The sequence below is a fragment of the Protopterus annectens genome, chromosome 12.part0, assembly GCF_019279795.1.
Source record: "Protopterus annectens isolate FY-2018-M chromosome 12.part0, PAN1.0, whole genome shotgun sequence".
Lineage (NCBI taxonomy): Eukaryota > Metazoa > Chordata > Ceratodontiformes > Protopteridae > Protopterus > Protopterus annectens.
This window is the reverse complement of record NC_056746.1, coordinates 514,314,197-514,386,285: the sequence shown is the minus strand read 5'-3', so window position 1 is coordinate 514,386,285 and position 72,089 is coordinate 514,314,197. Positions and strand designations below refer to the sequence as shown.

Genomic DNA, 72,089 nt, shown 5'->3' with positions numbered 1-72,089 from the left:
GTAATGGATAAGTTAAAGAAATAAAAACTGAGGTTATGGACTACCTGTGGATTTAGGGTATAAAATCTACCTGTGATAACATCACAGCAGAATAGAGCAATGGATTCCCAAATTAAGGAGAAACCAGTGGAGTGGGAAACATTTGATCAGTTGCTATATGAAGATATTTCAGAGCCTTCCATAAGAAACCAGTACAAATGTTTAGTTGGAGTTTCACAGCAAGGGAAGGAACAGGAAACTGCAGCAACTCTGATGCAGTCAAGGTTGTGGAGTGATAGGCCAATGAGTTCCCATATGAAAGAGCAATAGATGACACAGGATGAAACTGAAGAGAAGGTGGCACAGAAAGATACCCTGGAACATTTTATAGAATGCCTGTAGGAAATGGAGAACAAACAATATATCCTCAGCTTAGAAGAAAATGATCTAAAAGAAGAGTTGCTTGATTTAATAGAGATCGACAGACATATTAAGAACAATGAAAGAAACAGACTACAGAAAGTCAATAAAAAACAAAAAGTGAGAAGTTTGATAAAACAAATGAACACAGTAGTTAGGATTGTTCATAGAGATTCATGCAATATACAGAAGTAAACAGGATAATTACTGTGCAGCTAAACTGATAACAGACAAACACAGGACAGTAAGGGAAAGGAAGTGGGAAGTCAAATGCCATCATGGAAGTATCAAATGGAGAAAACTATAAAGCAATTAAAACAAGAAGTGTCACTGTCAGACGAGGATAGAAAAGGGAACAGATCAACAGAAATACTCAGAAAGATAGACGTGATAAAAGCAGTGCATAGTATCAGAATAAATCAGGATCTAACATACACTATCGCAAAAAATAAACTAAAATTTCAGCACAGGCAGAAAACTTAGAGGATATGCAGATAAATATAAAGAAAAAGTACAAAATAAGCAATTTATTGGTAACCCAAAAAAGTTTTATAGAGAATTGGGAAACAAGGCAAACGGAATTGAAACACCACCAAAAAGAGAAGAAATAGATACATTTTGGAGAAATACCTATGAAGATCCTCTGGATCATAACAAAGATGCTAAATGAATAGAAGAAGTAAAAGAAAGAATAAGAAGTTCAAATGGACAGGTTATGAAATTAGATGAAGCAACAGCAAGAGAGACTGAAACAAAGTTAGGAAAAGCTCCTAAATGGAAAACCCCAGGCCCAGATGCAGTTCCTAACTTTTGGCTAATAGCATTAACATCTTTACATGAAGATTTAGCCATGAGTAAGAACTATTTATATGCACACCCCAAACAGACACAAGCCTGGTTAACAACAGTAAAAAACAATACTCCTACTTAAGAGTGAACCTACAAGCTATCCTAAAAACGTATGCTAATAACTTGCCTTCTTGCAACATATAAACTATACACTGGAATTGATGCCGACAGAGTTTATAGTCATTTAGAAGAAAACTCAGTCATGGCAATAGATCAAAAGGGTAACAAAAGAAAGTCATATGGAGTCATTTGTTGCTAAATAAAGTCATAATGGAGAACTGTAATAAGGGGAAGAATCTAAGTATGGCATGGATAGCCTACAAAAAAGCATTTGGCAGTATCCCACAATCATGGATAAAAGAGTGCTTAAAAATTTATAAGATACACCGTATACTCATCGATTACAATTCAGCGACCATGAAACAGTGGCAAATAACTTTGCAGTTAAGCCATCATAAAGGACAAATTATTATTCCAGGGATAAAAATTCAAAGGGGGATGTTCCAGGGTGATTCTCTTTCACCGCTGCTCTTTTGTCTTGCCTTTAATCCACTAAGCTGTCTACTTAACAGATTAGGTCATGGCTACAATTTGGCTCCCAGAAAAAGTACAGTTTTGTACCTACCATAAATGTAGATGTTCGAAGATCCACATTGCTGCAGTCCTTACACTTGGGGTAGTCCGCTGTCCTTGGTCGGCCCGAATATCAAAGTATTAGGCTGACGTCGGTCAAGGCGCTTAAGACTGACATCAGGACGTCAGGGTACAAATGCGCATGACCGACGTCATATCCTCAGTCTTTTCTTGCCCCAGATGTCAGAAGACCCTAAACAGAAAGGTCAAAAACCAAAAGACAGCAAAAAACAACCAACCACCCTTGTACTAACCATATGTACAATATATACAATATTCACAATATGTACAACCCAAACCACACAACCGCCTCTAACTACAGAGGGAAGGAGGGAGGTAATTGGACTGCAGCAATGTGGATCTTGAACATCTACATTTATGGTAGGTAAAAACTGTACTATGTTCTTCATCTCACATTGCTGCAGTCCTTACACTTGGGTAGAATCCCAAAGCAGAGATAAGGGAGGATGGCAAAACTATAAAGCAGTAGGAGCTGCCAAAATGCCCTGTAAAATTGCAGTGGCAAAACCAGCCCTCGATTTAGAGTAAAGTGGAAGGTGATAATGCTTAGAGAAAGTATGCACTGAACTCCAAGTAGCTGCCTCCAAAATATCTTTAGTTGCCACCCCCTTAAAAAGCTGTAGAAGTGGCAGTAGCCCTAGTGGAATGAGGCCTAATCCCAGCTGGAATCTCCTTACCATGATGGGAATAACAGAAAGCAATACAAAACCCAATCCACTTAGAAATAGTTTGTTTTGACACAGGCTTGCCCTGAGAACCCAAAGCAAAAGAAACAAATAACTGCTGAGACTGCCTGAACCCTTTAGTTCTGCTCAAATAATATCGCAACTGCCTGTGTATATCCAAAGTGTGCAAAATCTTTTCCCCTTTATTTTGGGGGTTTGCATAAAAAGTAGGCAAATGAATAGTTTGGTTTAAAGCCACACTAGAAACCACTTTAGGCATAAAGGAAGGATTAGTACGCAAAGATACCCTATCCTTATGGAAAATTAAGAAAGGCTCAACTGCCATAAGGACCTGTAATTCAGAAACCCTTCTCGCAGAGGTAATGGCCAACAAAAAAGCAGTCTTCCATGATAAATATTTCAACTCAGCAGTAGCTGCAGGCTCAAAAGGTTGTAGAGTGAGTTTCTCCAACACAAAATTGAGATCCCAAGCAGGAGTAGGAGCTCTCCGTGGGGGTCTTATATTTTTTGCCCCTCTAAGGAATTGCTTAAACAAAGGATGAGAAAACAATGGTGGGTCACAGTCATAGTGAGCAGAAATTGCTGCAGCATGAACCTTAATAGAAGAGAAGGACAAACCTTTGTCCAGTAACTCAGTAAGATATTGAAGAGCCACACTTAAATTAGGCTTAGAAACATCAAATTCCTTTGCTGTACTCCAAAATAAAAATCTCTTCCATTTATCTGCGTACACTTTCCTTGTACTAGGCCTTCTGGCCTCCAAAATAACATTCAAAACTTGCTGTGGAAGCTGAGACCCTCCAGGGTTTAAAACAGAATATGCCAGGCTGTCAGGTGAAGAGAGTGAAGTTTGACATTGAGTAAATGACTGTTCTCCTGAGACAGCAGGTGTGGAATCAAGGCAAAGGCCATGGAGGCTCCTGCACCAGACTTCTCAGTAATGGGTACCAGTGCTGTCGAGGCCAATCTGGAGCTATTAAAATCATCTTTGGCTTGTCCTGTCTGACCTTCAGGAGTACCTTTGGGAGGAGAGGCAGAGGTGGAAAGGCATACACATGAAGATTGTTCCAATTGAATGAAAGAGCATCCACTTTCCAAGCTGTGGGATGAAACCTTTTGTGCAAAACTTTGGCAGCTGGTAGTTTAGTGGAGAAGCGAACAGATCTATGTCTGGAGTTCCCCATAACACTGTCAATTTCTGAAATACATGAGGATCCAATTTCCACTCGTGGGGATCCATAATTTGCCTGCTCAACACATCTGCTAAGGAGTTCTGTGCTCCCGGCAGACACCTTGCCTGAAGATTTAGCTGTAAACTGAGAGCAGTCTCCCACAAAATCATTGCTTGTCTGCATAGAGGATAAGAATGTGTTCCCCCTTGCTTGTTGATGTACCACATGACAGTTGTGTTGTCTGTTAGAACCAACACCTGCCCTGGAAGAAGTAAATCCTTGAAAGCTATTAATGCAAATTGGACTGCTAACATCTCCTTCAAGTTGATATGTAGATGTTGAAGTCTGGCAGGCCACGTGTCTTGTACCCACTTTCCATTTAGATGAGCTCCCAAGCTTTGTCTGAGGCATCTGTCGTTAGAATCTGACTCGCCTCTGGCCGGGTCACAGAGAGTCCCTTGTTTAGGTGACATTCCTGAGCCCACCACAAAAATTCCTTTTGAATGCAAGGTATTATCTGAATGACAGTGTCCATATCTTGGCAGTGCTGTGTCCATACATTTTGAGATACCATTGTAGCTTCCTCATATGCAGTTTGGCATTGGGAAGCACCAGAATACAAGATGCCATGAACCCCAAGGCTTGAAGGACTGTCCTTGCAGTCAGCCTGGACTGATGAGACAATTGATGGAAGTAAAGAGAAAGATTCTTTTGTTTGTCCGGGGTCAAAAAGGCCATCTGGGATGCTGTATTCAGTCTCACACCCAGAAAGCACATGTCCTGAGAGGGTACTAGACTGGACTTTATTTCATTCACAGAATACCCCAGGCATCTTAGCACTGCTATCACATATTGCAAATGATGAAGAAGTTCGTCCTTTCCTTGGGCCAGAATCAGGCAATCGTCCAAATAAGGATAGATCTGTATTCCTCTTAGCCTGAAGAAAGCTATCACTGGAGCCAGAACCTTCATGAACACTCTGGGTGCAGTAGATAAGCCAAAGGGCAATGCAGAGAACTGATAATGAGAAGTCCCAGCCCGAAAACGCAGATACTTCCTGCAACTTAGCCTGATAGGAACATGAAGGTAAGCCTCCTTGAGATCCAGAGTCACCATCCAGTGATCTTTGCCCAGCAGAGGTAAAAGCTGTTGTAACGTCAACATTTTGAACTTGGGAATATCCAGATAAGTGTTGAGGATAGATAAATCCAAAATTGGTCTCCACGTGTTCCCCTTCTTTGGTACTAGGAACAGGCGAGAATAAAATCCTAGGCCCACTTCTGGCAGAGGGACCGGTTGTATGGCCCCTATTTGGAGCAGCAGAGAAATTTGCTTGTGAGCCTCTAGTCTTTGCTGAGGAGGAACGTCCGGCATGCCTTTGAAAGGAGGCAAGGTATGGAAATAAAACCTGTAACCTTGGTGTATGATATCCAATACCCATCTGTCTTGGGTAATCAAACTCCAATTTTCCCTGAAGAGTGCCAACCTTCCTCCCAAAGGTGCTGCCAGACAAGAAGGATCTGGCAGCTGAAAAGGTAGGTCATTGGGCCTGTTTACGAAAGGACTGGCCCCTGCCCTCACCTGAAGATTGTGCAGGAGAACTCCCTGTTCTAGGTCTGAAGGAGCTCTGAGCTCTGCCCCTACCACGTCTAGATCTACCCCTAGACTGTGAATCATAAGAAGGGTATGTCCACCCCTTAGCAGGCCAATTCCTACTAAACTTCGGAGGCTGGACTTGCAAAAAATCTTTAACAGTCTGCATAGACTTAGCCTTGTCTTCCATTTTCTTCAAGACTGACTCAACAGGTGAACCAAACAACACATCAGACTGTAAAGGAGCATCCAAAATCCTTGTCTTAACATGTTCAGATAAATTCTGATCCCTCAGCCAGGCGTGCCTGCGAAGAACTGACCCAGTGGCAGCCACCCTAGACGAGGCCTGTACAGCATCAAAACCACATTGTAAAGAATGCTTACCCACCTGTTCAGAGACATGTACCAAATCTTGTAATTCCTTACACTCAATGCCTTCCGCCAGAGCATCTACCTTAGACTTCAGTTGAGAAAGAAGATAGTTCTGATATTTCAACATGTGAAACTGGCAATTCAAAGCCCTCATAGCTAAGGTGGAAGAAGTATAGACTTTCTTTCCCCATCTATCCAAAGCTCTGGCCTCTTTATCTGGAGGAACCGGATTTTTTACAACAGAGGCCTTGACACCCTTAGGTCCCTGACTAACAGTTTCTGGGTCCGCCCTAGGACTCTTATAAAGATATTTATGAGCCTCAGGCACCCTATAATACCTATCCGGTTTAACAGGAGCAGGAGGCAAAGAATCAGGATTAAGTGAAGCCTCCAAACACATCTTCCACAACATCCAGAACAGGAGGTATAGCCAAAGGCCTATGCTGGGGTAAAAGCAAAACTCCCTAAGCCTTTTCCTGGAATCAGAGAAGTCCTGACCTTCCCACTTAAAATGTTCCCTCATGGAATGAAGAGTCTCTGAATAAGAAAAGTCCTCTGGAGGAGAAGCAGAAGGGGTCGAATCATCTGCATCAGAATCAGAATAAGGAGAGTACTCCTGCAAGTCTTCAGCCGAAGACTCTGAAACATCTGAAGGCTGCTCAAAACTCCCCAACTCTGGTTCCACCCTAGGCCTCTTATCTGGAGGGGGCAAAGAACCCCTAATCAAAGTAATTAAATCTTCTGCCATTTTAAGCATGTGCTTCTTGGGCACAGATCCTGAAGAACTAGGAGTGACACCAACAGAAGCTAAACCTGGCCTACCTCTGGGAGAAGCCTTAGAAACAGAAGGAGAGGGCCTAACCACCCTAGGAAGGGAGGGGAGTACAGTAACCTGAGAAGCCCCTTCAGCCTGACCTGCCTCCTGAGAGGCCACATCCTGCAATAACAAAGTCTCCCCCTGGGACTCCAGAGAAGCCTCCGGCGGAACCACCGGTTCCACTGACGCCTCCAAAGAACCGGCGTCCGGTACAGATGACTCTTCTTGCCCGGGTTTAGCTGCCTTGTCTTTGCGCTTCTTCGAAGAAGCGGGCGTCGGAGCATCCGACGGCATCTTATAATTGCACCGCTTCCCAAAGACCAACCTGGCACAATCTAACCTTCGCTTAATAGTGCGCTTATTGAACCTAGCACAAAAGCGACACCCAACAACGTCGTGCTCAGGTCCCAAACAAGGAATACACAAAGTATGATAATCTCTATGCGGTATCTGTTTCCCACAAGAAATACAGTTATTCACTTTTTCTGACATCCGGTAAACCACTGAGGCAAGAAAAAACTAAAATATTCCCCAACGGGGTACTTAGCCAACTTTGACTCGGTCTGAAACTCCGAATTCGAAAAATTTCAGAACGCCGAACGGCACTTGCAACGCTGCTTCTGCATCGGACCATGCGGCAAAAAAGACTGAGGATATGACGTCGGTCATGCGCATTTGTACCCTGACGTCCTGATGTCAGTCTTAAGCGCCTTGACCGACGTCAGCCTAATACTTTGATATTCGGGCCGACCGAGGACAGCGGACTACCCCAAGTGTAAGGACTGCAGCAATGTGAGATGAAGAACATCAGCAAAGTGTAAAGACTTTTCATCTTCTTTTTGTAGATGATTTAAAATATTATAGTTCATCAGATGAGCAACTGAAACCACAACTGTAAGTGGTCAAAACTTTTTCAGATGATATAAGAATGTCATTTGGTCTTGATAAATGTGCAAAAGCAGCCTTTAAAGTAGAAAAGCTACAGCCCCAAAAAAACATCAGTTTGGGACAGGAATGTGATATAAATGAAACCGAGCAAGAGGGAGTGCATAAATATTTGGGAAATGATGAAGGATCAACAATAAAACATGAACAAATGTGAATAAACCATAGAAAGAATATTTTAGAAGACTAAAATTAATACTGATACAGCATTGACATCTAGGAACAAAGTCAAAGCTATAAACCAATTTGCTCTTCCTGTCTTAACTTACAGTTTTGGAGTGATTGACTGGCCCCAAAAGGTGTTGGATTTGGTTGGACAGCAAAACAAAAAGGATGCTTCATGCTCATCAAATGATTTATAAAAATCAGCGTATACAAAAGACTATATATTCCCTATTCTGAAAGAAGTATGTGGGACTGCAAACATATCTGCTGACCTCACAAGACCCAAACATAGTGAAAGTTTTAAAACATGAGGAGAATAAGTCTAAGATGACGTTCCTGCTTAGTTTAGCAGAAGCATATTTGTGTCAAGCGGGAATGAACATCAAACAAGAAGTAGATAAAAATCATGCAGCAACTGAATGTGCCAAAAAAACAAAAGAAAGAATACATGGTGAAGGATCAGATGAGAAGGCAAGAAATATGGAAAATACATAAACACAGTTGTAAGTATAGAAAACTCTTGGAAAAACTTTGTGTTGACCAGGATTGAACACAAGAATGGTTAATGAGAGATGAATGTAAACTAAAGTTAATATTGGTGGCCCAAGATACATACATGTTGGTTTACAAAGTCCATTGAACATGTAGGAGAAACAGACAAATGTAGGTTTTGTAAAAAAAAGAATTGGTAAGTCACACATCCTGATGCTGGTTGTGATATACTAATAGCAGAAGTATGTATACTGAAAGGCTTAATAATGTGGCAAGACTGTTGCACTAGGGATTGTGCAAAAGTACAGTTTTGTACCTACCATAAATGTAGATGTTCGAAGATCCACATTGCTGCAGTCATAACCTGTGGGTAGTCCGCTGTCCTCGGTCGGCCCGAATACCAAAGTGTTAGGCTGACGTCGGTCATGGTCGCTCAGATCTGACGTCAGTACGCCGTGGTACTAAAGCGCATAACCGACGCCATATCCTCAGTCTTTCTTGCCCCAGATATCAGAAGGCCTTAAAAAGAAAGGCCATAGCAAAGAATAGAAAAATACCCAATCACCAAAATAGTAACAATAGATACACCAGAAACCACACAGCCACCCCAAACTACAGAGGGGAAGGAGGGAGGGCAAATTGGACTGCAGCAATGTGGATCTTCGAACATCTACATTTATGGTAGGTACAAAACTGTACTATGTTCTTCATCTCACATTGCTGCAGTCATAACCTGTGGGTAGAATCCCAAAGCAAAGGTAAAGGGAGGTTGGCAAAATCAGATAGCATTAGGAGCTGCTAACATGCCCTGTAAAATTGCAGTGGCAAACCCAGCCCTAGATTTGGAATAAAGAAGGAGATGGTAATGTTTAGAAAAAGTGTGCACTGAACTCCAGGTAGCTGCCTCCAAAATATCCTTAGTAGCTACTCCCTTAAAAGCAGTAGAAGTGGCAGTAGCCCTAGTGGAATGAGGTCTGATTCCAGCCGGAACCTCCTTACCATGATGAGAATAACAAAAAGCAATACAATGGCCAATCCACTTAGAAATAGTTTGTTTTGAAATAGGTCTTCCTTGAGAACCCAAGGCAAAAGAAATAAATAACTGTTGGGACTGTCTGAACCCTTTAGTTCTGCTCAAATAATAACGTAACTGCCTGTGAATATCCAAAGAATGCAAATTTTTTCCCCTTTATTTTGGGGATCAGCATAAAATGTAGGCAAATCAATAGATTGGTTTAAGGCCACATTAGAAACAACTTTAGGCATAAAAGTAGGATTAGTACGTAGGGAGACCCTATCCTTATGAAATATCAGGAAGGGTTCAACTGCCATTAGTGCCTGTAATTCAGATACCCTTCTATCAGACGTAATGGCCAACAAAAAAGCAGTCTTCCAAGACAAAAACTTCAACTCTGAAGTAGCTGCAGGTTCAAAAGGAGGTAAAGTGAGCTTTTCCAACACAAAATTGAGATCCCAGGAAGGAGTAGGAGCTCTACGTGGGGGTCTTATGTTCTTTGCCCCTCTAAGAAATTGCTTGAACAAAGGATGAGAGAATAATGGTGGGTCACAGTCATAGTGAGCAGAAATGGCTGCAGCATGAACCTTTACAGAGGAGAAAGACAAACCCTTGTCTAATAATTCTGTAAGATACTGAAGTGAAACACTCAAATTAGGCACTGAAACATCAAAGCTCTTTGCTTTGCTCCAAAGAAAAAATCTCCTCCATTTATCAGCATAAACTTTCCTTGTACTAGGCCGTCTGGCCTCCAAAATGACATTCAAAACTTGTTGAGGAAGCTGCGACCCCCCAGGGTCTAAAACAGAATACGCCAAGCCGTCAGATGCAGGGACTGAATCCTGACATTGCGGAAATGATTGCTTGCCTGGGACAAAAGGTGTGGAATTAATGGCAAAGGCCAAGGAGGCTCCCGTACTAAAGTCCTCAGCAGAGGGTACCAGTGCTGCCGTGGCCAATCTGGAGCTATCAGAATCATGCAAGGTTTGTCCTGCCTGACCTTCAGGAGCACCTTGGGAAGGAGAGGCAGAGGAGGAAAGGCATAAACGTGAAGGTTGTTCCAACTGAATGATAGAGCATCCACTTTACAAGCTTTTGGGTGAAACAGCTTTGTGCAAAACTTTGGCAGTTGGTAATTCAGTGGAGAAGCGAACAGATCTATGTCTGGAGTCCCCCAAGCCACCGTCAACTGTTGAAAAACATGAGGATCCAATTTCCACTTGTGGGGATCCACCATCTGCCTGCTCAAAACATCTGCTAAGGAGTTCTGTGCTCCTGGCAGAAACCTTGCCTGAAGAGTGAGGTGCAAACTGAGAGCAGTCTCCCACAAAATCATAGCTTGTCTGCAAAGAGGGTACGAATGGGTTCCCCCCTGCTTGTTGATGTACCACATGACTGTTGTGCTGTCTGTCTGAATCAACACTTGTCCTGGGTGAAGTAGATCCTTGAAAGCCATCAATGCAAATTGGACTGCTAACATCTCCTTCATGTTGATATGCAAATGTTGTAGTCTGGCAGGCCACGTGTCTTGAACCCATTTTCCATTGAAGTGTGCTCCCCAAGCCATGTCCGAGGCATCTGTCGTTAAGATCTGACTCGCCACTGGTCGGGTCACAGAGAGTCCCTTGTTTAGGTGACATTCCCGAGCCCACCACAAAAATTCCCTTTGGATGCAAGGTATTATCTGAATGACAGTGTCCAAATCGTAGCAGTGTTGAGTCCATACGCTTTTGAGATACCATTGTAGCTTCCTCATATGCAGTTTGGCATTGGGAAGCACCAGAATACAAGATGCCATGAACCCCAAGGCTTGAAGGACTGTCCTTGCAGTCAGCCTGGACCGTAGAGACAATTGTTGGAAGTAAAGGGTAAGATTTCTTTGTTTGTCCGGGGTCAAAAATGCCATCTGAGAGGCTGTATTCAGTCTCACACCCAGAAAGCACATGTCCTGAGAGGGTACTAGACTGGACTTTGTTTCGTTCACAGAATACCCTAGGCACCTTAACACTGCCATAACATACTGTAGATGGTGAAGTAACTTGACTTTGTCTTGAGCCAGAATCAGGCAATCGTCCAAATAAGGATAAATTTGTATTCCCCTTAACCGTAAGAAGGCTATCACCGTGCCAGGACCTTTGTGAACACCCTGGGCGCAGTAGATAAGCCAAAGGGCAATGCAGAGAACTGATAATGTAAAGTTCCAGCCCGAAAACGCAGGAACCTCCTGCAGCTGGGCCTGATAGGAATGTGAAGATAAGCCTCTTTGAGATCCAGAGTTACCATCCAGTGATCTTTGCCTAAGAGAGGCAGAAGTTGTTGCAAAGTTAACATCTTGAATTTTGGAATGTCCAGGTATGTGTTGAGAATAGACAAATCCAGAATTGGCCTCCAAGTGTTTCCTTTCTTTGGTACAAGAAACAGGCGAGAATAAAACCCTAGGCCCACGTCTGACGGAGGGACCTCCTGGATAGCCCCCATTTTTAGAAGTAAAGAAATCCGTTTGTGAGCCTCCACCTTTTGCTGAGAAGGAACGTCTGGCATGCTTTTGAAAGGAGGCAAGGTGTGAAAATAAAACTTGTAGCCTCGATCTATAATGTCCAACACCCATTTGTCCTGAGTGACTAAAAGACAATTTTGCCTGAAAAGTGCCAACTTTCCTCCCAGAGGTGCTGCCAGACAGGAGGGATCTGGCAGCTGGAGATACAGGTCATTGGGTCTGTTTACAAAAAGGCTGACCCCTGCCCTCACCTGAAGATTGTGCAGGGGAACTCCATGTCCTAGGCCTGAAAGAACCCTGAGCATGAGCTCTGCCCCTACCACGTCTAGATCTGCCTCTAGACTGTAAATCAGAAGAAGGATAAGCCCATCCCTTAGTAGGCCAATTTCTGCTAAACTTAGGGGGCTGCACCTGTAAAAAATCCTTAACTGTTTGCATAGACTTAGCTTTGTCTTCCATTTTCTTCAAAACTGACTCCACAGGAGAACCAAACAGAACTTCAGACTGAAGGGGAGCATCCAAAATTCGAGCTTTAACATGCTCAGACAAGTTCTGATCCTTAAGCCAGGCGTGCCTACGAATAACTGATCCAGTGGCAGCCACCCTGGAAGAGGCCTGAAGAGCATCAAAACCACACTGCAAAGAATGCTTACCCACCTGATCAGAGGCATGAACTAAATCCTGCAATTCCTTACACTCAATGCCCTCTGCCAAAGCATCTACCTTAGATTTTAACTGACTTAGGAGAAAATTCTGGTACTTATGAAACTGGCAATTCAAAGCCCTCATTGCTAGAGTGGAAGAGGTATACACTTTTTTACCCCACCTATCCAAAGCTCTAGAATCTTTATCCATAGGAACTGGATTCTTTACAACAGAAGCCCTGACACCCTTAGGTCCCTGGCTAATAGTTTCCGGGTCAGCTCTCGGGCTCTTATACAAATATTTATGCGCCTCTGGCACTCTGTAATACCTGTCTGGCTGGACCGGGGCAGGAGGCAAAGAATCAGGATTAAGGGAAGCTTCAGAGAAAACATCCTGAACAACATCCAAAACAGGGGGTATAGCCAAGGGCCTATGCTGTGGTAAAAACAAAAATTCCCTAAGTCTCTTTCTAGAATCTGAGAAATCCTGACCTTCCCACTTAAAATGCTCCCTCATGGAATGCAGGGTTTCAGAAAAAGAAAAATCCTCTGGGGGGGAAGCAGAAGGACTAGAATCCTCTGCATCTGAATCAGAATAAGGAGGAAAATCCTGAATGTCTTCAGCCGAAGACTCCGAGTAATCTGAGGAATGCTCCAAACCTTCCACCTCTGGCTCCACCCTAGGCCTCTTATCCGGAGGAGGCAAAGAACCCCTGATTAAGGAAATCAAATCTTCTGCCATTTTCAGCATATGCTTTTTAGGCACAGAACCTGCAGAACTAGGGCTGACGCCAGAGGAAGACAAACCAGGCCTGACCTTGGAAGGTACCTTAGAGACAGAAGTAGAAGGCCTAACCAACTTATGCAAAGAAGGGACTACAGAGACCTGAGAGGCCCCCTCAGCCTGACCCGACTCCTGAGAGGCCACATCCTGCAAAATCAAAGGCTCCCCCTGAGACTCAGCTGAAACCTCGGCTGGATCCACAGATTCCACCGTAGTTTCTAAAGAACCGGCGTCCGTAACGGACGACTCGTCCTGCTTGGACTTTAACGATTTTTCCTTACGCTTCTTAGCGGTAGCGGGCGTCGGAGGATCCGACGGCATATTGTAATTACACCGCTTACCGAAGACAAGCCTAGCACAATCTAACCTGCGTTTAATGGTGCGCTTATTAAATCTAGCACAAAAGCGACACCCGACAACGTCGTGCTCAGGCCCCAAGCAAGGAATACAAAGAGAGTGGTAATCCCTATGAGGTATCTGTTTCCCACAAGAAATACAATTATTCACTTTTTCTGACATCCGGATTTAACTGAGGCAAGAAAAGACAAAAATATTCCCCAACGGGGTACTTAGCCCAACTTGGTCTTCGGTCTGAAACTCAGAATACGAAAATTTCAGGACGCCGAACGGCACTTGCAAACGCTGCTTCTGCTTCGGACCATGCGGCAAGAAAGACTGAGGATATGGCGTCGGTCATGCGCTTTAGTACCACGGCGTACTGACGTCAGATCTGAGCGACCATGACCAACGCCAGCCTAACACTTTGGTATTCGGGCCGACCGAGGACAGCGGACTACCCACGGGTTATGACTGCAGCAATGTGAGATGAAGAACATCTTTATACTATTGAAGCAGTTGAAAAACAATGGAAACATGAGCCAGAAAATAATTACAGAAAATGATGAAGTTTATATCACATGGGACCTCCCATTACCAAAAGTTAAAAAATAGATACGAGAAAACCAGATATAGTAGTCCATGAAAAGAAGACAAAAGTAGCATTGAACATTGAAATTGCTACACCTAGTGACTACAGTGTCTTGTGTACAAAGAGGTACAAAGTAAAAAAATACTGGGATATGCAGGGAGAAACAAAAGGAATATGGAAGAAGTATACCTAGACAGTTCAAGTAGTAGTAGTGGGAGCAACGGGTCTTATAAAAAAAAAAATTACAGTTGTACTTGGATATGTAAGTCCATATGAATCACATAGTCATTACTGGGCACATTGCAGGTGCTACAATGAGCACTTCTGGCTCACATCAGAGATTGAAACAATACTAATTTCATGAACTTTAATCATACTTTGGCTTAGGAATGGGGTCAATTCCCGTCATGGTATTAGAAACCCAAAAGACTTGGAGAAATTAGAGAGAGACATCAGCCATTTTTTAGAAGTTTTGCAGTTTAAGTAGCTTTGTTTTAATACATTTTACTCAGGGTTTTTTCTTTGCCTTATACATTTACAAACTCAAAACTACCACTTTGTTTCAGAAATCTTTTACATTTTCATATCTCAGCATAAGTTCAAAATAACAGATAGGGTTTCACATTTGTTCAAGATTTTTTCTTTGCATAATTCATTGGTTTTATTGATTCATTTTCTTTTTAGGTGGGTTGCAAGGGCAGTAAGCTGAGAGGTAATGAAGATTTCCTTATCTTTATCAATAGTCCCCAGTTTATCCAACAAGACTGGTGCAGTGTCATATCATGCAGGCAGCACAGAAACTAAGCATGGTCATTTTTTATCATCTGCATCACAGAGTATAGTGGCATCAAGCAATACCATGCATATAGAAATCCTACCACTTCAGCACCTTATCTCATTTAATCACTGTTACTGTAGCACAGTGTCTCTAGGTTTTGAAAAATACCTTGTCTGATTGTTGCATATAAATCACCAGCTTTGTAGTTCTGAAACTTCTATTTTCTCTCGCATCTTTTATTCACTTTCTCTCTCTGTCTCTCCAGTTTTTCCTCTAAGCTGTGGGCAATAATAAAATATCCCCTCAATGGGATTTAATTTATTGCTTACGACAGTAGTGGGGCAAAGGTATATATCTACTGCGATGGGTAATGAATGGAAGAACATTATCATAAAATGCAACTGTGTGCTTCTTGGGCTCAAGAAGTGCCAGTTTATCACTCCATCAGAAATGTAACTGCATATATGCTTTTACAGAAATTGTAAGACAAGCACAATAAGACACGAGTCAGACTATAATAATGCAGCAACACCTCTGATCACTGGCTATGCAAGGTTCGCATGTTCTCCTCACATTTGGGTGGGGTACCTCCCACCTCCCAAAACATGTTGAGTGATTCTTCTTCAAGGCTGGAAGGTACCAGGTTCAAACCTAGCCCTCCCAGTTGAACTTGAGTGATGTGTCAAAAGAATGCACTCAAAAATGACTTGCGGGCAACAGCACAAAATCTAGGTAATGCCTGTTGGGGGAAGACTTGTGAGGACCACCTGCTTTAGGCATCATGTGTGGTACGCAGTACACTCTAGACAGGACAGTATAGACCATGGACAACAGCCATTCGGTGTTAAAGACAATTACCTCCAGTTCATCTGATCATGTTGACCCATGCTGTCTAATGGTTAGTTGCTGATGCTAACCAGGCTGAGGACCCGACCTACACAAAGGACCCATGCTATCATCTGGATGAGTCTACAAGTCTCTATTGGCCAGTGTTCACTTACTTTAATGTCCAGAGAACCTGGGTAAGCATGCTACTGATTGTCTGGTGTCCAGTTGCCCAGACTAAGTTACATGGGATAGCTCTGTTGAGCAAAAACTGAACATAAATCCAATCAATCTGCCAAAATTAAACTAAGTATTTTTACACAGAATATAAGGTTACTGACAAGACACAGCTTGGAGGTGAATAGTAGGGAATAGACTGTACATGGGAGATAGTGGTGAAGGCAGTGCAATGAAGTTTATTGGCCTGGAATCCAGAGTCTTCTACTCCGAGGAGGGCAAGTCAGAAATGGTGTGAGAACTGTGGTAAAAGAGGGTCATCTGAAGACATTAAGTGATGTCATCAGAATCACTTACCATGGCCAACAGACTCCACTGTAAAGATACAGCAGTTTTAATGATCTCAGCATATGCTCCACAGTAAAGGTACAATGGCAAGAAAAAGAGAGGATTTGAGTAGAAGTTGTAGGATCTCCTCAATAAAGAGGATAAAATGAGTTGGCCTTGATACTGTGGGACCTGAATGCTCATATTGCGACAAACAAAGCAGGATATGAAGATTGCTTGGGTCCACATCGTTAGGCTAATGGGAATAATGAAGGAAATAATATTAATGAATTAAGTGCCATTCTAGGTTTCGGACTGGCAAATGACTTAATGGTGGCCAGCACATGATTCTCCAAAACAAACAGTCACAAGATCACATAAGAATGTTTAACATGCAAGTCAGGTAAACTTCTTCCTAGTAAGTAAAATGCATTGGGATCAAATCAGAGAGTGCAAAGTCATCCACAGTGAAACAGTAAGCCTCCAAACATAAGTCATTGATGGCCATAATCTGCTGCAAACAGTGGTCAGAGAAGAGTCTAACGTCAACAAGGACTAGACTGAAGGACTGGAATTTGACCAGAATGAAACTAGAGGCATTTAAGGAAACAGTCATGGCTGTAACTTCTCAATAAAAAGAGGAAATAGGTGGAACTAATAAACATGGCAGCATCTCAAAACAGCACGTGTGAAGATGAAGGAACAGATATGCAGATAAGCAAGGTATAAACAAAATGAAAACTCCAGAAAAGGTAGAACTTCGTAATTTCAGGCCAATAAAGCCAAACCCTATCTGTGAATATTCTTATAAGTTCTTTTAATTCTCATTTAATCACATCTCAAACTGATTGTTTACTATAATGCTCCTTTTGGCATCCATTTGTCTAAACGAATCATCCAACTTGAGACCTTGGAGATTGCTAAATAAAAAGATCAGTGACCGCAAAACTCTTAGGTTATTATGACAGACTGGCAGCCCTCCTCTGTGATCACTCTCTCTCTCCTTTACATGGATCTATATCCAGCCTTTCAAACCAAGAAAGATCTGACCTTCTTTGACCTCCCACTCCTTCTCAGAGCAGATGGTTCCATTTAAAGGAACTAAACCTTCATCAAAGGCTAAGACACAATAGCATGACAGATTTGCATCCTAACATATCCCCCACATCTGGAACAAACTTCCACTACATATCAGACATAGGAACACCTTTGCTATCCTCAAGGTATACTTACATTACTTGAATGGCAGCCTCCAATTCTCTCCCAGTCTCTCATGTTGCTTTCCTTGGGGCTTGAGGCGAATTCTGAATAAGAGTTATTGATTAGGCTTGTAGTGGTCTGCAGAATGCCTTGCCATATACCGATGGCTTCACATGAGGAAGGGCAGCACAGGATGACCAAGACAAAGGACAAACACGGAATATGTACAGCAGCCATATAATCCCCTTGTAGACCCAGTTTGTTAGTATCTTGATAAATTTCCATATCCAATTTTCAACACCCTGACTGAAGAATGGGCAGAGAAGCACCCCAAGTAAAATAAATCTCTTGGGTTGGAGAGTATATTCTCCAGTGGTCCCAAGCCCTAATATAAAGAAAACATGCCAATCTTGTATTTTAGATTATTCCATTTTTTGCAAAAGAGCAGGTAGCCACAAAAGTGTGCATCATCCACCAGGGAGTTGAAAAAGAATGCTGAAAATACATTAATAGCTCTAGTATTAGGACTCAAATGCATCACATCTAAAGTTTTAATAAATCTACTGTAATAGAAAGCAGTATGGAGAAAAAGATAGCTACTTAGAGACACTACTTTATGGTTTCCCTCCTTGCCCTTATATTAACCAACTTTTTAAATACCTTAGCTGTCTATAAGTAACCTTTGTGTGGAAAAGAAGATGCTCTCCTTTTACTATTGGTGAGGAAAAAATACAGTGATTTAGACTAGTCTCCCCCCACAGTTGCTGTCAGAAGAAAAGAATGGCATGAGTCTTACAATAACTATCATTTTGAGGAGGACAGATAAGGGAAAAAGGTCTAGGAGAAAAACCCAGCTGTACCTAATGGCTTACAAAGAGGGAGTAAAGCAAATGTTCTGAGGAAAAACAGCATGTTTCAAAGGTCGTCTGAAAAGTGCCCATCACTAAGCTTTAAACATTATGAAGAAAAGACGGGATGCTGCTCTCCAATGTATAAAAACAGAAATAACTGGCAAATGGTGGAATGACAGAGGTGCAAATCAGACTCCTCCAATATCTAATCACTAGGGCAGAAGAACATACATGGCATGGCCCTAAATAAAAAATACATTCACTTACCAATATTGTCTGTACTGAAACCTTCTACGAGTCAATGACTATGAATGACCACCAAATTTCAGCAAGAAATTCACAGATGGAGCAGCCATACTGCTATCTTAGGAATGCACAGTGGAAGGACAAATAATTCCTGAAGGGTGAACCAACAGTTTCTTGAACAGGGATGGCGATATCCATAGTCCTGCAGCTAGGGATATCATTCTTACCACCACCAAAAAGAATTATGGAAATTACTATAAATTTCACTTTTACTAAGGGGGGGGGCAAAAACATTGTGGGTACCTATCCCCTTGCAAAAGATAATGTAGAAGCGACTAAGGTATTCTAATTAGCTGGTGATATAAACAGGATACAATCACACTGTCCTATTCCTGGAAGTACAAGAAATTATGGGGAAGGACAACCTCCTGTGAGGAAGTAAATTATACCTACTCTATTTGCCAAACAATTCAGCTGTTGTAGAATGTGGAATATCACCAAGAACAGGCTTAAACTACACCCATTTTTGAAAATACCTTGCCTGTCAGGAGTAGTTATGAGTGGGTACCTCCCTCTTTGTTGATATAACATACCACCATAATATCCATAAGAAATGATACACAACTCTGTTGCTGAGGATCCACTACTCCAAGGTCTGAAGTCTAATTTTTTTTTATACGACTATGAATGACCACCAAATTTCATCAAGAAATTCACAGATGGAGCAGCAACACTGCTATCTTAGGAATGCACAGTGGAAGGACAAATGCACATGCTAACTGAATTATAGGGTGATCACAAACCATGATCTAAGTCTTTGACTATGTATGCCACCCATTTCAAGGATGACACATTAGAAGTGAGGGATTAAAAGGGCTGAAGGTTCAGAAATGCCCTGACACTCAAATCAATCCACCTTCTTCTGGTTGGGGGAAAAACATAAATAATCTGATTATTACTGCTTCTTGCCATGGCATCCTACTCAGGGTGTGTGTGTGTGTGTGTGTGTGTGTGTGTATACAGAGAGAGAGAGAAACAGACAGACCTCCTATTTTTCTCCACAGCCAGCCATTAGCTGCTCCCAAGATCCTACCTCCATCCCCAGACTATCCCCAACTCATGATCTAGGCTGGCAAGGAGATCAAAACACTTAGGGCAGTTTTGTAATGCTACCAGGAAGTGTATTTTATTTAATCCCCCCCTTATGCTATGTAATCCCCCAGGGGTGAGAAATTAAATAGATGTCAGCATTACCCAGCCATTTACTTCTGTATGGGGGCTTGATGTCCATCATGACCCCCACCGTCAGCACCAGAGCTGCAATCACTCTGGTCTCCACCAGGCTTATCAACACTTGTGCCTCATGCACACATACCTCCACAGAATGGGCATACCCGTATCCTCTCAAATTCAGGTCACAGTCAGGGCTTCATCCCTCTATTAGCACAGGGGTTAACAAATCAGAATATTGCTGCCATTGTACCCTCAGTATCCACTGGAGTCACTAATGGTGAGTCTAAGGGAGACCATCGAAATGAACTCTGACATGACTCTCAAGACCTGAAAGATTCAGACAATGGCAGCCTCTGAAAATCTTCAACAGTCACAATGCCTAGAGGTGGTCAAAAGATCCTTATATCATTAATGCACCTATGAAAGTTTAGCAGTTGGGATGAACAATGATGCAACAATTTGACCATTTACTGTAATGTTCCTGCCTGGAACAGATTCATCACGTAATTCCAAGAACTTTTTCAGACCCCATCAGCTAATGACAATTATGAGCAAGTTGCACATACAAGGAAAAACTCAAACTCCATGGTGTGCATGGTGGCAGCTACTGCTGCTTTATACTCTGTGATCACCCTAGGAGTAGAAGCTAAAAGGCAAAATCCTGATGGAAGTGACTGACTCCTACATGGAGATAGAAGGAAAAAGTACAGTTTTGTACCTACCATAAATGTAGATGTTTGAAGATCCACATTGCTGCAGTCCTAACACTTGGGTAGTCCGCTGTCCCAGTCGGCCCGAATACCAAAGTATAAGGCTGACGTCGGTCAAGGCGCATTTGTCTGACATCAGGACGTCAGGGTACAAATGCGCATGACCGACGTCATATCCTCAGTCTTTTCTTGCCCCAGATGTCAGAAGACCCTAAAAAGATAAGGCCAAAACCAAAAAACACCAAACACTCCTGTACCTAATATATGTACAATATATACAAATTTACAACAATAGAACCCCACCCACACAACCACCCCTAAACACAGAGGGAAGGAGGGAGGGTAATTGGACTGCAGCAATGTGGATCTTGAACATCTACATTTATGGTAGGTACAAAACTGTACTATGTTCTTCATCTCACATTGCTGCAGTCCTAACACTTGGGTAGAATCCCAAAGCAGAGGTAAGGGAGGATGGCTAAACTATAATGAAGCAGGAGCCGCCAAAATGCCCTGCAACACAGCAGTGGCAAAACCAGCCCTGGATTTAGAATAGAGAGGAAGGTGGTAATGCTTGGAGAAAGTATGCACTGAACTCCAAGTAGCTGCCTCCAAAATATCCTTAGTTGCCACCCCTTAGAAATGCTGTTGAAGTGGCAGTAGCCCTAGTGGAATGAGGCCTAATCCCAGCTGGAATCTCCTTGCCATGATGGGAATAACAGAATGCAATGCAAAACCCAATCCACTTAGATATAGTTTGTTTTGACACAGGCTTGCCCTGAGAACTCAAAGCAAAAGAAACAAACAACTGCTGAGACTGCCTAAAATCCCTAGTCCTGCTTAAATAATAACGCAACTGCCTGTGTACATCTAAAGTGTGCAAAATCTTTTCCCCTATTTTGGGGATCTGCATAAAAAGTAGGCAAATGAATAGTTTGGTTTAAAGCCACACTAGAAACCACCTTAGGCATAAAGGAAGGATTAGTACGTAATGATACCCTATCCTTATGGAAAATCAAAAAGGCTCAACCGCCATAAGGGCCTGCAATTCAGAAACCCTTCTTGCAGAAGTAATGGCCAACAAAAAGCAGTCTTCCATGACAAGTATTTCAATTCAGCAGTAGCCGAGGCTCAAAAGGTTGTAGAGTAAGTTTCTCCAACACAAAATTGAGGTCCCAAGCAGGAGTAGGAGCTCTACGTGGGGTCTTATATTCTTTGCCCCTCTAAGAAATTGCTTGAACAAAGGATGAGAAAACAATGGTGGGTCACAATCATAGTGAGCTGAAATTGCTGCAGCATGAATCTTAATGGAAGAGAAAGACAAACCTTTGTCCAATAACTCAGTAAGATATTGAAGAGCCACACTCAAATTAGGCTCAGAAACATCCAAATCCTTTGCTGCACTCCAAAATAAAAATCTCTTCCATTTTTCTGCATACACTTTACGTGTACTAGGTCTTCTGGCTTCCATAATCACATTCAAAACTTGTTGAGGAAGTTGAGACCTGCTGTGGTTCAAAACAGAATATGCCAGGCTGTTAGATGAAGAGAGTGAAGCTTGACATTGAGTAGATGACCGTCCCTCTGAGACAAAAGATGTGGAATTAAAGGTAAAGGCCATGGAGTCTTCCTTACCAGATTCCTCAGTAATGGGTACCAGTGTTGCCGAGGCCAATCTGGAGCTATCAAAATCATCCTTGGCTTGTCTAGTCTGACCTTTAGGAGTACCTTTGGGAGGAGAGGCAGAGGTGGAAAGGCATACACATGAAGATTTTCCCAACTGAACGAAAGAGCATCCACTTTCCAAGCTGTGTGATGAAACCTTTTAGGTGCAAAACTTTGGCAGCTGGTGGTTTAGTGGAGAAGCGAACAGATCTATGTCTGGAGTTCCCCATGACACTGTCAATTTTCGAAATACATGAAGATCCAGTTTCCACTCGTGGGGATCCATGATTTGCCTGCTTAACACATCTGCTAAGGAGTTCTGTGCTCCTGGCAGAAACCTTGCCTGAAGATTTAGCTGCAAGCTGAGCGCAGTCTCCCACAAAATCATTGCTTGCCTGCATAGAGGATAAGAATGTGTTCCCCCTTGCTTGTTGATGTACCACATGACAGTTGTGTTGTCTGTTAGAATCAACACCTGCCCTGGAAGAAGTAACTCCTTGAAAGCCAGCAATGCAAACTGGACTGCTAACATCTCCTTCATGTTGATATGTAGATGCTGTAGTCTGGCAGGCCACTTGTCTTGTATCCACTTTCCATTCAGATGAGCTCCCCAAGCTATGTCTGAGGCATCTGTCGTTAGAATCTGACTCGCCTCTGGCCGGGTCACAGAGAGTCCCTTGTTTAGGTGACATTCCTGAGCCCACCACAAAAATTCCTTTTGAATGCAAGGTATTATTGGAATGACAGTGTCCAAATCCTGGCAGTGCTGTGTCCATACATTTTGAGATACCATTGCAGCTTCCTCATATGCAGTTTGGCATTGGGAAGCACCAGAATACAAGATGCCATGAACCCTAAGGCTTGAAGGACTGTCCTTGCAGTCAGCCCGGACTGAAGAGATAGTTGATGGAAGTAAAGGGAAAGATTCTTTTGTTTGTCCGGGGTTAAAAGGCCATCTGGGCTGCTGTATTCAGTCTCACACCCAGAAAGCACATGTCTTGAGAGGGTACTAGACTGGACTTTATTTCGTTCACAGAATACCCCAGGCATCTTAGCACTGCTATCACATATTCCAGATGCTGAAGAAGCTTGTCCTTTTGAGCCAGAATCAGACAGTCGTCCAAGTAAGGATAGATTTGTATTCCTTTTAGCCCGAAGAAAGCTATGACTGGAGCCAGAACTTTTGTGAATACTCTGGGCAGTAGATAAGCCAAAGGGCAATGCAGAGAACTGATAATGGGAATTTCCAGCTCGGAAACGCAGATACTTCCTGCAACTGAGTCTGATAGGCACATGAAGGTAAGCCTCCTTGAGATCTAAAGTTACCATCCAGTGATCTTTGCCCAGCAGAGGTAAAAGCTGTTGTAACGTCAACATTTTGAACTTGGGAATGTCCAGATAAGTGTTGAGGATAGACAAATCCAAAATTGGTCTCCACGTGTTCCCCTTTTTTGGTACTAGGAACGGGCGAGAATAAAATCCTAGGCCCCTTTCTGGCACAGGAACCGGCTGAATGGCCCCTATCTGGAGTAACAGAGAAATCTGCTTGTGAGCCTCTTTTCTTTGTATAGGAGGAATGTCTGGCATGCCTTTGAAAGGAGGCAAGGTATGGAAATAAAACCTGTAACCGTAGTGAACGATATCCAATACCCATCTGTCTTGGGTAATAACACTCCAATTTTCTTTGAAAAGTGCCAGCCTTCCTCCCAAAGGTGCTGCCAGACGAGAAGGCTCTGGCAGCTGAAAAGGCAGGTCATTGGGTCTGCTTACGAAAGGACTGACCCCTGCCCTCACCAGAAGACTGAGCAGGTGAACTCCCTGTTCTAGGCCTAAAAGAACCTTGAGCTCTGCCCCTACCACGTCTAGATCTACCCCTAGACTGAGAATCATAAGAAGGATATGTCCACCCTTAGTAGGCCAATTTCTACTAAACTTTGGAGGCTGAACCTGCAAAAATCTTTAACAGTCTGCATAGACTTAGCCTTGTCCTCCATTTTCTTTAAAACTGCTTCCACAGGCGCACCAAATAACACATCAGATTGTAAAGGAGCATCTAAAATCCTTGTCTTTACATGTTCAGCTAAATTCTGATCCCTCAGCCAGGCGTGCCTGCGAAGAACAGAACCAGTGGCTGCCACCCTCGAAGAGGCCTGTACAGCATCAAAACCACATTGCAAGGAATGCTTACCCACCTGTTCAGAAACATGAACTAAATCCTGCAACTCTTTACACTCAATACCTTCCGCCAGAGCATCTACCTTAGACTTCAATTGTGAAAGGAGATAATTTTGGTATTTCAACATGTGAAACTGGCAATTCAAAGCCCTCATGGCTAAAGTGGAAGAAGTATACACCTTCTTTCCCCATCTATCCAAAGCCCTTGCCTCTTTATCAGAAGGAACAGGATTTTTAACAACAGAAGCCTTAACACCTTTAGGGCCCTGAGAAACAGTTTCTGGGTCTGCCCTAGGACTCTTAAAAAGATACTTATGAGCTTCAGGCACCCTATAATACCTATCCGGTTTTACTGGGGCAGGAGGCAAAGAATCAGGGTTCAGGGAAGCCTCTGCAAAAACATCCTCTACCACATCCAGAACAGGAGGTATAGCCAAAGGCCTATGCTGGGGTAGAAACAAAAATTCCCTAAGCCTTTTCCTGGAATCAGAGAAATCTTGACCTTCCCATTTAAAATGCTCCCTCATGGAATGAAGAGTCTCTGACAAAGAAAAATCCTCAGGAGGAGAAGCCGAAGGAGTAGAATCCTCTACATCAGAATCAGAATAAGGAGGAAACTCCTGCAAGTCTTCAGCCGAAGACTCAGAAGCCTCCGAACACTGCTCAAAACTCTCAAGCTCAGGTTCCACCCTAGGCCTCTTATCAGGGGGGGGCATAGAACCTCTAATCATAGTAATCAAATCTTCTGCCATTTTAAGCATATGTTTCTTAGGCAGAGACCCTGAAGAACTAGGGGAGACCCCCACTGAAGTTAACCCTGGCCTGCCTCTAGAAGAAGCCTTGGAAACAGAAGGGTAGGGCCTAACCACCTTAGGAAGGGAGGGGAGAACAGCTACCTGAGAAGCCCCTTCAGCCTGGCCTACCTCCTGAGAGGACACATCTTGTAACAGTAAAGTCTCTCCCTGAGAATCCAAAGGAACTTCTGGTAGAACCACCGGCTCCACCGAGCCCTCTAAAGAACCGACGTCCGGGACAGACGGTTCTTCCACCCTAGGCTTCGCTGCTTTGTCCTTGCACTTTTTAGACGAAGCGGGCGTCGGAGCATCCGACGGCATGTTGTAATTACAACGCTTCCCAAAAACTAACCTGGCACAATCTAATCTTCTTTTAATAGTGCGTTTGTTAAATCTAGCACAAGAGCGACAGCCAACAACGTCGTGCTCAGGCCCTAAGCAAGGTATACACAAGGTATGGTAATCCCTATGAGGTATCTGTTTCCCACAAGAAATACAGTTATTCACTTTTTCTGACATCCGGTTAAATACTGAGGCAAGAAAAAACCAAAATATTCCCCAACGGGGTACTTAGCCAACTTTGATTCGGTCTGAAACTCCGACTTCAGAAAATTTCAGAACGCCAACCTGCACTCGCAATACTGCTTCTGCATCGGACCATGCGGCAAAAAAGACTGAGGATATGACGTCGGTCATGCGCATTTGTACCCTGACGTCCTGATGTCAGACAAATGCGCCTTGACCGACGTCAGCCTTATACTTTGGTATTTGGGCCGACTGGGACAGCGGACTACCCAAGTGTTAGGACTGCAGCAATGTGAGATGAAGAACATCACTGGATTAACTTATTATCTTAATCTACAGATAAGCATCCTGAAAGTCCAAAGAGCATATTTAGTGTTACACTGATAAAATAGGAAGATCCTGAATGGAGAATGAGCCCATGGAAGCTCTTTTCTGCCACTAATGCAGGTCACTGATGAAATAACACACAGCTTTTTTTCTGGATGATCAGTAGCATCTCCTCACAAGATACTGCTCATTGGAAACCTGTAGCAAGAAAAGGGAAGTTTGTTTGGAGTTGAAGTGTCATGAAAGAGAATGCTTGATTAAAGGGAAAACGAAAAGAAATAAAAGCCTTTGGTTACCATCCCTGACCAATGTAATGATGGTGAAGCTGCAACATGCCAAGTGGAGGGACAGTCTCCCTCTCTCCATTGCCCAACAGAGAAGGCATGGCTGAGTGACAATGTCCCTCTGCTGTTCTAACCATTCAGAGGACCTTGAAACCTGTTACAATGACCTTGCTGCTAGCCAAGTGATCAGAATTGAACACTCAGCTGGCCCTGTGGCTTCCTGTGGGTCAAAGGTCTCATTTAATTCTTGCAATCTATAAAAAAAATGCACTGGGAAAGATGAAAATGAACACGTGTGGTAAAATGGGTTTCCCCTTTGTCATAGTCTTGATCAATTTCAGGGCTGAAGAGAAGAGGGCTGCAAAAACAGGAATCATGAACATCTGCCTTGACTTCCTCAGCGAGGATCAGGCACAGCGAGTGTCAACATACACAGCCAGCGCTGGCTACCACTACTGCCTTGTCCACAATTAATCATATGCTACTTGGACCAAGAGGTAATCACAGAGTTTTCAGAAGATTTTTTTTTTGTCACCGTCAGGTAGCCTCCAACCGACTGTACTGAAAGTACATTTGCATCATGTACTTTGGTACCCTTAGAAATGTTTGTGAGCCTATCTGGGTGCTGGAAGGCTTGCTTCTGGGTAGCTGCTTGTCTTTCTAGTACAAATGCTGACATGGGCAGCCTTTGGAATCTCAGCCCAAATAGACCAATCTCTTGGCAGGTGAAAAGTCCTGTCCACCTTTTTAGGGACTGGGGTTGCAATACCAATGTTCTTAATTAAGATTATTAAAGCCATGGAGGCACCTACAACAGAAGACACCACCCAAGAAGTCCATTCAAAGATTCTGCATACTAGCTAGAAACTTGTTTGGTGAAAAAGAAATGTAAACAGCCAACCATCTTTTTTATGCATCATCTAAAGTACTTCCCTGACTTCAGGTTCATCCAGCAGTGAAAGAGGAGACTGAAAAGTATGATGAGGAGGGAACAAACATTTTCTTATAGGGGCTCTGGCTCAATATGGTAAAGAATTCACTGCATATTTCCTGGACTGGCTACTCAGATGAGGACAAAAGCCTCTTGGAGGACATAGAATCCGGGAAGGAGCAGCAGGTAGGGATGCTGGAGGTACCAGTGACTTAATACTGCTCGGAGGTGATGCCTGGTAAATGCTCCTCTGTGAGGATAGGGATTCTGATGGCTAAATCATGGGCAGGATTGTTGTTACTTCCACTCATCCATGTTTAAAAGTCACATCTAACTCCTACAGCAACCTCACGAATAACTGCTGTCATCCTTGGAGTTTACTAAGCAAGTAAGGAATGAAGTGAATTATCAGGCATTTCTTCTGTAACATGCACAAAGCATGCACAACTAGGGACAATTTAAAATGTACCAACTCACCTACTGCTTTGCCTTTGGGAGGAAACCTGTGTACCTGCAGAAAACCCTTGCAACATAAGGATGACATGCAGATTCTGCAAAGAAGGCACCCCAGTTGATAATCATGATGACAAAATGGGTTGGCAACGTATCATCTGGGATGGAAAGGAGGTAACATTGTGTCCTGTACAGATGCTGGAGCTGGACCTGCTGAAAGGAGAGGAAGCAATCCTGACAGTGGAATGCCTGATCAGGTGGACCTACAATGGCAGGGAAAAAGCAGAACCTTGAAGACTGAAAGATACCTCAAAGTCAGTAGGGCCAATGCTCAAACATTCTGATACAGAAGGAAATGGAACTGATAGTTCACCAGTCTCAACTCTGAAATGGTTGACAATGAAGGAAGTTATATCGGCTTGTCAAGAGAAACTGTCTGAATTCTACTACTCAGTAAAGGGTACGTTTGGGTCATAAAAGGGAATAACACTTGCACCAGTAATATCGTACCTACATGAGCCACAGAATGGGCTGGGCATCAGCCAAGAGACTAGAGGACAGGTCATGTGCTTGACAGAGGTATTTAACTTCTCACAATCAATGGGAGGAATTATGAACTCAAAATTACTCCAATGGAGATTAGGACACCTGAAATTGAGCAAGTCGTTATTCAGGTCATGCAGAAAAACATACTGAAATCTAAACATTTTCCTTGGAGATGTGATGTCAAGGCATCAGACAGCACCAGAGGATCTTGAACTGACACTGGCATGTGGTGCTGAAGCACAATCAAGCTCGGGATCAACACACACAGATTGAGATTTTTTTCCTCTCTCCCTTCTCCTCCTTGTGCTTATGTTTTCTTGGATTTCTTCACTTCATCTTCCCTACTGGGTTGTAGGGGATGCAGATACCTGTAATTTTTACAACCTGTTTGCCATAACAGTGATTTTTCAAGACACTGTTTTCTACTGAGAAAGACCATACTGAACTTCCTTACACATCAAGCACTTGCTAATGTTGTGCCAAAGCCACAAAGGAGCAATGCTCTTGAGATGTGACTCTGCCATATCGATTTGCATTTCAAAGCCAGGGTATTGAAGAATGGCACAACTCATCAGTATGATAGAACAAGTGAAAAATACAATTTTGAAACACCATTTTTAATAGAATGTTCAGCAGTCTGAGAGCGTCAGAATGGTGTTTATGTAAAGTAGTATGCCAGAAATAAGGCCAACAGACTGGGGACATTTGATTTGTCAAGCAGAGCTTGGTGATATGGCCAAATTACTATCTATCCTATAGATGGACAGTTAAGAATCAGTTACGTTGCTCTTCACAACCTTACTTCAGGAGATACTACAATGTTTAGTCATGTTATTATTTTACCTGTGATAGTCTCAGCAACTTTTTGAAAGCTTTCACAATTGTCTATACTGCTTTATGTCAAACATATAGCAGCAAAACATATAGGAGGTGAAAATACTGCCTGTTAATCTGCAACTGTACTTAAGACTGCTCTATGATGTGGTAGCTCCTACCAGGAGTTGGGCAACAACTACTTGTACCAGACTAGGTAATTAAGAACAGGAAACATTCTGCAGGTCTGTACATGCAAAAATAAGTACATCACATTTAGTAGACCTACCTAGTTGTAAAATGTAAAGTGCAAAACTCGCCATGCAACAGGCTTCCTAGCTCTTTGTTAGAAATCTCCAGCATAACATACATAATTTCCCTAGATTACTTGGTTCACACTACATCGTACTTCATGGCAGCTTATGAATTCACAAATGTCAAGTTTCTGATCTGGCAATCATATGCCATGCAGTAATAGTCAGCCTTAACAGATTGTGTTTTAATGTTTCACACCACTCTGCTGTGGGATAAAAACATCCTGAAACGGTGAGAAAAGCAAGCAAGAAATACAAAACTATTACTATAACCTGTTCTAAATTTGTTAACATAAAGCATTTAAATGTTTATATTAAATGATACAATTTAATATCACTGAATAACAACTTTATATATCTGTATGGAAATCAAAGTAAAAAAAAAAAAATAAAGCCACTCCCACATAAACAATTACAGAGAAGTAAACAAAAAAAAAGTCAGTAGATGAAGTAGCTGGTCAAACTTATCACTTCTTAGTGTACACAAATATGCATAATTTACTTTAGTTGATAGCTTGCACACCCAAGTGTACTACAAGTGTAAAACACCAACGTAGTTTTGGACATATTGTCTTGCTTTCAAAACACTGCAGTACAAAAATATTCTTGCTTTACTTTGAGACCTTCGTTGGTCAGCTGTTGCAAGAAAACAAATAATGTCTACTTGTATAAAATAGGGATCTTTATATCAGGTTCATCAAATGACCTATCTACATGGAAGCCAAGACACTTGAAAACTAAAATTCCATCAGTCCATGGCCCTTGAAGTCAGTAGGTGCAGCTGCAGTACACCTACCAAGTCCACATGCTATGTTGCAGAAGTCATTTACTTCCTGCTTTTTCTTCAGTACTTCTGTTCATTTTACATCTAAGGTTTTGGGATGTCAAACATACACAGGCTTTTGTATTTCTGTAACAGTTCATTTTTGATTTGTACTTGCTCCTTCAGATTTTGCAGTTGTTGCTGCTGCTGTACTGGGTTCATGTCAATGCCAGGCATGGAGTTCACCAACTTTTTCATTTCCTGAAACTTGTTTTTTAGTTCATTCAACTTCTCGTGGACATCAGGACTGTCTTTATCCATACTGAGAAAGATAAAGAAGTAGAATTAAGGCTGTATAAATAACTACGAAAAAGAAACACAAAGTATCTGATCAAACATGGTTCTATATTCTGCTCAAACAACTTTGTTGTTATTGTACTATAAAAATTGCCACTTGTAATTACCATTGTTCGTTCAGACCGTTTCAATAGCCAAAAAACAGAACCTACTATTACCACAACTGTTGCATTAGGTATTTATGAGAAAAACAAGCACTCTCTCTCTCACCAGAAGACAAACTATGAAAATATCGCCACTCATCTTTTTGCTTCTAGCAGTAAAGTGAAGTCTAGTCAGCAAAGCCTTCTTTTCAGGAGCAACAATGAACACTATTCTCACTCCATGTCTATATCCTTAAACTGAGTAATTCCTTGCCTCATTAACTACAGACATAAAATTTTACATTACTGGGCCTTGGGGAGACAATGCCAATGTGGACTAACCTCAATGCAGCCACACCCCTACCACTCTATGAATACCCGCATACCCACACCTCCTCTGTCTCCTCCTGTAGCTCTACCAAATACTAACCCTTCCTCCATTACCAAAAGAACTACTTGCAACCTGGTTGGCATCCTGTTATGCTAATGGCATATGGAACATTTCACTGGATTCAAAGAGCTGCCAGCTAATAGGCACCATTTCTCTACAAAAAGCCCTATAATGATTGATTTCCTTTGCCTAAGACTGTAAAAACTTCAAGGCTTTGTATTCACCCTCACACACACTAGCTTCACACTTCAAAATGACTTTATTCCACTTTCAGCGGGCATGTCTCAGACATCTGTAGATACTTTCCCTATATCGGAGGGAATGTTCCAAAGCTACTGTACGTACGTACGTATACACACACACACATATATTTGAAGAAAACCTTCTGTGGATTCAGAGTCTCTGGCCTTCCTTACCTTTCTACTACTCTGCTGTCACCAGTGTTTTCTGTTAATGTCTTGTCTCTTCTCTGCTGTACCCTGCTCAACTTCTTCCAAATATTCCAACAGCTGAATAGCCTGGATGGCTCGTCTGGGATGTCAGTGGCCTCTACAGTTCAGATTAGCTGAAAGGGTTGGTGGGTGGTAGGTATGTTTCCCTGATGGGAGTTCCATAATGGCTAACCTTTCCCCTGAACTACACCCAACTCTGGGGAATATGTTCCCTAAATTGCATCACTTTATGCATTCCTGTCTCCAAAGAATAACCTTCATGTAAAGCAGCAAGCCATCCATCCACAACCCCCCCCCCCCCAGTTTTTGCACATGGAGTCAGGGTATCACTTCAACAGTAAAATCACCTACAGCCAATATTCACACCACTGGGTGGTAGCCCTGCCATGACTGTTGTTCCATACCACACACATGAAAAGTGGCTCCATCTAAGATCCTATGAACAGCTGCTTTACTGAAGTCTTTACTGCTTTAGATCCAATTTGTTTGCAAAAGATGTGTCTAGAGGACCTCATACCCGACTCTTCAATATCGGTCTCAAATATTTGGTACCAATGAGGAAATTAACCATCAAATACTACTGTGTGAACGAAGCCATGAGAAACACGCTAAAAAACATTCCAGAAAATTAAGTACTTAGGTCTGTGGCTGGATCCATTCCCATCATTTAATATCACAGAGAAAAAAATGGTAAACAAGTAATCTGAAAGCCATACCTCTCGCTCTCTTTCAAGTTACATGCAACTCCTACAGCAACACTAGTAATCAGTAGTAGTAGTAGTACAGTGAAGCTAGAGTCAGGCTCAACAGGGTCTTCTTTCCCTGATTCTGCCAAGCCCTTTCCCTTGGCTGTGGTTTCACTAGACAGTAGGTAGGGACAGTGGGAATCTTGTTCATCCATTCATGCAGGTCACTAATTTGATGATGAAGCATTTGGCTACCTTAAGAGAGTCATAGTTACTCCCACCATTTACCTGCCACTTCATTGAATTTCTTCACTTTGACATTCAGAGCACTGGGCAGAAATCACACTATGTGAACAGCTGTCTCATGCCTTCACAATGCTTATTAAACAGCCATATTCTCCCCAGTCCACTCCAGTGCTTACTCAGCTGCTAGTTACTGGACAATGTGGGATGCTGGTCGGGACCAGCTCCTGCTACAGCTGCGGAAATCCACAGGAAGACTCCGGCATGCATCCAGAGTGGCCGTGCTGTCCCCTGGCCCCCCCAGGGGGGTGCGACAAGGGGGCGACACCTCGTACAGCTGTGGCATGAGCTCAGCCCTGCTTCACACTGAACAACCCAGCACTTAGAGACGATCCTTATCCTGAAAGTATCGATCTGGCTTGCTGACTTCCTTTACCTACATTATAGATCTGGTTTGCCAACTTCCCTTGCCTACATTGTTCTAACTAACATGCCAGAGGCTGTTCACCTTGGAGATCTGCTGTGGATGCGGGTTCGGTTTGGTGCGAGACTTACACCCTCTCCTCTGGATTTTCAAGAGCCGGTGAAAGCTCACCTGACACCCCCGGAACCGCAATGCTTTCCAGGGTGCGGGCCCCTCTCTTGGGGTGAATACATTCCAGGGTGCCCTGCCCTTTACAAAGAAAAGAGAACTCTCCCAGGGGCCCCCACCAGCTTCTCTGAGATCATTTGCGTCACCGCATTAGATGCTGAGAGGTGCCTGTCTCCTTCGTTTCAGATTTGGAGATCTGAAACAGACTCCCTTTCTATCAACCGAGGGCAAAGAAGGACATCATCCGTCCCTTCGAAATGGTGCTCCCCTATCTCTCAGGACCAACTGACCCATGTTCATCTGCTGTTCACATGGAACCCTTCTCCACTTCAGCTTCAAAACTCTCATTTGAATATTTGCTATTACAACCATGATCTGCACCGCGCCAGCTCCACCTGGGCCTTCGCAACTGTGGCGGCTCTTTTACTTGTCAAGGCATAGCCCCCTGGCTCCCAGTGCTAGCGACGGCCTGGTATGGGCCCGGTGCTCTAGCTCCATCCATTTTCAGAGCTAGTTGATTCGGCAGGGGAGTTTTTACACACTCCTTAGCAGATTCCAAATTCCATGGCCACCGTCCTGCTGTGTATAATAACCAATACCTTTTCTGAGGTATGATGAGCATCAGCATGGGACACCTTAACCTGGCATTCAATTCATCCTGCAGCACCAGTTCTGCTTACCAAAAATGGCCCACTGGGAGCTCGCATTCCATGCCCAGCTCCAAGCCAGTGAGTCAGGCTTCTTACCCATTTAAAGTCTGAGAACAGGTTGAGATCCTTTTGGCCGCAAGACCTCTAATCATTAGCTTTCCCAGATAAAAATGCATCTGCGAGCGCCAGCTATCCTGTGGGAAACTTCTGAGGGAACCAGCTACCAGATGGTTCGATTAGTCTTTCATCCCTATACCCAGGTAGGATGACCAATTTGCACACCAGGACAGCTGAGGACCTCCACCAGAGTTTCCTCTGGCTTCGCCTTGCCCAGGCATAGTTTATCATCTTTCAGGTCCCAGCAGGTATGCTCATGCTCCACTTTCATGATGCGATGGGTGAGATGGGCCGGTGGTGCACCCACCGCATGGGCCAGGGGGATCCTGCCTCGGCTGGTGTGTGCTGGTCCTCACTTTCATTGTGCCATGAGGTCTCCTACCCACCCTCTGACTCCAGCAAGATGGTCCCGGCAAGATGGCGGTGCCTTGTGTGACAATGGCCTCTCTGATTCCCACTGTACATTTCTGTGGATTGTTGATCTGGTGGTACATTGGGCCTGTCGAGTGTGCGGTTGATTGCGGTAGTGATGTTCACAGTGTCTTCAATGGAATTTCTGCTCCTTTATTGGCAACGTTGGACATGGAAGTATGGGCCTGCAGTGGCGAGCTGAGCTGGATGCGGAGTGCAGGAAACTGGGTTACTTAAAGGGACAGGATTTATCTTTGTTGGATCTGTGGTAACTTTGGTAATTGGACTGGATTTTGGGATGCAGTGGATGGTGTCAGAAATGCAACTAGTGATGGTATGGATGGTGTAGCTGAGGAAAATTCATCCAACTGGTTGTGGCTGTTCGAGCCTACAGGTAGCAGCAGTTGTGAAGGTCAGTGGTGTCAGGAGAAAGAACTGGGGCTTGGATGTTGCTGGTGATGGAATGGCCATTCGGGCCTGCAGGTAGCAGTGGTTGTGAGAGTCTGTGGTGTCAGAAGAAAGACTAGGACTTGTATGTTGCTGGTGATGGAGTGGGAGATGGCGTGGATGTGTGTAGAGGAGTGATTTAGTCCATGGATTCGTACTCTGTTTTGGAAGCTTCTGTGCCTTTGGTTGGCTCGTTCACTGCTATATACGTGCATCTTTGTTGTTTTTGTTTCTGTATTAGTGTGTTCTGTTTTTGTGCATGAGCTTGGAGAAAAAAATTCATTCAGTTGTATATTTCGGTATGGTTGAATGACAATAAAGTTACTTTTTACTTTAACGCTGTGGACAATTACCACTATTCTTTACAGTGAGGATAGCCTCTTAGTTAGGTCTGCCAGCAGCCAACCCCCCCCTCTCATCTGGCTTTTTTTCACTCTAAATTAACTGTTCCTTTGGTCCATACCTTCTCTATAGTGTAGTAATCTCATCCTCCCCCTCCCTCCCTGGCCTTACGCACTTTTAGGAAATCATTGTTACTGTAATCCAGAGACTGTCCACCAGGTGGTGACCTACATTAGCCCCTGTAAACCTATCCTTTCTCACCTGTTCTTTCCTTACTACCAACTCCCTCTCCAACCTTCTCTTGACTGACTAAGTCTTCCTCTCCCCCTGAAGTTATCCATCTTTATTCACTCTTTACTCCCCATACACATATACCTCTCCCAGCACCATAACATTTCCCCATACTGTATTACTCGCAGACTTACCTGCATATCTTCTTTCCTTACTGATTGTCATCCTGACAAACTACTCTGGTGTCTCTGCCCGCTCCTTTCGCCCTGTGGGCTCACTCCGCTCCCCTACCCTGCCCCCAAATTCCACCCGCCCCATTGTAGCTAAACTTATACACCCATAACCACACCCCCAATAGAATAATCCAATCACACTTCCTACCCCTGGCCATACCCACCCCAATCACTAACCATACAGACCACATCCTTACTTCCCCTAGAACTTAACTCCTCCCAGTAATACTTGTCTACACCTTCCTATATATCTCCCTCTACTCATTATTCCTACCCCTCTAATTATCCACCATACACTCCTTAGCTATGTCTTTCCATTCCCATTTCCTACTACTATTCTCTCTCTTATCTATTACTCTAACTACTACCTACCTCTTAACCTCCCTCGAAGATCACCCCCTATCTAATCTCACCATCCCTACCAAACAAACTCTCTTTACCATACATAACTCCCCTACATGGTTTTTTAATATCACTTATACACCTAGTTACCTTCTTCCTAAATATCATCGAGCAAAGCACATCAAATACTCCATTCTAAATATTAGAAAATCACTCAACTACCATTGGAAACTTATACAATTCAAGAACTTTATATCACCCCACTCCTTAATAAATGGAGACATTCACCCTAATCCAGGTCCATACCCCTCCTTACTCACCACAAGCTACAAACAATATTACTCAACACCCTCCCCTGCTAACAAACCCTCCAAATCTCTCTCTATAGCCCATCTAAATATACGTAGTACCTGCAACAAAATACCTCAGGTTCATGCCCTTCTAGATATTCATCAGTTTGATATCCTCTGCTTATCAGAAACCTGGCTTAAACCCACAATAAAAGATAATGAAATCATCCCCCCAGGTTATAGCATCCTTTGAAACGACCGCACAAACAAAAAAGGCGGCAGGGTAGCAAGTCTCTATAAATCAGGACTACAAATTAGTATCATAGAAACCAACCTTCCCACAAATAATAACGCAGAAGTAATTATATCAAAACTACAGCTCAACTCCAGCAAATCCATAAACATCATCTGCTCCTATATTCCCCCAGGTAACAATCAAAGTGTACTAGAGGACATATTAAACAGGCTTTCTACACACCTACCGCAGGAAACCATAATCCTAGGTGACTTTAACATAGACTGGAACTCTTGTACTCACTCCAATTCACCCACCCTTATCAACCTGTATGGTTACTCACAAGCTATCAACTCCCCTACCAGAACAAATAATCATAATAATAAAAAAAGCATCCTGGATTGGATACTTACAAATAGCCCACATCAAAAATATACAACAGAAACCCTCCCAGACAACCTCAGTGACCACTCTCCAATATATATTATCAGACATAAAATAAATCTTACTATCCCAACAACCATTAGAACGACCAGATCCAAAAAACATTTTGACCCCAACCTATTTCAAAACGATCTTAAGCACTGTAACTGGTCACCTCTTAAATTTCTCCCTATAAACGAAGCAGTTAACTACTTCAATAACACTTTCCTAACAATCCTCGACAATCATGCCCCAACCCGCTCTATACGAATCAAAACTAAACCAGCTCCATGGCTCTCAAATCATACTAGGAAACTAATCCATAACAGAAACAAATCATGGGCAAAATGGCGTTACACAAAGAATAGTTCCGAACACCCAACCTTTAGACAACTAAGAAACATAACAAAAAAAGCAATTCTACAAGATAAAAAGAACTTCTTCATCCAATTACAGCAATCATCCCTTAAACCACAAAAATTTTGGGCTTCAATTAACAAACTGCTATCACCAGGCAAATCACCCACACCTAATCCATTAGGCTCCAACCCTGATAACCCCACACAAACAGCAAATTACTTTAACTCTTTCTTTACCACCTCTATACTAAATCTAGCTAATCATCTAACCCCTGATACCTCTAAACTCTCCGATTCTAACTCCACACTTCCCCCATTATTCCACCTTGAACCTATACCTACCTCCTATATCTGTTCCCTACTCCAAAAATTAAAACCCTCTACCCCCTCAGCTGACAAACTACCTACAGAATTCCTCCAGATAGGAGCCAAAGCTATTGCCTATCCCATCTCCTTATTAATCAATAGAACCATAAAAGAAGGCACAATACCATCTATCTGGAAAATCTCATACATTATTCCTTTCCATAAAGGTGGCAACTCCATTGAGTTCTCCAACTTTCGCCTCATAGCCCTACTCTCGCCTCTTGCTAAAATAATGGAGAAGTGTATCCACAAACAACTACTAAACCACCTACTCCACCACAATCTCCTAGCAAACTGTCAGCACGGCTTCGACCATTTCATAGTACCACCACAGCTTTGTTATCCTATACTAACTGTATCAACAATAATCGCAATAAAAATCACCTTTCCTCTGCTTTCTTTATCGTCCTATTAAAAGCCTTCGACATGGTTAATCACCAACTTCTCCTCCACCTACTGAAGTCCCTCTCACTTGACACTCCTGCCATGAACTGGTTTACATCCTACCTTGAAAACAGACAACAGGCAGTTATCTGGCAAAACCATCTTTCTGACCTCCTTCCTACCTCCCTAGGTGTCCCCCAAGGCTCCATATTAGGTCCTCTGCTGTTTTCCATTTTCATAAACGACCTTCATCTTTCTACCCCACTCTCTACCTGCATTCAATATGCAGATGACTCCACTATCATCTGTTCAGGTACATCCCAAAACGAACTTCATACTCTTACACAAAAAGCTTTTAGCACAATAGAAGAATGGTTTTCTAACCACTGTCTTCTCCTCAACCCCAAAAAAACAAACTTCTGCTCTTCACACCCTCCTACTTCTCCACCCCTCTACATTTCACACTCATATCCAGCAATGGTACCATCATTTCCCCAGACCCCACCACTAAACTCCTAGGTATTACTATTGATAACCAACTAAATTTTGACACACACATAAATAATACTATTAAGACTATTAACAGAAAACTCGGATCCCTATACAGAATCAAACCTTTCCTTACTCTAGAAGCCAGAACCACGATAGCCAGAACTCACTTAATCTCTACCCTATTATACGCTTCCCCCATATTTACCAATCTTTCCAAACATAACCTCAACAAACTCTCTAAATCATATAACAACATAGCCAGATTTGCGACAAACTCTCCCTATATAACTCATCACTGTCAGAACCTTAAACAACTAGGTTGGCTTGAACTCCCCCACTAACTACAATTTAACCAACTCACTATAGCTCACAAAGCCCTACATCAACCCAATAGCACCCCAATTCTTTCCACCCTCATAATGCCATATAAGAGCCTGAAGAATCTACGCTCCTCAAATTATTGATACTCACTACCCTATCAAAAAACTCAGCTGGTGACTCTTTATTTTCTAACTCTGTGGGTAAAATATGGAATCTTTTACCACATGACCTAACTGCTCAGACCTCTCAACTATTTAAAACTAACCTAAGACTTTTCTTCACTAACCACTGGTTATGTTCTTGTACCAATCCTGATTAACTCTCTGACCTCACAGTATCGAATTCTATCTTACATTTTTACTAAATACTAACCTTTATTACTAATTGACTTATCATGCTAGTCATGACTACTATTAGCCATGACTAACTTTGAAAACTGTTTTATTAAAATTTGTTACCTAAAGGATGTAACATTCTGCTAATTAGGCTACCCCTAGCTACCATATAGGTGGCAATCCACTGAGCACAGAAAAAGTCATCAGAGATCTGGGGACCCAGGTTGACAGTAGCCTTTCGTTTGACACTCATGTTGCTAAAGTAGTTAGGAAAACCTTCTATATCACCCACCTGATCATGAAGGGATTCACATCTAGATCAAGGGAGGTCATCGTCCCCCTGTACTCATCACTTATTAGACCTATGATTGAGTACAATGCCCGTTCGAATGTATCTGACCAGACACCTGCTGCAGCTTGAAAGGCCCCAAAAGTTCCTCACCAAAAGGATAAAGGGTCTCAAAAATATGTCTTATGCTGCCCGACTGAAAGAACTCCAGCTCTATTCAGTCTCATACCGCTTGCTCAGAGGTGACCTGTGCCTGACATATAAGGCCATGTCAAACCCAGATTTGATGAATATGCTTCACCTCAAAAATCTAGATCCCTCAGAACCACAAGGGCGGAGACTTAAACCTTGACACGGTTATAAATAGAACGTGCTGGAGGGACAGATTCATCACCCAGAGACTCCCTATGCTGTGGAACAAAATCCCGGTACATGTGAGGCAGAGCACCTCTCTGGTCTTGTTCAAGAGGAATCTTGACCAATGGATGGGAGATTGCAGATATACCCCAGGGATTACTTCAGCGTCACTGCTTGACAGAGGCACAGCAAAATGATAGGCATAGTTTTTATTCAAACTAAAGGGGTGGCGAAAGCCACATAACTATGGGCTAGGCTTATAAATGCCCTTGGGCAGATAGCCTAGTATGAACCTATGAACCTATGAACCTATGAATGTCAGTTTTCTTTATTTGTATCTTGGATTTGATCTGTTTTTTATTATTTTATATGCTTGTATGCATGTATGTATTTGTATCTATGTATGTATTCTCGTATGTTTCTTAATATGTTTCTTCATATATCTTATAAGTTTTGTGGAGCTTTTCTCCCCGGGCCTCTACTGAAAATAGATATGCATCCAGTTAGACTAGCCCGGTCAACAAATGTAAAATAAAAAAAATAAAATAAATAAATAAAATATTTGCAGAGTTTACAAGTCAAAAGGGGAAACAGAAATAAGTTGCCAGGTCTTTTTTCTCTGATCAACCTACTACATGTCTTTGGAATGTGAGAGGAAATAGAAGCAACCAGAGAAATTTCACACAAACACAGGGAGGACATGGAGATTCTGCAAAGAATGCACCCCAGCTGAGAAACAAATCAGGGAATCTCTTGCCAACTACATCATATCATCTAACCCCAGAATCAAGAACTGCCAGAAGAAGAAATGCCTAATGCCTAACTTGAATATAGACTTCCAATAAGCTCTCTGAATTCCAGTCGACTTAGCTAACAAACTTTCATTAATAAAATCTGTAGGCTGTCTATACTAGGCCAAAAAAATGAGTATCACTGTATTATACTGAAAAAAAAAACGAAATGGCTTGCTATCACTTATCGATGTCAACCATCAACATAATGCATAACACACAATGTCTCCCTTTGAAACATAAAACTAAAATCCAAAAATGATATTAAGAATTTTTAGCACTGAACAGGCTTCAAGTCTGTACTGGCAGCAGGAGAAAACAGAACTGACCCTGCAAAACTGGAATCACTCACCTTGGGCATAAAAACTATCATTTTAAGTCCTGAAATTTAAATGACAAATTCTTGACACTACTACAAAAATAAATAAGGAACAAATTTACAGATAATAAACGAATCTCTACTCTACTCATAGTGTATTTGAATAACGATCCAGCTTTAAATAAAAACATGCCAAACAAGTTTTCAATGAACAATATGCCATAACCATGGAACACACAGAAATTGAGTAGAATGCAAAACAGTATGTTAAACCCTTTAAAATATGATTATTCAAAACTTTCCTCTTTTTTCTACTTTTTACCTAATATACCTTCCAGTAGCAATCTCATATCAACTACCATAATTTACTCTAACTTTATTGTGCCCCTTGTGTTAGACCCATCAGAAAAATGGTATTTTAGTACAGAGTAAAAAATATAAATTACATTTACACAGCACTGGAATCAAATTTAAACTGGATAATACAAAATTGTTACTTTTAGAACTGCATCACAGTAATTGCTACAAACTGCAGTATTTGACATACATGCAAAGAACACTCTAATCACATTATCAAAAAGTGGTTTAACCTCACTGTAAAAAGTACACAAAGCTGTTATGTAAAATGCGGGATTTTCTATTCTCAAATAATATTGAAAGCAATGTACTATATATCTTGTAAACTATCTTAATGTAAATAGTACTACTGGAAATTTGTACTGCATTTATGCACTAGGTTGTGCCTGAAGAGAGATCCGCAGGACCAAATCACTACATTTCCTTAACAGTTCCCATGAAACAATGCTGAAGCCATAGCATTTTCACTGGAATAAGCCCCAGGAGGACCCTGCAACTGTCTCTCCATATTACAACGGATGGCAATCATTCCAGAAAGATGGATATTTAGCAATAGTCCCCTCCATCCCACCAGGATTCTTAGCCTTCTGGAGTGAAAACGAGAACTTTTCTGACCGTTTGCAATGTAATTTTCTAGGTGTCTGCCTAGTAGGCAATCCACTGGAATTCCTTTTTTTTTTTTTAAACACCTTTATTAAATTATCACTTGTGACAAATACAAATTTACATTACAAAAGTAATTGAATTATATTAAATTAACTAACAAACATATATTGTTACATATAATATATATTAAAAGAGATACAAAGACATATTAAGATCAATGAAAGAAATAGACTACAGAAGGTCAATAAAACTCCAGAAGTTTGACAAAACAAATGAACACAGTAATTAGGACTGTCCGTAGTGATCCATGGGATACAACAGAAGTAAACAGGATATATTACTTTGCAGCTAAATTAATAACTGATAAAGTCCTACTGCAAGAACATAGGGTAGTGAGGGAAAGGAAAGGGAAAAATCGAATACCATCATGGAAGTATCGAACAGAGAAAACTATAAAGCAATTAAGAAAAGACTGTCACTATTAAAAGAATACAGAAGAGGGAACAGATCAACAAAAATGCTAAGAAAGATAGATGTAATAAAAGCAATGCACAGTATTAGAACAGACATAGATCTAACATACACTATCAGAAATAAGCTAAAAGTCTCTGCACAGGTGGAAAAACTTAGAAGATACAGTTTTATAGAGAGTTGGGAAATAAGGTAAAAGGAAATGAAAGACCACCAAAAAAAGAAGAAACAGATACATTTTGGAGAAGTATCTATGAAGATCCTATGGAACATAAAGATGGTAAATGGATAGAAAAAGAAAGAATAAGAAGTTTAAAGGTACAGGATATGAAATGGGATGAAGTAACAGCAGGACAGATTGAAACAAAATTAAGAAAAGTCTCAAACTGGAAAACCCCAGGCCCAGATGCAGTACCTAACTTCTGGTTAAAAGTATTAATATCTTTGCAGGAAGATTTAACTATGAGTAAGAACTATTTATATGCACACCATGAACAGACACCAACCTGGCTAAAAACAGGAAAAACAATGCTACTACTAAAGAATGAACCTGCAAGCTACCCTACAAACTATAGACTAATAGCTTGCCTTCCGGCAATGTATAAACTATACACTGGAATTGATGCAGACAGAGTTTATAGTTATTTAAAAGAAAACTCAATTATGGCAGAAGAATAAAAGGGCAATAACAAAGTCATATCATTTGTTGTTAAAGTCATAGTGGAGAACTGTAAAAAGGGGAAGAATCTAAGTATGGCATGGATTGACTATAAAAAAGCCGTATCCCACATTCATGGTTAAAAAGAGTACTTAAAAATGTACATGATACACCCTACACTAATCGACTACATTACAGTGACCATGAAACAGTGGCTGACCACTTTGCAATTAAGCCATGACAAAGGACAAGTTATTATTCCAGGGATAAAAATTCCATGGGGGATATTGCTCTCTGTCCACGTTGTTATTCTGTCTAGCCCTTAACCCATCATGCTGTCTACTTAACAGCTTAGGCCATGGCTATAATTTGGCTCCTAGAACACAACAAAGTGTAAAGACTTATCTTCTCTTTGTCGATGATTTAAAACTATATAGCTCATCAGATGAGGAGCTGAAAGCACAACTGCAAGTTATTAGAACTTTTTCAGATGATATAGGAATGTCATTTGGTCTTGATAAATGTGCAAAAGCAACCTTTAAAGCAGGAAAACTGCACACCAAAAAACATCAGTTTGGGACAAGAACGTGATATAAAAGAACTTGAACAAGAGGGAGTGTATAAATATTTGGGAATCGATGAAGATGCAAATAAAACTTAGTACTGAATACTTTAGAAGACTTAAATTAATCCTGAAAACAGCGTTGACATCTAGGAACAAAATCAAAGGTACGAACCAATTTGCTCTTCCTATCCTAACTTACAGTTTTGAAGTGACTGACTGGCCCCAAAACGTGTTGGACAGATTAGATAGGAAAATGAGAAGGATGCTTCATGCTCACCAAATGATTTATAAAAATCAGTTCATACCAAGATTAGGGTTCATATTACGTTATCGAAAAATAATGTAATCGAACCATCAAAACTTTGAAACGGCAGCATTTCGAAGCTTGTATTGTGGGGGGCTGCACCCCCCCACAACCCCCACTAAATATATATTCCAACTCCGAGACTGCACTACAGTGAGGAAAGGGCAAATATTTCAATCCTCACTGTACTGCGATCCCACAATGCGATCTTTGAAATGCAGCCATTTCAAAGTTTTGATGGTTTGATTACGTTATCTTTCGATAATGTAATAGGAACCCCAAGATTATATATCCCCCTGTTCCAAAGGAGTGATGGGCCTCCTAAAAACTGGTTACATGTAGAGAGCTGCAATCGTGAGACTCCACACATATCTGCTGACCTCACAAGTCCCAAATGTAGTGAAAGCTTTGAATCATGAGAATAAATCTAAGAAGACTTCTCTGCTTAATCTAGCAGAAGCATATCGGCGTCAAGCAGGAATGGAAATCAAACCAGAAGTAGATAAAAATCAGGCAGCAACTCAATGTGTCAAAAAACACAAGAAAGAATATATGGTGAAGGACCAGATGAGAAGGCAAGAAATTTGGAAAATGCATAAATATAGTTGCAAGTATGGAAAACTTCTGGAAGAACCTCATGTTGATCAGGAACAAACGTAGAAATGGTTAAGGAGAGGCAAATTCAAATCAAGAGATGAAAGGTTAATAATGGCAGCCCAAGATAGTGGGCTATGTACACATTGGTTTACAAAGTCCACTGAATATGTGGCAGAAACAGACAGATGTAAGTTTTGTAAAACCGAATTGGAAACAGTTGCACATCTTGTTGCTGGATGTGACATACTAATGGCAGAAGGACTGTATACTGAAAGGCATAATAACGTGGCAAGACTGTTGCACTGGGGATTGTGCAAATATTATAGTACTGAAGTTGCTGAAAAACACTAGAAACAGGATCCACAAAGCCTCGTAGAAAATGAAGTCTACATCATACGGGATCACCTATTATTCATCATCAGCCCCCTTTTTCCCATTTTTCTACACTGGGTTGGGGTATCGTGTTAACTGTCACCAACTCTCTCAATTCAGTGCCACACTCCTGCCTGACTGTCACAGATCTTCTTTCACACAACCCATCCACCTCTTTGCTGGATGCCCTCGCTTCCTCTTACCTTCTTCCTGTCTGTCCCAAATCTTCCTCACCAGATTGTCTTCTGCCTTTTTACACATGTGCCCAAACCACCGTAATCTGTTCTCTTTGATCTTTTCTGCAATTGGAGCTACTTTGGCTTCTGCTCTTATGTCCTCATTTCTTCGTCTTTTCCACAGTGTGCATCCTATCACCTTTCTCAAGCACTTCATTTCTATCACCTCTAGTTTCTTCAACTGTTCTGCCTTTACTGCCCAGGTTTCTGTACCATACAGTAGTACTGGTCGCACCACTGTCTTCTACACCTTACTTTTCAGCTTCTTTGGCATTCTTCTGTCATAGACTACATCTGATTCTCTATGTCAGACGGCTGCGGCCTCTCTGATTCTAGCTTTGCCCTCTTCATTCAGACTACCCTTCTCCTCAACTCCTCTTCTCAGATACTTGAAGCTGTTTACCTGTACCACTATCTTTCTTTCTAGCTCTATTCTCAGCTTCTTCTGATTTCACCAATTTGCTGCCATTACCACCGTCTTATCTGTGCTTAATTTCATACCACGTGCCCTCAGATTGCATTCCATTCTCCTATCCTTTGCTGAATTTCTAGCTCAGTCTGCCTGTACTGCTACATCATCTGCACACAGCAGCTTTGCTGATCTGTCCCCTGTTTGCTAATGTAGACCATCACCAGTATGAACAGCAGTGGGCTCAGAGCTGAACCCTGATGTACACCACACCCACTGGGAACCCACCTGTGAGGCCGAACACTGTTCGTACTTGAGTATTTGGGTCCTTGTACAATAGCCTGCACTAATTCTACCAATGTTTCTGGGACTTCAAACCACCAGAGTACTGCCCAAATCAGCTTTCTTGGGACCTTGTCATATGCTTTCTCCAAGTCTAGGAATGGCCAGTTGGACACTTCTCATCTCTAACTTCTTCTCAATTATCTGTCTCAATGCAAACCACGTCAAGTGTGCTGCATCCTAATCTGAATCCAAACTGCTCATCTCCCATCTTACATTCTACTACTCTGCGTATCTGTTTATCAATCACCATCTCCAGAACTTTCATGCAATGTGATAGGAGTTTGATGCCTCTGTACTGCCCACAGTTGTGGATGTCCCCTTTGTTCTTATACACTGGTATAAGTATGCTTATTCTCCAGTCATCTGGGATACGCCTTTCTCTCCACACTGCTATTAGTACCCTCAGGAGCCATTTCTCCCCTATCCCACCCAGCATCTTTATCATATCTGCTGTGAGCCTGCTGCTTTCCCTGACTTCATCTTCCTTAGTGCTGTTCTTACTTCTTCTAAGGTGGGCTCCTCTTTCTCTCATCGTAGGCTATTTCTGGGGCAGTACAGATTCTGTGGGGTTTTCATTCAGAAGCTAGTGGAAATACTCCTTCCATCTGCCTTTGATGTCCTCTGGGCTGGTGAGCAGGTTGTTGCTGGCATCCCTTATGAAGAGTGTCTGACTATCTTCTTTATATTTCTGTCTTTGCCTTGCAACCTGATATGGTTTCTTTTGTGCCCATTACTGAGTCACTTTCCAGAAGTTGGTACAGTGCCTCCGATGCCCTATTCTTTGCTATTGCAACTTCTTTCTTAGCTTCTTTGCTGGCCAACCAGTAGTCTTTCCTAGCCTGGTCAGTCTTTTCTGTCTCCCACTTCCTCCTGCACTCCTTTTTTCTTTTGATGACTTCCGGGACTTCTGCATTCCACCACCAGCCTTCCTTATGTACTTTATTTCCATACCTGGCTCGGCCACATATCTTTTCTGTAGTCCTAACACATTATGTTTTTAGGCACTGCCATTCTTCTTCAATTCCACCTATTTCCTCCTCTTCTTGGGGTGCTAGAGCCCTGAGTAATTCCTTGAACTGTTGTATTTTCTCGCCAGTCAACTTTCAGGTCTTCAGACTGGTCTCTGTTGACCTTAGAGCCTTCTCTGACCACTGCTTGCAGCGGACTGTGGCAACTAGTGGTTTATGCTGTGGACCAACTGTTTCACTGGGGAAGACTTTGCAATCACGGATTCTGCCCCAGTGCCTTTTCCTTACTAGGAGGAAGTCTACCTGAGTTGCATGTTGACTACTCTTGTATGTGATCTTGTGACACTCTCTCTTTCTGAACCATGTGTTGGCTATTATTAAGCCATTTGCCAGACAGAAATCTAGAATGGCTTCCCCTTCTTTATTCCTGTTGCCCACCTATGTGGACCCAGGCAGTTCGCATATCCTGTTCTGTCTGTCTTGATATGTGCATTCAAGTCACCCATTATCAACACCAATTCATGTTGTCCTGCTTTATCTGGTAGGTCCTGCAACTGCTGTCTGAATGCACTCTTTTCTTCACTGTCACAACCCTGCTGTGGGGCATAGGCTAAGGTTATGAATACTGCCCTATCATTACACTGGAGTCTGACTACCATGAGTCTGTCATTAATTCTGATGATATCCCTTACTGCCTTCTGAAGCCTCTCTCTCACCACAATTCGTACACCTTTTCTAGCCTGCCCTCCACCTGAGTAGTAGACTCTGGATCCCAAGCCAAGTGGCATTGCTGCAATGCCCTTCCATCTCATCTCCTGGATACATAGGATGTCCAGCTTCCTCCTATTACCAACTGTTCAAAAGATAGATGCTAGAAAACCAGATATAGTGGTCCATGAAAAGAAGACAAAGGTAGCATTGATCATTGAAAATCGCCACACCCACTGACTACAGTGTCTTGTATACATTGAGACACAAAGTCATAGAATATCAGAATTTACAGGCAGAAATGAGAGTAATGTGGAAAAAAGATACCCAAATAGTTGCAGTAGTAGTAGTAGGAGCAACTGGTCTTATAACAAAGAATCTACAATCGTATTTAGAACCGTTACCAATACATGTAACCCTGTACGAATTGCAGGAGGAGTCATTACTGGGCACACTGTGGGTGATGCAAAGAGTACTTCTGGCGGACATCAAAGACTGAAACAATACTAATTTCAGGAACTTTAGTCGTACTTTGACTTAGGAATGGGGTCCATTCCTATCATGGTATTAGAAACCGAAAAGACTTGGAGAAATTAAAGAGGAACAAGATATATATCATATAACGTAGGCAACATTACATAAATTATTTAATTCCTGTCCCTTTTTTAAAGAAGAAACGCCTTTATTAAAACATCACTCAATACAGTGGCAATCATACATGTATATAAATGAAAACAAACCACAGACACAATCTTAGTTGCAAGCATTTTACATACTAACACACTCCCAGTTGCCAACATTACACATCATTTATAATGTACCCACTCATTTTCAGTCAAACATTACATAGCTCATTTAAGTCCTACCTTCTTAATTTTAAACTTCACCCCCCCCCGTATGTATTGTTAGATGTAAGCTGGATCTTTTGGGTCATAAAAACTTGCACATAAACCTTAAGCACAAAGGTAGGGTTGACAATCAAATTAGATGTAAGCTGGATCTTTTGGGTCATAAAAACTTGCACGTAAACCTTAAGCACAAAGGTAGGGTTGACAATCAAGCTTCTCCTTACCTTTGTGGAACAATGCAGATGAAGAACACAAAAAATTGCAACCACTTCACTCAATTAAAAAAAACACCTCACTCTTGGCTGAAATCATGCCCAACTTTCTTCACTTGTGGTAAATCCCCACAGCATCTAGAAAAGTAAATTACACCTCTATGTGCTGTAGCAGCTAATTCTGAGACTGAGCTGCTGTAAGACAGCTATACAAGTAAAATGTGAACATCTTTTACTTTTATGGCAGATACTGACTGGGTTGGAGAACTGGTAAATACCAGAAAAGCTGCTACTAGAAAAAAGGGGAGCAATGTGAACTTCAAGTACTGATTCCTCACTTGAAAATTCTGAACTCTCTCCATCATTACACTTCCCCTCCTCTCTCTGCAGCTCTGCATGTGTGAACCAATATATCCTCTTATTTTTCTTTATCTATCAGTAGTACAGCTGGTTTTTGCTGTCACTATTTCTCACTTCCCCTCATTTATAGCAGAATTACTGAATAATCCCTTCTCAAAAGTCTGTGATATGAAAGAACTGGAGCTGCACTATATAGATCACAAACATTCCAAATAAGTACACTTATGAAATGGTTTTGGACAACAAATACAAGTTCAAAAACACTACAAAAGACTTTCTCAAGTCAACCTTTTATTTCTTTTCTGCAAATCAGAAAGTACAAAACAACCTACAATTTACAGTTTCTTCAACTAAGCAGCAATCTGATCACATAGGAGAAAATGTAATAACACACTTACTCAAGTTTTCCCAAAATACGCCTTGCACTTCTACAGAACAAAAGAACACAAGAAACATCTGCAAACAGAAATAAATAAAATAAAATAAATTCAGAGTAAACAGTGACTATTTAACCCTTCAAATGGGCAATGAATTTCTACAGCCTCTGAAAAGCTGAAAATGCCACTCGGGAAAGAATAAAACTTATCCATCCTCAGCCTCTTCCCTAACAGAGAACAGAAAGACAACTACAAACACCTTCTACCATCGATTGGTTAGGATAGCAGGATCTAAATAGTAAACATCATACAAGTCCCTGACACACAGTAACTCAAGAAGTCAGTCTTCAATAATGATTTTCAACTACTGACACATCAAGATAGATATGCTACAGGAAGAATGATCATACCACTTCCTCTGTTAAAAAATCTAAAATCTGGTGTCAGCAAAAGAAATGTAAAAACTCAACCAGGAGCAAAGGAAGACTCAGGTAATCTCCTTGGAACCCAGACAGTGAGGTTTCCTCTCATGAGGCGCAAAAGATCCGACAGAGTTGACCTCTTCCTCTGTCATGTCACAGAAGCATGGTGGTGGTGGTGGTGGTGGGGGGTGCACAGATACTGATAAAAAATGGAAAAAAGCAAGTATCACTTAACTAAAGCATCACCAACAGACAATGATGTGCAGATTGAAATCATACCAGTCACTGTGAACAGAAAAAATGCAAATCCAAATGGGTTGCTAACAATTACAATACGTCAGCAAGATTTGAATGCACTGGGCTTTGGCTAAAATAACAAATCTATATTAATTTACTGCAATGATGTTATCTCCGTAACTAATGTCCCTTCCCAAACCCTGCATTTTTTCATTTATTTGTTAACTGGTATGCTCGATGGTCATAAGTATCCCTTATTAAGAGTGACTCGGAAGTACTGTCTGCTGAAGACGTCTGGTTATTAGCTTGCAAACTGCAGGCTGTTAAATCACTCTCTGATACCTAATCCCTCCCTAGCAAAGTCTTGTACTAAAAATGCTCACAAACTAAATGCAAGGCGGTGTGCCGTCTCACCAAGGGAATACACGCTGATAAAAAATGAAACTGTAGTCAGGGTCCAAGAAACTTAGATTGCTAACACTCTCTCTTCCTGTTGTAAGGAAATTCCTTTATTCAGCACAACTAATTGCCAAAGGAACATCATTCAAGGTCTAAAAAGGTAATCCCTCCTGTATACTTGGCAATGATCAGACTGAGTACAACGCTCTCTATGACATGCTTCTTACTAAACATATCAAACAATTAGAAAGACCCCAAAGGTTCCTAAACAAAACAAAAAAAAAAAATCACACCCCTAAAGTGCCAGAGCCACTGAAGGATGCTGAAAGCTCTTCCCCTTTATTCAGTACTTCAGACTTTTTGAAAGACTATCTCTGTCTCATTTACTGCGAGATTAAGAGACCAGGCTGTCCTGGTCCTTCTCTATCTCCAAAAGTCCAATATCTATACCAGTACTAGAACCGTGACCTAAATCTTCATCAGCTGATAAATAAAACATGGTGGAGGGAAAGGTTCATAACCCATCACTTCCCAAACCTCTAGAATAAACATCCCTTGCATGTTAAGCAGTGTGACTCACCAAATTCCTTTAAAATTAAACCTACTTAGATGACTGGATGGTATCCGACCCTCTCCAGTACAGATGACAAAAACAGGTGGGGTAGTTTGTTAAATGCTTTATTACACAGAAACAGATCAGGATGGACAGCAGCATTACAAAATATAAACAAACTGATTAACTGATAGACTACACAGACATACATGCTTACATCTCAACTGCTTACTACAAAATGGCATTCACGCTCACATGTGCTCAGTATTTATACACTAGTGCAAGCCCCTAGAAAGCTACTTAAAGGCATACATATATATTGATCTTCAGGATCCACAAATTTACTACAGGAAAGAAGTGTGGCCCAGCAAGAGGGTAATGGCAAGGTGGAAATTATCATATCTCATTAGCCTTGGAATATCTGTGACTCTAATCAACTTGCTCAGTTGCACACTATGTAAAAGAAGGTGAACGGAATCGCACCTTGTATCCTATGAATCTATATCTATAGATCTATAGTTGTATATCTATACCTGCAGATATCTCTATATCTACAGATCTATACCTGCAGATATATCTCTCTCTCGCTCTCTTTATATATATATATATATATATATATATATATATATATACACACACGCACACACACACGTATATATACAGATATCTATATCTATCTATAAGTACAAATCTATATACTTATAGACATATTTATAGATATACATCTATCTATATACATATATAACAGCAACAGTTCTTTCACTCCCCAAAGGTGGCCTAGCAACAGACCCATAAGCCTGACCGGCCTTCACCCATAAGGCCATGTAACATACTATTATGGACCTAATAACTAAAGACATAGATGACCTCCAAACCCTGGATCCTACCCAATTCGGCTTCATGAAGGGCAGATCCTGCCTGTTAAATCTGGTGGATTTCCTTTGAAAATGTGACTAAAGCCATTGACAAGGGCAAATCTGTGCATATAGCATAACTCAACCTGGCAAAGACTTTGAACAAAATCCCACACTCAGGCATTACCGATAAAACTTAGCAAACTGAATGCAAACACCTTTGTTGCAAGATGGGTTGCCAACTGGCTCACAAACCGGACACACACTATCAAAGTGGGCGACTCCACATCAACCAGCAGACCTGTTACTAGTGGGATGGCACAGGGGTCAGTGCTAGGCCCTCTACTGTTTAGTATATACTTTTCAAATGTTCAGATCAAAACTAAGGGGTTGTGGCTGACCAAGTTTGCAGACGACTGCAAACCAGGTGCAATCACTGAATACCCAAATTATGTTAGTAAACTCCAGGAGGGTCTCACACAGTCCAGCGACTGGTGTATTAGTTACGGTCTCAAACTGAATGCAAAGAAATGCATCATCATTCACTTTGACACAAACAATATCCCCCTTACACTATCAAATCAACAAAAATACTCTAAGTACCCAAAAAGTGGTAAGGGACCTAGGATTACAAGCGGATTGCCACCTTAACTTTGACCACCATGTGTCTAATGTAGTAAGGAAAGCTTTCTACGAAGCACACTTGATTAGTAAAGACATTGCCTCAAGAGCAGAAGTTATAACACCCTATACTCGACACTTATCTGGCCCATAATTGAGTACAATGTCCTGTTTGGCATGTACCATACTAAGTAGCTGCAGCAACTAGAGAGACCTCAGAGGTTTTTAACAAAGAAGATCAAGGGGTTCCAGCATGTGCCTTACACCGACTGACTAAAGGCCCTGTCACTATACTCCATATCATACAGACTGTTTAGGAAAGACTTAAGCCTAGCCTACAGAACAATCCAAGACACAAACCTAATAAACTTGCTGCACATCCATAAATCAAAAGGGATTAGGGCTACCCATTCCAATTACCTAAATATGGCTTGCGACCTAAACAAGACATGCTGGGACACAGATTTATCTCCCAGTGACTGCCGCATCTTTAGAACAGACTACCAACTCATGTGAAACACAGCATCTCTATGACACTGTTCAAGACGATCCTGGACAAGTGGATGGGGCACCATAAATTCTTACTGGGGATAGCGCCCATAACCCTCCTGGAGAAAGACAGTCATCTAACTGCAATCCTGGGTATAGACTAGCATTTCTATGGTATTACATTGGAATGAAATGGCTAGGCTTAAATGACGTCCGGGTCGATAGCCTAGTAATTTCCTATGATCCTATCTATACATACAAACAGATAAATATCTATACATCTCTCTATACACATATACACACACACACACATATATATATATTTCAGGTGCTGGAAAATGGACAACGCAGGGTAGGAGTAAGTGGGCGGCTGCATTTGATCCAACTTTGGAGATGCTCCATTTCTGACTGCTTTTAAATAGATCCGAGGTCATGAAAATGGCAGACATCAATATGGTATGGTTGTTAGTGGCCTATTACCTTTAGCATAATGCTCCAAGATTATTACATTTATAAGATCAGTTGTGTGGTTTAGATACATACATTAAATAAACAGCTTCTTTAAGTATTTTACTTCATTGATCCCCGACACACAAAACTACCAATGAAGTCATGACAAATCACATAGGGTGTTAAACATATAATTATGTTACCAGTTGCATCAGTACTTTTCATACACTATCTTCTTCAGTTTTAATTCTGTAATAAATAGTAAAATGGTAGGACTAATGTGTATGTCCCAAAGTCTTATTTCTAGATCAACGATACCTCTCAACGCTTTAGCGTAAGGAATCTGGACAAAACCAAAAACAGTGGGGGGCAAAGTAAAAAAAAAAACAGAGACAGATTTTAAATACTGCTCTTACAAACTTAGAACGTTGCTGACAAAAGCAGGCTTTGTGTTAGCATGCATATAAAGCGTGAAACACAGATGTCTAGCATTATTTAGTGACTTCAATTCCTAGTGATTTGTTAGAAAACCACAAATTTCATGAGGAACAGACCTAAAACAAGAGGCGAAAATCTGGACAGTTGTGAAGTATGTCTGACCATAAGCAGTTAACATACACCTGTATTATTAAATCATGATGCTAACCTACAATGTGTGGCTCTGTACTTCGCTTTGCTGATGCATATTTCGATTATGCTACTCATACGTTTCCCACCTACCGAGTATTAAACTATAAGAGGGTCAGAAAGAACATCTTCTACACGAAGTTCCACACAACGATAACTTTTTGTACATACTCAGACTTTCCCTCTAACCCTAAACCACAATGACATAGGGCACTTGTTGGAAATAATTACAACTTGCGTCTGAAACTCGTATAAATGAATGGGAGCTAACGTGAAACCGTACTACTTGAAGCTGCATTACCATTTGATAATATCGTGTACCAACGGCAGGAATGTATAGTCCTCCGGCGGTTGGCTAGGAGGCTGAACTGGGGTTGGAGGGGTCCGCGGCTGTGGCACTGGAGGCGTGGGCGCAGCTGCAGGTGACGGTGTGGTCATTTTAACAGGTAACTACCACTTTCCAGACTTTAAAGGAAACAGCCATCAATGTAGCCAAAACATAGCAAACCAGAACGCTAACCCTAGTTACGTCCATACGTTGCCATTGCGTGCAGCGTCCTTACGTTCACAATATGACGTAACGGAGGTTAGAAAGCTGTTTGTCGATTTTGGTTGGTTAGGGGAAGAGCGAAGTAAAAATAAGTGAAGGTAGACTGGTGCAGGCACATAGGGATCCAAAAGATGTAGATATATTAAACAGGGAGAGAAGGCATATATCTCAACTTTGCTTAACAATTAGTGACAAAACCAAAAATACGGACGGACAAAAGCTCAAAATTACGGATAAGTTTTACATAGCACTCCAGGTCACTTACAATATTACCGTATTTTTTTTTTTGTAATTAATATGCATCTTTAATGAGAAGGAAGTATGAAATTCGGCTGTCTGGCATTGGTGATTGTACAGAAAGTCGGGGAGGGAAAATTTGAAAAAAGCCATGGATGGACACGAAGTAAGGGATTTCAGGAGACATAAGGTTACCCCCCCCCCCCCCCCCAAGAACATTATATTCTTTATCACGATGTTGGTGACAAAGAAATCCAGGCATTTCATTTCTGTATGAGACTGCTTCTTTTTCAGGTGCTGTAGTTAAGATTAACAAACTACATGCAGAAATTGCCACTTGAAATCCCCTGCTCCTTCGCTCCACTCCCTCAACAGAAGCAGTTGTGGTAAAACAGGGTGCTTTTGCTAACGGTTATGTTAATTAAACTGATGCCTGCTAATATTTTTCAAACAGTGAAAAGAGAGGCTCCATTATGACCATCATTCCGAGGTATCCAGTGCAGTGCACAACTTCCACCAAATGTAGTTCGGGAAGGTCTCTCACTTTTTTGCCAATTTCTAATTGAATTGTTTCTTAGCTCTTGTCACTGGGACAGAGTGTGCACCCCAGAAGACTATTTATGTGTGTCAACATGAACTGTGTTTATAAGGAGTGGGCATCCAATACTCATGCCATATGAACTGAGCTTAAAGGGATGCATAACTAGGCTTAATGGTGATTGCTTATATTAAGACCCACCAGGATGCGCAGTAGCAGATGTTGCAATTAGTAAACATGATTTTTTTTTAACTTGTTTTTTAATGAGATAAGAGAGATTAAAAACATAGCTTATTGTCTTGGGGGTGGGGTGGGGTGGGGGGGGGGGACTACCAGGCAGTGGAAATTAAAATTGTGTATAGCATGGGATGCAGGGGGATGGCAGCCCCCTTGCTGGATGTGTGCATTCTTTCACTCTCAGTACGTTAGTAATGTTTGATGAGAGAGTTTCAGATATTTTGGGGGCTCCAAACCATAGGACTACCAGGCAGTGGAAATTAAAATTGTGTATAGCATGGGATGCAGGGGGATGGCAGCCCCCTTGCTGGATGTGTGCATTCTTTCACTCTCAGTACGTTAGTAATGTTTGATGTGAGAGTTTCAGATATTTTTTACTTAAACATTAAACATTTCCTTACTTAAACCTTAAACATTTAGTCTTCACGGAATAAAAATCTACCACACTTAACTGACAGCCTCATCAGAATGCCAGTCAAGTCATCATCACCATCACCTAAGCAAACAACTATGGTGTGTCCAAAAATAAACAATAGCTGGCTTAAAAAGGCCCCAGTGATCTTTAGCCTAATACACACCTGTGAACATATGTGGATTGTATTCTGATTTCCCAGACATCTGAAATGCCTCCTGTTTGTTAGTAAGTGTTTTATACAGAAGTAATTAATACTTAGTGCAGCAGGCCATACACATTTAAGCACTTCAAAAGCCTTCTGCTTTAGGAAGTCTTTCTATCCAGGAAAAGAAAAAAATCTCCATTATCTTTACATTCTCAAGTTCAAAGGAGGTTGCTGAGAGTCACTGGCTTATTCTAAATAAATCAGAGTGTTCATCGTATTGATCACTGCTGCAGTAGCCTTGGCTATATGGGTTATAACGGTTGACCAGCTTCCAAAATATCATGGCACCTTCCACAAGCACAACACAGTCAAACAGCTCAAGCTGAGCTGACTACAAGACAAGTCAGGGCGCTAAGCTCTTCAGAGCTTTATTGCTGCCAAAGATTACACTCTTCTGAGGCTTTTGAGGATTGGCACTCAGCTTGTGCCTTCCTTTGTTGGGGAGATACGTTCCCTTTCTAGAAAAAAAATAATTTTTTAAAATTTATTGATGTTTTATTCCTTTCCTCTTCGTGAAAGTTATTTTAAAGCTAAGAGTGTTGCGTTTAAACAGACTGTCTTGAGACTGTAACATCCTTTTTAAACAGAGCAGTTTTTTTCTGTCAATTTAAAAGTAGTGTTTAACTGAAAATATTGTCTGTGGAGAAATTGTGTTTATTTTCCTTGGAGGGGGCTGGCATAGTGTTTGAAAGTGCTTTACCTTTGTGGACTGGTAGTTTTACCTGCATTTTCTGCTTGTCTTTTCCAGGAAAGAGATACAATTTTCAGCTTGAGCATGGAACAGACTACTTGTCTCATGATCTGTCCTCTTCTAGCCACAAAAAGAAAAAGTTTAGCAAACAGCTTGTGACACCATAGTAGGCTAGCAATTTGCCTCAACCACGTGGGTGACTTTGCTGTGGCCATTTGTCGTACCTCAGACCACTCATTTTTTACTCTAGATCCTTCTGGTATAGCATCTATAGCTACTATGGACCAGGAATTAGCCACATCTGCGTCTGTTGGAACCCCACCAATGGGCAAGGGAGAGACACTCTTGTCAGTCCTGAGAGAGGGAACAAGGAAGGTGTCTTTGTGTCAGAATGCTGTGCCCATCCCTGTGGAAGCAGCTGCTGCCATTAATAACATGGCTGGCCAATTTTTTTGTCCAAAAGTAACAGAAAACCAAGCATGTATCTTCCAATTGTCAATTTTTTTAGACAGGAGTAGTTTACTGGTTTTGGCTCGGGGTTTAATTCAGGCTAGTGATCCTTCTTGTAAATTATTTTCTGGTAAAATAAAAAGGGATTTCTCTTTCCCCTGAAGAGATTGAGTCTGAACAGGAATATGCAGAGATGGATTCAGATTTTTTCCTTCAGATTTCTGATTCAGACTTGAAGGAGAGCTCAATTTCTGATTCTGTCTGTTGTGGGTTCTTTTTCTCCGAGACTTTTGCTAGAATGTGCCAGTGTTTTCAGGGGGATAACACTATTTCTCAGTCCCTCAGAAAATACTAAGAGTTCTTATAGAAGGATTTTCCAGAACATAACACCCATTCTACCCGTTTACCTGTTCTGTCAGCTTTAGAGGATGTATGTGTGTTACTGCCTCCAACTTCCCTGTTAGTCAGCCATCTGCCCCAAAGCAGACAGATAGGAGTATAAAATTCCTCAGTCTTTTATGTTTTTACCTACAGTTCCCAAACCTGACCCAGCAAGCCTTAGTTTATCCCACTGCTGCTAAGCACTTAGTAAATTTCAAGCCTACTCTTTTTGATAAGAACGGAAAAATTATTGATGGGTATGGAAAAAAAGTGTATACTTCTGCAACTTTAGTTTTTAGAATTATGAATTGTCAGGTTCCTATGTTAAAGTTTTTCTGAAAACTTCTGAAAGTATGAGGAATGTTTTATCTTCAGTTTCTTCTTGTGAGGAAACTCTGCTTCAAATACCTTAGTTTCTTATATTGGGCAGGCTACCACTTATTGCTTGCAATGTGTGTATGACTCTGTTGATACTTCTTCCAGGTGTATGACCACTGGTACTGTTTTAAGGAGATTTGCATGGCTGCTTTATCAGGAACTTCCACGTGATGCTAAAAATTAGATTTTAAATTCTGCCTTGGATAGAGATTTAGTGTTTGATACCTCTGCTACAGAGGTGATCAAAAAGTGCAATGAAAGGCACCGGCTGATCCAGGGAATCTCCAAGACTTTTCATCTCTCCTTTTCCAAATTGTCCAAGGGATTTTCTTTCTCCTCTTCCATTTTTGGCAGAAAATAGAATAAAGAGTTTTAACAGAATTCGGGTAAATGGACATTTAAGAAGGAATGGCAAGGGAGTTCCAAAAAGAAGTCTCTAACCTCCCCATACCAAGGACAATCCAGTCTTAAAGACTATTCAAGAGACTTTGTGATCCTCTCACATCCTGGCCCTCTTTGTCTTCCAGAAAGTTTTAATGTCAGATTTTCTTTTTGGCAACAGATTGCTTGAGACAAATGGTTTCTGAAGATCATTTATTAAGATTGTAAATGGCAATGGGGGGAAATTCCTCCTTTTCAGAGGATCATTCATCATCCTTCAGGTCAGATTCTTTTGTTTCCACCTGTTCTTCATTAATGATGTTCCATGGAGTGATAGAACCAGTTCTTCCAGTTTTCTGGTAATACTAGACTTAGATGCTTATCATAACATCCCTATTCATCCGGACTTCAGACGTTTCTTAAGGTTTTGTATGTCTGGATCACATTATCAGTTCTCTACCATAACCTTTGGACTATCCACTGCACCAAGAGTATTTACAAAGTATCTGTCTGCAGTTATATCTCATTGCAGGCTACAGGGTATCCACATTTTCCCATCTTTAAATGACCTTGCTTATCTTTGCAGAATCTTTTTCAAAGTGTCAGGAATCTGTTTTTGGGTGAGAAATCTCTCACACAAACTGGGATTACATGAGAATAGTTAAAAGTTGTTTTTGACTCCTTCATACAGAATTATGTTCCTGGGATGTCAACTAGATACCTCAGTTCAAAGCACTTTTCTTTCACAGGAAAAAAATGAGATCTTATTTTGATCTGTTTCTAAAGTTTTCCACTCAGACTTTGGTCACTGAGTGGGAATACCTCATGATTTTAGGTCTCATGGCATCTATGGTACCCATGATTCCCCTGGCAAAACTCCAGATGTGAAAGATACAGTGATATCTGAAATCTCTTTGTTCCCAGTATCAACACACTTTATCTTTTCAAATCCCAGTGCTGGAGTTTATCAGAAGTGAAGTCTTTTGGTGGTGACAACAGATATCCATAAATCAAAGTTTCCCCTTCTCCTTCCCTGCTCCAAACAGTCATTTGCCACAGACTCCTCAGATTTTGCTTGGGTAGCAGATCAGGAGGGATAAAAGCGCAGGGGTATGTGACACCAAGGGCAGACACAAGAACATAATTATCCTGGAGATGCTTGCCCTGTTCAAGGCACTCAACTCTATGAACCATCTTTGGCCTCTGGGACCTATTCAAAATGGTTTCAAGCAATACCACAGTGATGTGGTAAATCAGTAAGCAAGGGGGAACCAGGTCATACCCCTTTTGTAGACTAGCTATGTTATCGTGGGATACAGCTTCACAGCACAAGTTTTCTCTACAGGCATCCTGTATTCCATCAGAGCAAAACTGTGTGACAGACAAGTTGAGCTGGACCAGGGCAGACCCTCATGACTTGAATCTAGATTGGGGGGGGGTCTTCCAACATTTGATCCATCTACGGGGAATACCTGAAGTAGACCTTTTTTGCATCTTCTTTGAACAATCAACTGGCAAGATTCTGTTTCAGAACTCTATGCAAGAAAGTCTGGAAGACAGATGCCTTTTCTTTTCTTTGGAAAGGAATATTTCGTATGCTTTTCCACTAATATCCAGGGTACTTCTGAAGATTCAGAAGGAATCCTCCATGATCATTGTGGTGACTCCCTTCTGGCCTAGACAATTGTAGTTCTCCCTTCTTTTGGAAATGGTCAGTGCACTTGTCATAAGCTTCCTCACAGACTGAACCTACTCGCACGAGACCAAGGGTGGTTGATGCACTCCAACATCAGTAATTTTGAATTGACTGCCTATATGATAAGGTCTTAATTCCTTTTAGGCACCTGTTTACTGAGGATGTGCTGCAGGTACTAATGGAGACAAGAAAGCCTGCTACTAGAAAATCACATATTATTTTATTTTATTTATTTATTTTATTTTACATTTGTTGACCGGGTTAGTCTAACTGGATATATGTCCATTTTCAGTAGTGGCCCGGGGAGAAAAGCTCCACATAAAAGACACTAACAAACACAACATTTAACTACAGTTACAGATTGTCAGACAAAAACAGGTGTTACAAGGTAACTTTAGTATGCAAGATAGGTAACAATAGAACAAATGAGATGAATTACTCCCACCCTTTGGATGAAAATATATATATATTTTTTTAAACCAAACACTGCAAGAAGAAAAAGTATTCAGAAGAATATAGGGGATTCCCAAATCAAAGTTATGAGTAAGGCACAGGAGAATAGACTAGTTATAAACAGAATAGGGCGAATTAGTTGAGGGGCAGTAGCTCATAAATGAGACAGAGAGATGTCCATACAGTTTTTCCTGGGTGCAATAGGTCCAACTAGAGTGTAGGGGTCTTAAAGTGGCTATAAAGTGAGTAGTAAATGGTGCTATAGCCTAGGATACCAGGAGGAGAAAAAAATCTTAGTCAGGGTTAGTACAGGGGCATAGCCAGTGGGTTGTAAGGTATAATTTGAGTTTCTTTTTAAATAGTGTAATTGAAGAAAGAGATGTGAGTTCACTTGGAAGTAAGTTCCAGGTTTTACCCACAGTGTTAGAGAAAAGGGAATCTCCTGCTTTATTGTTGGGTTTTTGTCTAGATACCAGTAGTTTATTTGCTGAGTGGAGGTTTGTAAGATTTTTATATGGGCTGATTAGACTTGTGAGAACTGGTGTGTTACCTTGTTGATAAAGGATTTTATGGGTAATAATCAGCTGGTGAAATAGAATTTGATTATGCAATTCCAACCAGCCCAGTTGATTTAGATTTTGGCAGTGGTGGGTTCTGAAAGGGAAGCTGGTAGCAAATCTGGCAATATTATTGTAGGAGAGTGCTAACTTGTTGAGGTTGCTTTTAGATAGATTTGTATATATAGGAGAGGCATAAAAGAGAGTAGAGATAAGGTGGGTGTGGGCAATAGTAGTTCTAGCAATGGGAGTAAGGAAGGGTTTAATTTTATAGAGGGAGCCTAGTTTAAGGTTAACTGATTTTATTGTGGTGTTGATATGAGTGTCATAGTTAAGGTTGTGGTCAATAGTTACTCCTAAGAGTTTAGTAGTAGTATCAGGAGATATAACTGTGCCATTTTTAGATTTTATAGTGAAGGCAAATGGGATGGACTTTTGTGTAGGAGTAAACAGCAGTAGTTTAGTCTTTTTAGGGTTAAGGAGGAGACAACACTGTAAAAAACATTCTTCTACTAGCTCAAAGACATTTTGGGTGAGGGACTGCAGTTCAGAAGCCCCTGTAGCTGAGGATATTAATGTGGAGTCATCTGCGTATTGAATGGATATAGCTTGGGGGATACTAATAGACAGACCATTTATAAAGATTGAGAATAGAAGAGGGCCCAAAATAGAACCTTGGGGTACACCAAGGGAGACAGGAAGGTGGGAGGATAGAGTGTTATCCCAAAGCACTGCCTGTTGCCTGTTATCTAAGTGGACTTGAACCACTGTACTGCTTGAGTATCAAGTGAGAGGGACTTAAGAAAATTCAACAGTAGTTGATGGTTAACCATGTTGAATGCTTTTGAAAGATCAATAAAGATAGCAGAGGGCAGGGTGTTATTGTTATGGTTTTTGTTAGTGTGGTCAGTAAATGATAGGAGGGCAGTCGTGGTGCTATGGAAAGGTTGAAAGCCATGCCGAGAGCTAGCTAATAGGCTATTTTGGAGAAGGTGGTCTAATAGTTGATGGGGATGCATTTTTCCATGATTTTAGCTATGGGAGAGAGTAGGGCAATTGGACGAAAGTTAGATAGTTCAGTTGAGTTGCCGCCTTTGTGTAGGGGTATTATATGTGAGACTTTCCAGATGGATGGGATGGTGCCTTCTGTTATGGTTCTATTTATTAGGATAGAGATAGGGTAAGCAATAACTTTAGCTGCTATTTGAAGATATTTAGCAGGTAAGAGGTCAGCAGAGGGGGTAGAGGGTTTGAGTTTTTGAAGGAGGGTACAGATGAGGGATGTAGGCACAGGTTGGAGTTGGAAGGTAGGCGGTGAGTTAGTTGAGGAGGAGGGCAAATAAGAGGATACAGGGGGTAGTGAGTTACAAGTGACTGAATGGCTTCAGTAAAGAAGATAATAAAGGAATCAACAATTTGTTTGGTATTCTCTCGGATAATTCCGGATTGGGTTGGTGTCTTAGAGTTGCCTGGATGAAGGAGTCTATTGATACCTGACCAGAATTTCTGTGGACTTTGTTGATTGTTTTTTTTAAGCTGAAAGTAGTAGTTTTTTTGTCTAATAGTAGTGATGCTTTAGTAGAATTTCTAAGCTGTTTAAATTTTAAATGATCAGATGGGTCTTTAGAAGTACGCCATTTGGTCCAAAATTTGTTTCTAAGTAGAATCTTTTGCTTAGTTTCCTTTGTAAGCCATGGAGCAGTTTTGGTACTGATTCTAAGAGTACAGGAAAGGGCATGGTAGTCGAAGATTTCTAGGAACTTAGAATTGAAGTATGCCACTGTTTCCTCCAGTTGGAGGTGTTTTAAGGGTGACCAGTTGCATACTTTCAGTTCATTTTGGAAGTGTTCCGGGTTAGAATGTTTATTGGAGCGAGTTGTTCTATAAGTTGAAGGGCAAGGAATATTCCTCTTTTGTCGAATTATATAAGTTAGTGAGTGATCACTAATGTCATCTTGCATGATGCCTGATGTATATGTTGGGGACTGAGTAATTATTAGAATCCAGTCTAGGATGGTTTCATATTAGCAAATGGAAAATGTTTTCTACTTGGTGCCATCAACATAACCAGCACCCATTCAGGACTAATTGTTCTCTGGTTTTACAATATTTGTGTGAGTTACTATCCTATGGCCTTTCTTATTCCTCTGTCAAGGTTCATTTATTGGTCATTTTGGCATGTCTGTCCATAGATCCTAATATTTCTTGCCAGTCTGATGTCAAAATTTTCTTGAAATAAGTTTTGCTTAATAGGCCGCCAAGTAAACCAGTGGCCCATTCTTGGAATCTTAATGTTAGAGTAGTCAACATTTGCTCCAATTGAACTGGTTATTCTTGCTGACTTGAAGTTTTTAATGTGAAAAACAGTTTTATTGATTGTTTTTACCTCTGCAAGAAGGGCATTTAAGTTGCAGGGTCTTATGATGAGTCAACCCCACCTCATTTTTCAAAGAGGCAGGGTTTCTTTGAGAGCTAATCCTGCTTTTATGCCTAAAGTGGTATCCAAGTTTACTTTAAGCCAAATTATCCACCTCCCCATTTTCTTTGCTGAATTTAAAACTGAGATAGAAAGGATACTCTATACCTTGGATTATGCCTTGGATTTCCACAGACAACTCAGGTACTGCCTTGAAAGAACTATATCTCTCTCAGACCTTCAGATCAATTGCTTATTTTTTGTGAAGGTAAGAAGGGACAACCTGTGTCAAAACAGACAATTTCCAAATGATTGTCCAAGGATATTACCTTTTGTTATAGCCACCATATCAACTCTGTTCCAGGCAGAGGCAAGGCCCCCTCTACCAGGACCTTGGCTTTATCTATGGCTTTTTGGAAAAGGTTGGATTCTCAAAATATTCTAGGTTGCAAATTGGTTCACTGTGCATACTTTTATAAAGCACTATAAGCTTGATTCCTTCTCTAGGTTTAGATCAGGCATTGCTAGGACCATTCCCTAGGGTTCCTGGACTGGTTTCTTTCCATTACAAATGTAGTTAGTTCTGGTAATCTACCCATATAGCTAAGGCTACTGCAGCAGTGATCAATACAATGAACATTGTACAGTTGTGTAAGTTGAACTTACCACAACAGTACATGTTTGAATGATCACTGCTGCAGTAGCCGCTCTCTGCCTCCATCCCTCTTGTTTTCTGGTGTGTTTTTATGCCAGTATGTGGATATTTATGTTTTGTTGTTCCTAGCATAGTCATTTCAGAGCTCAGCCTCCCTCTTTCTGCTAGCATGAAAGCTCTGAAGGGCTTCACACCCAAACTTGTCTTTTAGTCAGCTCAGCTTAAACTGATTCACGATTTGGGTGCATGGAAGGTGCCCTAAAGCTTGGAAACTGGCCAGTCATTATATCCTTGGCAGGCTAGAAACCATATGGCTAAGGCTACTGCAGCAATGATCATTCAAACATCTGTTATATAAGTTCAACCTACCCAACTGTACTTTCTTCTTTTAGACTGGGTGTAGAGTTCTTAGGTGAACACACCTTATCTTCTGGTTGCCTTGCAGATGATGTCTCTTTCAAGGATAGTTTGAACCTCATGAGGGAATATTTTAAGTGAGATTACCTCTCCTGTAATCAGATATGCAAGGCAGTTAGAGTTTCTGGAGCCTAAAAGTCTTGCTGTTCCTCCAGCATGTTATTATTGAATTGTCTCTTGATCTTCTTTGTGGACCATCTACATTTACCATTTGCTTGAGGAGAAAAAAAACTACTAGACAGATTTGCAAAGAGGGATAATGTTCTGCAACCTTGAGCATAACATGTATTAATTGCCAGGTCCATTTAATACAGTACCGAGGGGAGAAAATGGGGGACTGGTTCAGATGATTGCTGATGTTTTCTTAAAGGAGTGAATAAATAGCATAAACGTCAGAAAGGCAATGGCATTAAATATGGAATATATGGGGTCCTGGGATGTAGTAAATTAAATATCTAATACTGTGGGTTTTGAGAACAAGTTTTGTGATGACTGCTGTGTGTCTTTAAACTGCATTGTAGCAAAGCAGCACAATTTTGCCACAGTAGAGTGCACTGCTCACATCCAATAATATATTTGATTAATGTCATGTCTCTGCATTCTCATGCTAAGTACTGCTGACCTGAGCTGGCTCAGTGAGGCAATCAGTACAGTAGTCTAGAGTAAGAAGTCTGTTTATGTGGTCTACAAATCAACCGGAAAAGAGCAAGAATAGTACTGCAACAAATAAACGAACTAATGGCATTTTTATAGCTAGTTTGTTGTAGCACTAGTGCTTAATTTTGAAGCTGGTTGTTAGTTACTCTGGTCTCCAGTACAATTTTAATGTAAAAAAATGAAAACTTACACTAGTAGCTTAATTGCTGCTCACCAACTGGCAGTCTGTGAGCTGCAGAATGACAGTGGTATGTTTAACTATGTTTATCTTATATAACATATTCTTTCATACTGGTAATTGAGTTTAAAGACTAGTAATATTTATTATTTATTTGTTTAAATTTTAAGTATAATTTAATTGTAATTCATATTTTCAGAGAAATACATTCCTCATGATCCTGCTTGTAAGGGGACTCCCTTAATGTCCAGTTTAAAAATTAAGTGTGGGTTAAGACAGCATTAGCTCTGTTACAAATTATATTAGGGGAAAGTCTAAAAAGAATCCTTGGACCACTGTACTTACACAGCCAACAAATTATACATCTATTTATTCATTCATTCATTTATATTTGTTTACTGAGGGAGTGCACTGATCAGAAGTGACCATTTGCAGATAGCCGAGATGAAGAAGTTCACAGTAAGTAATGTAAAAAGGATGCATAAAATGTTGCAAAGTATACAAACAATGGTACAGGAAGCAATTTAAATTATGTATGTTGTAAGGGTCATTTAACAGTAAGATGGCTTTAGAGTTGTAAGTGGGAAGTGTAAGAACTGTACAGAAGGTGGTGCTCAGTTTGTGCTGCCCTGGAAAGGGAAGTGAGATAGTTTCGTAGGTAAGTGTAACAGTAGTAGAAGTGGAGAGAGTGATTGGTGAAGAATAAAAGCAAGCAGAGGGTGATTATTTTTGCAGGGAGGGAGGGATGAAAGGGTGGTGGAGTTGAGTGAGAAGGAGAGAATGACAGCATATCCAAAGAAGGGATAGGGAGGGTGAGAAGTGAGTGGGGGGGTACTTTGTTGTAGGTGTCAACTTGTAGAGTAGTGATGAAACTGTGTGCAAACTTCTGTGATTAAGTCTAGAATAGGGTGAAGGGATTAGGTTACGTGGCCAGCTTGGAAACATATGCATTATGCATTTACTTTAAGATGGACTGTAAGATCTTTCCGGAAGGAGGACAGATTGGAGTGCTTAATGTGGTTTGTAGAAAGGGTTTGCTATAGAGAGGGGCCAATAAATGAGAAGGCATGTTTGGTAGAGTGCAGTGATTACCTTGGGAATGTGAAGGTTAGGGCAGCTTGTGACAAGCAATGTTATGAGAGGATGAGTTTTCATGGAGTCTAGCTGATGGGTGAGTGAAGGTCTGTAGTGAAAGTAATTTAAAGAGTTGAGTTCTGAGGAGGAGACTGGCTCATTGTTAATTGGGAGCTGGTTTGTTTTTTCTAGGGTGAGGCTGGGGTGTTTTGAGTGGGGGGGGGGAGTTAGAGTCATGAAATAGCATATATAATGAAATACAATATATATTAATATGTTATATGATTCTATGGGCTTTGGTCGACATTCACGTTTGATACCCAAAACACACAACACAATATGTCAAAAAAAAAAAAAAGTCAATCCTGTAGCATGCATGCTCTGAGAAACAATCTCAGCACAAGCAAAACTGAACATTTTTTTTTTTTGTTTTGCAGGGGGAAATCCTCCTCGCATCACCTAGAAATTAAATATATTAACTCTGAGAGGGCATAAAATTTGGAAAATGGAATATTCCCAAACCTCTTGTGTTATTACACACCTATTGACCATCTGTTTAATTGACTAAACATATGTTGACCATACACACTTTCGACTGAAGCATCTGCAGACATATTATATATATATATATATATATATATATATATGTATGCGTGTCCAATATGTATTAAATAAAGTGCAATATATGTTTACCACTGACCAGGGATAAGCTTACACATGCCATAGTTCTTGAGAAACTCTGTTCTGTACCAGTATTTTTCTTTCTATTATACGGCAGATTAAACATGGAAATGTAAAGTGGGATGGAATTAGGTTTTGCAAAGCAGTGAAGTATCTGCTGTAGACTGAGTTTCATAATAAACTGCAGAGATGGCTGAGAGGACAGGGTGGGTTAGGTAGGCCCACTTCTCTGAAAGTACTAACAACAGTGAGCATCTAGAAGTCAGCAGTGATTACAACAGCAACAAAGTACACATATTCTAAGTCTACAAATCATATATGAGCTAAGTTACAAACAAATTATACAGATTTTATGTAATTGTACATAATAAAGCAGCTGATATTATACATTATCTCTTCTGAACTGAGCAGCTAAAGCAGCAATTATCTAAAATGGGTTTCATTCAAGTGATCCAACTATTACTTTATCTAATTACAAGTGGTCTAAAAATTACTTTCAATAACAGCTGGCCTAATGAGAGTCTGTAGTACATTATGCCAGTTATAACTCTTATAAGATTTATTAACCTTCCTACAGATGTATAAGTACTGTTGCAGTTTGCTTTATCACATTGTGTTGGCTTGTGCGAGCAGGATGCACACTTCCAGTATTTTTTCCCTTTCTTTCATCTTCATGCAACTGATATGTTGTTATAAACAAGTAAGGAGGGTGTAAGGGAAAAAGCTCCTCACATAGGGTGCAGGGGCTTGCCATTTATGTTTTATATATTTATTTTTGAGTTTTGCAAAGTTAGATAAATGTGTTTACTTCAGTTGTATTAGATCATTTATGTTTAGATATCCTGTGTTTTAGATCATCTGACATATATTTTCTAAAATATGGTTGTTATAAATAGTGCACATCCCCAAAATTCTTCTGAGTATCCTTTCCATATGCATATTCTTATAAGAAAGGTAAGGCACAGTGGTGCAGCAGATTGTTGCCGCCTCACAGCAAGAGGTTCCCCGGTTTGATTTTCGGCAGGGGTGCCTTCTGTGCAGAGACTGCATGTCTTCCCTGTGTTCGTGTGGGTTTCCTCCCATATTCGAATTCCATGCAGCAGATGGATTGGGCACTCTAAATTGGCCATAGGTGTGTGTGTGTGTGTGTGTGTGTGTGTGTGTGTGTGTGGTGTGGTAAAACTACAGAGGCAGGGCTAGCCACCCAGCAGTGCAAACCTTGGCTCTAGATGATTGTCACTGTTGAAGTGACACCCCGATCCCATGTGCAAAAATGGGAAAAAAGGGTTGTGGATGGATACATAGATTTTTTGATAGTCCTGATCCCCACAACTCTCATCCTGGCAATTCCCCAGTGTGACCCATACTGGGAGATTCTTCCTACTGGGAGAGCACCTAACTATAGAGTCCTTCTTCTCCATGAATTAGCTGATGAGGTTAAAGGTTCTAGCACTTAAGCGGATTGAGAAACAAGAGACAGGCCTGTTATACTGCTGCTTGCGGTGCTTTTCTTGTCCTAAGTCCTGGTCCCGATGTTCTGATGAATTTGTTAGGCTGAGTATGCAATAGGGAGTAGTTTGAGTGTATGTCCTGACTCAGAGTGTGTAGGGATGGCCATGCCTGCTCTGTTCTCCCACAACTCGTAGACCAGAATTATCTCCCTGCAAACCAGTCTCCACCAGATACCTAACAGAGAAAGAGATGTCCATCATAATCCACTCCCCGGATAGGCATGCTAATCCTCCCTGTCAGATGCTTGGTCCACTAATCAGGCTTGGATTGCTAGATTCATAGAGCTTTATCCCTCTATGCCACCAGGTTTGCCAGCCAGTTCACTTGAGCTTCACTGTACAATAACAGGATTTTTTCTGGCATTCACCCCCCCTACAGTCTTTTTGTTTTAAATTTCACAAATCTTCTTAAAATATAATGCAGCCTTATACATAGTAAGGAACTAAACAAGAGTAGTTCTAAAGCTTCCGTGGTATCTCTGACATACACAACATCAAGCCCACCCCTGCTGTAAAAAAAAACAAATTAAGCAGTTTCTAAACTGTTGAACTACATGCCACCAGAAAGTGCACAAAGGCTGACTGTAAATACAAATTAATTTCCGTCACAAACAAGCTAAGGGTTAATCTTACTTAAATCAGGCAAAATAAATCAGTTTATTCAGATACAAATCCTTAATGTTAAAGTAAGATGTTTAAGCTGCCAGGAATACAAGCGGCACAGTAGAGTGCAGATCTAAGGCTTACTGTAACTTTAACAAATTGCACCCTGAGGGAACTTAGGGCTTCCTAAGTCTATGTATATCCATAGATTGAGGAAACAAATCGGATTTGCCTTATTCCCTGAGGCAAATTCTTACTTGCAATTACTGATAGAAAATCTTCCATTCTTCATGCTCTCCTTAACCAGTATATGGTACAAAGGGCATTTTTGTAATTTTGGCCTACATTCCATCTTATATCCTTATGGTTGTAAAGTGCGAGATTACATAAGAGAAAGGCTCAGTGGTGGATGGACACTGTCAATCTTAAGTCTACAAAATCCTTTCCACTTACTGGCACGAGTAGCCTTAGTCACTGTAGATGCATTTTTCTAAGATTTATGATAAGGGAGAAATGATGGCTGTGAGTCTGTAATTGGAAAGATAAGTTGTATTTCCCCATTTGTGAAGTGGTAGAGTGAATGATTTCTTCCACAGAGAGGAGGGGATACAAGAACGTTGAATGGATCAGTTAATGAATATTGAGATTGGGTAAGTAATAGCATCTGTTGCAATTTTCAGGAATTCAGTGTGTAGGTTAACTGCAGCTAGGGTGATAGGTTTTAGTTTTAGGAGGTGCTTTTTAATGACAGTGATTGGGATAGTGTTGTTGGAGAATCTGCAATTGGGTTCAGGCACCTGGGCAGCGGGACCTTAGTTGTGGACACATGGCTGAAGTGACTTTCAGCTACAGAGAAATATGGCTGTTGTGAATTCCCTGTGTGCAAAGAGAAGAGTGTGGTGCCATGCCTGCAACTTCAATAAACATATGCATAGGGAAAAATAATATCCATGGTCCTCAAGGCAACATGAGGCAGCAGATAGTATGGCAGGCATCAGCAGCAGACTGGCCAGTGGGCATGTCGGTGGCAGTACAAATGCAGTACACAGTGGGCAGGGCCTTTTTAATTGGTGTGTGCAGAGAACTACCCCCTTCACAGTGTTGAGGGGACAGTACATAAAATGTATAATGGAGCATAAATGTGACTACAGTAGCGTGCATGATTTCTTCCATGCTGTAGCACATTTCTACATGTTATAGTTACATAAGCATGTATTGTACACTGAGCATAACACTCATTATGTCTTCCACCCCCATGGACATGGCAGTGTGTGCTTCTCTTTGCCCACATGGAATTTGCAGCAGTCATATTTCTCTGCAGCTGAATGTCAATTCAGACATGTGTCCCCAACCAAATGTACTACAGGGAAATGTCTTGCTGCCTAGATGCCTGAACCCAGGGTGGAGAGGTTGGAGGCAGTCGATAGACTGCTGGTAAAAATATTGAATAGAAGAGGTCCTAATATTGAGCCTTGGGGTACACCAGTGTTGGCAGGAAGGAATGTGGAGGTGACAGTTTTCCAGAGTATGGATTGTTTTGTATTAGCTTAGTAGCTGAAGAACCAACATAGAGATGGGGTAGAGAGAAGAAGGTAATGTAGTTTATTGATTAGTTTAGAGTGAGAGAGAGTATCAAAAGCTTTGGAGAGGTCAAGGAAAAGACAGGAAACTAGTAGGTTGTTGTCACGGGCTTCTGATACTGTTTGGGTAAATGAGAGCAGAGCTGTAGAAGTACTATGTTGAGGTCTGAAGCCATGTTGGGTGGGAGTAAGAAGGTTATTGGCAAGTAGGTGTTTCAGTAGTTGAGAGTGGATGCACTTTTCAAGAATTTTGGAAAGTGGGGATAGTATAGCAATAGGAAGATAGTTGGAGGGGGTCAGTGGAGTTACCTCCTTTGTGCAGAGGGATTGTGAAAAAGGATTTCCACAAGTGTGGAATGAGAGATTTCGTGATGAAACAATTAATAAGCATAGAAATAGTGAATGTGATAGCACTGGCAGCAATTTAAGGAAGTAAGAAGGTAAATTGTCAACAGAAAGAGAGCAGGGTTTGAGTTTAGTTAGTTGTGATTTGATAAAGTGAGTGGGAACTGGATGAAGGGAGAATGTGTTAGAGGAAGGGGGTCTGGGCTGAGAGGATAGAGAGGGAGCAGAATAGCTATTTGGTGTTAGTTTCTGAATAATTTCAATAAAGTAATTGTTTAATAGAACAGCAGTTTCTGAGGCAGTATTAAGAGGAAATGGGTTGGGGGTAGGGTAATTACCTGGGTGGAGGGTTTTGTTAATGCTAGGCCAGAATTTTTGGGGGTTGTTATGTGGGCTACTTTGATAGGAAGCAAAAAAAAAAAAATTGTTTTGACTCTAATAACAAGTTTTTTAGACTTGTTCCTAAGTTCTTTGTAGTGTTGGAGTAAGGGGGGAGTTTTATTTCTGGTCCAGATTTTCCAAGCAGCATCCCTCTGATGCATGATAGATCGTGTCTGCTTGGATAGCCAGGGGGCATGTTTAGCTTTTACCCTGATTATCTTGGAAGGTGCCATAGAGTTTAGTACGTCTAGAAATAGAGTACTGAAAGAGGTTACAGCATCATTAAGGGGGCGTTTATTAAGGAAGAACCAGTTAATGTTGGATAAAGTAGCGATGAAATTGTCAAGGTTGAAGTTAGTCAGGTCACGGCATTCTCTGTAAAGGTGTTCATTAGGAAAGTGTTGGGAGTATCTCTGAATACAGATAGCGGAATGGTCACTTAGGGAATTTGGGAGAATGCCAGGCTTATAGTAAAGACAAGAGTGTGAAGAAAGGATCCAGTTTATTACAGATCCTGAAGTAGATTTACTATTGTACCTAGTGGGAGAAGATATGAGTTGGTGGAAGCCATAAAGATTAAGACTATGGCTAGGAGACAGGGAAGAGAGAGTTGCCCAGTCTAGGTTTGCATCATACATACTTCTGAATAGTTCTTTCTGTGGGTCTAATCCTTATGTTACAGAAGTTTAAATCTATATCCAAATGTTACCTCATCTAGTACCATGGTAAAATCAACATGTTGATCATATCCTGACTCATGCAGAGTTTCCAAGAGTTATCTTGTCAATATCTCTAGATAAGTTAAAAGTTTCCCAACATTTCTCAGGGGCATTCAGTCTCCTGCTAATATGCATGAATTTGGTTTAAAACACCTAAAACAAACATCAGCA

General features: G+C 41.2%; 1 protein-coding gene across 1 annotated transcript; it reads right to left on the bottom strand.

Annotated features, from left to right (window-relative positions):
* Positions 1-29,350: 29,350 nt before the first annotated feature.
* MED9 (mediator complex subunit 9) lies at positions 29,351-54,106 on the bottom strand. The gene is made up of 2 exons (XM_044089660.1): positions 53,834-54,106; positions 29,351-30,271 (listed from the first exon to the last, which is right to left on the bottom strand). The coding sequence occupies exons 1-2, from the start codon at positions 53,968-53,970 to the stop codon at positions 30,055-30,057; spliced, it is 354 nt and encodes a 117-aa protein (XP_043945595.1). The 5' UTR covers positions 53,971-54,106; the 3' UTR covers positions 29,351-30,054.
* Positions 54,107-72,089: the final 17,983 nt, after the last annotated feature.

What these genes read in the sequence shown, in the direction of transcription:
- MED9 (XM_044089660.1), bottom strand. Translation starts at nt 53,970, where the DNA reads ATGACCACACCGTCACCTGCAGCTGCGCCCACGCCTCCAGTGCCACAG. An exon ending in GTACACGATATTATCAAATG is followed by an intron (nt 30,272 to 53,833) that starts GTAATGCAGCTT and finishes TATCTTTCTCAG; the next exon opens with TATGGATAAAGACAGTCCTG.